General features: G+C 47.0%; 2 protein-coding genes across 3 annotated transcripts in view; one reads left to right on the top strand and one right to left on the bottom strand.

Annotated features, from left to right (window-relative positions):
* FAM174B (family with sequence similarity 174 member B) overlaps positions 1-15,077 on the top strand; it is a 19,116-nt gene extending 4,039 nt beyond the window's left edge. Inside the window, exons 2-3 of the mRNA XM_042824728.1 lie at positions 4,511-4,642; positions 11,287-15,077. Coding sequence (XP_042680662.1) covers positions 4,511-4,642; positions 11,287-11,290 — 136 coding nt within the window. The 3' untranslated portion in view covers positions 11,291-15,077. The remainder of the gene's footprint in view (positions 1-4,510; positions 4,643-11,286) is intronic.
* A 15,227-nt stretch (positions 15,078-30,304) lies between these two features.
* ST8SIA2 (ST8 alpha-N-acetyl-neuraminide alpha-2,8-sialyltransferase 2) lies at positions 30,305-56,057 on the bottom strand. Of its 2 annotated transcripts, XM_042824459.1 has the most exons (6): positions 55,960-56,057; positions 44,748-44,810; positions 42,756-42,884; positions 41,856-42,113; positions 39,853-40,146; positions 30,305-32,674 (listed from the first exon to the last, which is right to left on the bottom strand). In XM_042824459.1, the coding sequence occupies exons 1-6, from the start codon at positions 56,055-56,057 to the stop codon at positions 32,389-32,391; spliced, it is 1,128 nt and encodes a 375-aa protein (XP_042680393.1). In that variant the 3' UTR covers positions 30,305-32,388. The 2 variants fall into 2 exon arrangements, with proteins under 2 accessions (XP_042680393.1, XP_042680394.1); XM_042824460.1 differs by lacking the exon at positions 44,748-44,810.
* Between the last annotated feature and the right edge of the window lie 15,407 nt (positions 56,058-71,464).

A 71,464-nucleotide genomic window follows, 5' to 3' on the forward strand; every position in this document is an offset into this window, starting at 1 on the left:
GTGTGCAGTTTAGTGAGAGCCACAGAGAGAAGAATGAAAACGGGACACTTGTCCTGGGTCTCAGAGGCCGTGTACCTGGTAAGACTTCATCTGAGCACGACAGCAAATTGGCAGAAGGAAGGAAGATGGGTTCCAGGTAATGCTGTCTTGGGCTTTTTGCAGCTCTCTGAGCAGTCACGACAGCATAGATTGTTTCTTGTTTTGGGATTTACTGGCTTAAAGCATTCGGGTGGATCATAAACATTTCTATAGCTTTGTCCTATAAAAAAAGGATAGTTCCTGAGCACATCCAGCCAGACTGTACTGAAATGTTTGAAAGTACAGGCTAACACCACGACTGATGTATTTTAATTGCTTGTGGGTTTCATGGAACCTCACCAATGTCTCATTTAGATGTTCCTGAAGTTATTCCCGATAGCTATCAGATCCCTCTTATTAGCCATGCTGTTAAGCAAGTTGGCACTTTGCTTTTGTGGCCACATATATTCCATCTCAAGGACTTTGCTATAAAAAACATCTTTTGTTTGCAACAGAGAACAGATACCCTGAGAGCACATGAGGACTTAACTTCATGGTTTAACTTCAGTATGTACAGCACCACTCAGAGAGCAGAGATACCCAGACCGATCAACAGTAATGAAATACCGCTGATCTAATTCATCAGCCACTAACAAGCCTGGAGTTTCCCCAGCTTCGTATTTCCATATTTTTTAACTGCTAAGGAAATTCACATACTGGAAATAAACTGGCCCCAATTCTGCTCCCAATACAGCACTGCTGCGTTTGTAGGGGGAGGTTTGTAGCTGGCTTAATCAGGCTTCAATAAACGTTCTACTATGAAAGGATAGCTGTGGCTTTTCTTTCCTTTTTTTTCCCCAGGGCATGGCCTTCTACCTTCGCAGCTGTTGGCAGGAAGTGTAAATGGTAGATTAGAAATGCAGAGACCTCTCTCTATGGGTCAAGAAAAGCATTATCTTTGAATATCAGGGCTGTTGACTAAAATAGATGAGAGGCGTAAATAATGTAATGAACCAGTGAGTTGGCTTGGGCATTTACTCCACCACATGATGCCTCAGAATGAAGGATGAAGTTCTGCATGTGACTGGTGCTTGATCTAAATAGCCCCGGGTCAGAATACAAAGACACAAAGTCAGCATTCTGCTCCAGCCCATCTTTGCGTGTCCTCCCTCCCCTTGCTGTGTGGTGAAGGGAATAAATCTGATTTCTTACGGGCCAGACACCAGCGTGGTATGCAGTGCCTGAGGCATTCCAGCCCAAGGGGAATGCAAATAAGCAAGAACGACGGAGGCTGAATAGCTCAGGAGCGCTTGGAAGCAGTCCTCCACGTCAGGTCCAATCAGTTCTTCTTCGTTCTGTCTCAGTTAAGCTTTGCACTCACTAAATCTGCCTTAACAGGCTAGCTGGTTTGGGTGGGAGCAATGCCGGGTCTCAAGTGGAAAGCTAATATTTCTGGCTACATCCAGCTTCTTTTTCCTACCCCATGCTGGTCGTATGACGGCTCCAGAGTTGGTGGTAAAGCCATCAGAAGCCGTCAGCATCAGCTGCTGGGACTTGCACAGTGCAGACACTGCAGTACCTCCTTCCATCCCAAGCACCATCCTACCCTGCAGCCTCTGCACCCTCACTCCTACGTACAGGAGGTGGCTGGAGTTGGACAACAGGAGCAACGTGCCTTTGAGATGGAAGACAGCTTTCAGCATTGAAACACGCACTACCACTCCTACCCAAAAGAAATCACTCTGAGGGTCTCACCTTGTCGCTATGCCATGGATGTACTCTGGCCACAGCTTTCCACGCTTTCTTGTTTGCTTAAAACATAAAAAAAACCACCACAAAATGAAAAAAGCGCATAGAAATAGACCCACGAGGCCTGACATGTCCTCATCCTACCTGAGAGGTCTCAAAAGTTCACGAAACATCGGCATGCTGTAGTTCCTCCCTGCACTACTCTGCTGACGCTGCTGTCTGCCTGCAGACAAAAGATAGCGTCTGGTCCCGCCCACTGGATCGAGTGCTTTTCCTTTGGCACTGCCGGCACCGATGATTAAAAGGATCCTACCGAGGCTGAGCGGTTTTCATGTGCAGCAGTTTCCCAACAGACAAACTTGTTTTGCGTGCGTACAGGGAGAGTCCTGATGTTTTCCCCTCAAAGTAGCCCGGGTAGTGATTCTGGTGCTGATGAAACCTAGGGCAGTTGTCCAAATGAGCCAACGTGAGAAAAGTGACCGCCGCAAAAATTCGTGAGAAATTAGCTAGTTAAAATGGTGTTGAATTCATGGAGAAAATCGTTTGCCTTTTGGACAAATGATTGTAGAGGCTGAGCCAAGAACCAGCAAAACCAACTTCTTCCCTTTTCTAAATGAATGCTACGGTTAAGTGAGGGTTACAGAGGATTAAGAGATAACTGTGCAGCGAGTTCTGCTCCGGGTCCCCTTTAAAATGGAGCCCAAATAGACTAATTAATTGCTGGAGGCTAAAGGGTTCTAGCTTGCCATTTCTAAAGATAGCTATTCTGCAGTAATTGCTTCGGATGCTCCAGTGTTACTGTTCTAAGATGAACTCTGCAGAATAAGAAGGGAACGAGGAAGGCTGCTTCTTGTTAACGTGGGCAAGATATGCAAGTAGGCTCTTAAATTGGGAACCTATGGAAAGCTATTGCAATCTGTAGACATAAGGGAAGTGCTAAGACTGCGCTTCGTTGGTTCTGACAGGTAGACACAGGTCAGCTTTTGTGTGTGTTTATGCTTCACAGCGTGAGTAAATGATTCCAGTAACAGCAATGCATTACTTGTAAGTTGAGACCTCCCTGCATGGCTTCGCTGTTGGGTCTTGGCTGAGAAACAGAATAATACAGACAAGTGCTTTCAAAAAAAATTTTCAAGTGTTTGGGTTAAGATTCCTACTGTACTGGATATAAAATGGCTTGTTTCACCAACAGCAGTAATAGCAAAACCCACCCTGTACTCTGTGAGGTACAGCAGCACAGATTGCTCTAAGGATTAGGTGACAGAAGAAGTCTGTCTCCATTTTTCTGTTGCAAGCGCACAGGGAGGAAATGCAAACACCTCCATCCCAAGGGACGGGACCTCTTTCTTCAGCCTCAGACTAACAGCCAAAAGCCATACTGGGCAGAGCCACTGAGGCTGGAGCTCTTAAGCTCTCACTGATTTAAACTCACTTTAAGCCCAGAAGGGACCACTGTAATCTGCTCTGGTGGAAGCACGACCAGATGCAAGCACAGCTCCAAGTCCCAGTCTCTTGGTAATGGCTACACCTTGAATCTCCCTGCTGTGTAACTCTTTACAAGACATTTTTTTCTTGATGCAAAAATGGCAGTGTCAAATCCAACACACCTTGCACAACATGCCAGGGCAAGGCTTCTTGACAGTGAAAGCACAGTTCTGACCTGCTCTGAGCAGTAGCTGTGATTACCAGAAATTAGGGTTTTTTTGCTTGTGCCTGCATCAGCTCATACTTGGCAGTTGCCAGTTCTGTTTTATTAAAGGTTAAAGGGAAAATTCTGCAAAGACGTTGTCTTTCCTCCCTGAAGGCAAGCTGTACACATCAACACCTTCTTCACTGTCTGATCATGAAACTGGATTAACAACACCTTCTTCACTGTCTGATCATGAAACTGGATTAATACATAAGCAGTGCAACCTTCCTAACATACACTAGAGAAGTAGGTGAAGTAAAAAGGACCCACCCAATTCAAACTAGAGGCAGGGAATTAGCCAAAAAGGCACGTGCCAATTGTTTGTTAATTGAAAGTAAGTATTTGAAAATAGATCTTACAAATCCTGGGGTGTGCAAGCACTTGAGTATCTCCATTGCAAAAGGAACATGAGGCCGTTGTGGGTGGAAAGGTGACAGGTACAGTTGGCTGCAAATCACAACTGATTGTTTTGCATAGCACTCATAGCACTGAGCACAGATCTTCTCAGACAAGGCTAAGGGGTTTTGCTGGAGGAGCCTTGAGCCAGGCTTGATTGCAAGAAAAGGAGAGCAGGCTGTTTGTACCCAAATATCGCCAACCCCTTCACTCCTTAGAATCCTACCCAGAATACCCTCATCTCAGTAGAGTTAACCTGAGCTTTCCCATTTAAACACATTCTCTAAACCACTTCTGCTGATTAAGCCTGTGCCTCGCTTGCTGAGCATGGCAGCAGGAGGACGCAGTGGACTGCTGCTCAGTGCTAGCCCTGGATGCCAGATGATCTCTGGATTGTCAGCAGCTGAAAAAAACTGACATTGATCCAGATTGCAGTTGACAAGAAATGGTTCTGTACACTGACAGGCACAAATGGGAGCCCTGGGAAGGCAGCAGGAGGATGGGATGCAGACTGGCTCCATGGCCTTTGTGTCTGGGGAGGTCTCTAACAGACCGGTGATTGATTGTTGGTGGGCTCGTGTCTACAGGAAACAGCTCTATCCTCTAAGGAATACTTTATAGACATGAACCTTAACCTCCCCACCTCTGTTGTTTCAGGTCAGGAAAGAGGATTAAGAAGACCAGGAAGTATGACATAATCACCACTCCAGCTGAGCGGGTAGAAATGGCTCCTCTGAATGAAGAAGATGATGAGGATGAAGACTCAACAGTGTTTGATGTGAAGTACAGGTATGGCCAGAAGCCCATCCAGTCAGAATTGCTACTGAGCTCTTATTAGGAAGGGTTGTTCTTTCCTCTCCACTGGGCCTCCTTGACAGAGATGAGGCAATCACTGTCTCCCTTTCACTTTGTCTGAGCCTTATCACTCTCCTTTACAGCTCCTGTGCCTAGTTTCTCAGCACACATCTGTTCCGTACTCTCCTTCACTTATAATAACCACTTTGCTACCCTGAGGCTCTCTCTGCCCTCCTCTTTCCTTTGCAGAGCAGCTCAGTAGGATACACATGCCCCACATAGCTAACAAGGTTTAACAGACTGAACTTCCCCTCTCCAGCAGTTGACAGCAATCATTCCTGCACACTCACAGTGCCTACACACATCCTAGGTAGAGGACTGTGTGTCAAGGGCTGCTTTTCCAGGCACTGTTACTGCAGTATGGTAGGGAAGGAAACAGTGGCAAATCTGCACTGACCTTTGGATTCAGATGTGCTCCAGTGTTGTTCTGTGTCAGAGAAAGGACTGTGGTCACTCCCTAGTGTTGCAGCAGTTATCCCTTAGCAACAAACTTTCCCTAAATGTGTTTGTCTCTTGTGAGATAGAAGCAGTGTGATAATCCAAACCTTTTGGTGCCTATTCTGGACCTGAGATTTATTGCAGACACTCAGCATGTAATGATGTTGCAGACTGATTTATGGCATGAGGGTATCTGCACCTCTTATTTTTATTTGCATCCAGCAATATGTAGCACTTGAGTTGCATTCTTAACCAAATATGGCCTACTCTAAAATCTGTCTCTCTTTGGCTGAAACAAGCTTTTCTAATTATAAAAATGCAGATCTTGACAACTCCTAACTGGAAAATAATCAGACCTCACTCAAGTTGCCCATCTCTTAACTTTAGAAAGGGGAACGACGTATTTGTTCTAAGCACTTGTATGCCAGCATTTAAAACACACAGCACCACATTCTGCTGGTCATTATCAAAATAACTGCATTATTTCTCTGTAAAAGTCAGGCTATAGTTGGAAGTTTCAAAACAATGAAGGGTGTGAGTCATGCTGCTACACACAAGTAATTGGTGCCTGAATTAGAAGGCTCCTTGAAGTCCTTGACATCCTATTGCCATTCCCTGTAGCTGTTCTGTGTTTACAGTAATAATTTCGGGTTGTATTGTTCCTCAAGCCAACAACAACTTGTTTGACCCAGGCTTTGTTAAACTTGAAGAAATCTATCTAACCACAGCCTCCTTCAACAGCCCTCCTTCTCCTGCCATGCTTGCTCTTCACTAAGTAGAAATAACTGAGTACTTTGTCTGTGACCTTATGGTAGCAGCATCAGAGAGATTTTCCAAAGACAGAGAACAGAAGATTCACCATCATGGCAATGCTTCAGGGTAAGATATCTAATAGTAAAATGTTAGATGAACAAAGAAAAGAGCGTGCTGAAAAGTTTCTGACTCAGGAGAGTCGTGTAATCTGACATTGCTCCCCTGGAGCACATGCTGTACTGATGCTTTCCCAAAAGCTATTTAGTGTTCGTGGGTTCCTTTGCAGTACAAACGGCTCATCTCACCTTGTGTGATGCTCTGTTCAGAGACAATAGGGGGTTTTGATTCTTAGCCAACCTGTCCTCTCTTCATCTGTGGGAATTCCTCCTTTCTGCCACAGTACAACAGCTATTGAATTCCATATTTCCTGAAGTCCCTGGTGCTTTAAGCATACAGTTCGAGTTCAAACAGTGCTACCTCAGTCTGGAGGGGGATATCATCTTACAGACATCCCCTTAGCAGGACTGAGCATCAGAAAGCTTCTTTGAAGATACATTTGCTTCCTCATACCTTTGTGCCTCTCAGAGACCACGTCTTGAGTAATTTCTGTCTCCTGTTAACCAGTAAACGATCTTTGCAACCATGCAGTACCAAGTTTGTCCACCAAAATCCCCCCTAAACTCCTCAACAAGTCCTTTGTAGCACTTGTGTCGAGATAAGTGAGCATCTCAGATGTGCCCTCAATGCTTGGTGAATTAACAGAACACCTGGTAGAAGCTGGAATTCCCCACCCCATCAAAGAATAGTAGTTAACTTTTGCCACCTAAGGCTTCTGTTTTGGCTTTTGTGTTTTTGTTTTTTTGCAGCTGGAGGCAGATTCCAGCAAGATCATGTAAAGAGAGGTATCTCTAATGCCTGCCTGGGGTTAAAAGGAGTTATAAATATATGTGGGTACCCACATAACTAGAGTGATAGGATTGTTTTAGGTGTTCAGCAAGTGCCTGCAGATTTAAAGGAACCTTTGTACATTATTGCAGCAGGAAAGCTGCTTCCCCTCTCCTTTACATCAAAAAAGTGCAAACACATCAGGTGAACATCCACAGTTGTTACTGGGGCAGTTGCACAAGGAATGGCATGATGCTGCTGTCTCAGCTCGTTAACTAAACTACAGCAGTGTGTAATGAACCACAGTAACCTGGAAGCAGTTGTGAAGGGGATAGAGGAGCAACAGGTGCCTCCTGACAAATACCCACAGGCTAGGATGTACTGTGCTCTTTTTTATGTGTTTATTTTTATATTTAAATGAAGGTGCCTCCTTGCCAGCAGTCACTATCAGTCGTTTGGATTTATTCAGTCAACCTCCTAGCAGCAGCACTCGCTTGGCTTATAGTACAACAGACTTCTGGCCCCTGTCTATGCTACCAGTTGCTGGCGTGGGGATTTTGGCAAGGCACTGCTTCACATAAAGCTCTTCTGTGACTGCACCATCCCAGGGATTGCTATCAGAGAGGCTGAACCTCATTCAGCCCGGTGCTACGGGAGGATCTGCTGGTGCAGTGCTATGGCTGACCAAGAGGTGTCATTCTGATGATTTTTTTTTAATTCTTTATTTCCTCATGACATGCTGGTAGGGAAAGATAAGCCTATTGGCTGGGCACATCACTCAATATTGTAACATCCGCGCCACCACATCTGCTGCAGAAACCAACTTTCTGTCACTGAAACCTAGAATTTTTGAAGCCTTCCTGGCTCCAGAAAGTCATATAAAATTAGCTGTATTCTTTGGAGCTGTTCATTGGTGATTTAAAGGCTGTAAAAGTACAAGGAAAAGAGTCCATTCTCTGGAAAGTTGTGATCGCTATGGCCTTTGCCCAATGCTTTCCACCAGGAAAGCACCATAAATACATTTAAAACATCGTGGAAATGGAATGAGGTTTCCAAAATGCAAAGCAATAGGGCCACAATGCAGTATGAGCATCATTCAGCTCAAATGTTACTCATGGGCTCTAAGACTATTACGTGCTTTTAGATTCATGGGGCTGCTACCTGCATGGCAGTTATAGGACTCCTGAAGTGCTGACCTTGGATTACCACAACATTAGGTGCCTCCTGTCCATAACACTGCGTATATCACCTCAGTATTGACATATTTCTCAAGCCAATAAACAGCTCACAGAGAGTCTTATTGTGAGTTTGTAGCTTAAGTCTTTGCTAGGGATGATGGGGGTGGATCTGGGCTGGTTTGTTTGGGGTCCTCTCCAGGTTGTTGAGAGGTACACATTGACATGTCTGTGTTTGGGGGAGTAATTAAGATTCTCAGCCACATTCCCCATGCAATGCAAACAGCCCTAATTAAAAGGCAGTTGATGTCTGGCAGCAACAGGGGAGAAGCCACATATACCTCTCCAATTGTTCTCATGCAGCTAATTTTCTTTCCTTTCATGCTTTGTCCTTGCAAGTATTTGTTTGCAGCCTTACATGAGGCATCAAAGAACAGCAGGCAGTGTAAATTGGGCTGCTGGATGAAGGTGTTTACATTTTTTTTTTGAGGAGGCTATAAGATTTGGGGCTCCCAATAGATCCCCCATTCTCTGCTTCCACGGGGCCAAGGAATAGCTGCCTCTTTCCATAAAGCAACCTAATGAGACACTTCAGATCTCAACCAAATACAGTCCTTCCCATGGAGGCAAAAGCCACCCACTGGCTGTCTCTGTCAGACACAGAAGCTCAAGGGTGCCGGATTAGATGCCCCTTTTGCAATCTTACTGCAGTCAGAGGAAATGGTTCTGTCAATGGCTTCTCTAATCCTGAGAGCACAATTTCTGTGACAAGAGGCTGAAAGTGTAAATCAGAGAATGTCACAGTGCAAAGATCCCTAATCACTTGGATATTAGCACCTCTTTGAAAAGCTTCATGGGAATGTTGCTTTAATATGGAGGATAGCTTTTGGTGTATTTGCTCTGGTTTTGAATGAGACATCGGGATAAAAAGTTGAAGAATTATTCTGAATTTATTACAGAGCTACACAAAGAAAGCAAAGTGAACATAGAGAATGCTTATTTCTTGATCACCAATTCAATCTGTGCTGCAGAAGGCTGAAAGTTATCCATGTCCAATTGATTTTGGACAATATCAACATCACTGGTCACCATTTTCCACCTGTCAGGTATTTTTTTCATGTTTTATGATGGGATTACATCTTGGAAAATAAGTTAAATGGAAAGCTAAATCCCATCCTTTGCTGTGCTTTCTCATCCCATCGGTAGGTCTTGATTTTAAAATGCTCCTTTCTATTTGCTATATTAGCACTTTCCTTCGCCTTCTTGAAAGAAAGTCACATAGATCTTCTGATCTCCTACACAACAGCACTGAATGACAATCAAGAAGAGTAAAAGAAGGGAATAGGTGACAGGCAAACACCCCCGATAAACTTCATTCATCCCTCATCACAATGGGAGCAGAATGCTTTAAGAAATAAGAGAAAAGGAGATTAGAACAGTTGCGAAAAGAGCCAGTTTCTGAAAACGTAATTAAAACTGTTAGGTTATTAAGCTTATTAACTCTAGCGTCATTCGTTGGGGGATTTCTTGTCAGCTTCAATAGAAAAAGCAAAACAAGCACTGAATAAATTCTGTGGTACCTTATACACGAACACTTTGAAAGCACTTCAGTAATCTGGGAGATCAGCATCTCCTCTCCCTGCTGAAATGCAGCTGCTTGAGGCAGTGCATTCTGCTCCTGCTGTGCTCGCTGGGCCCAGCTGCGTGAATTTCACAACTGTTCCTGCAGAGCCTTTGGAGTCCAGACTGAGATGCACCATGCGAGAGCCCGCAGTCAAGGAAGACCTCAATTTAAATACCAGAGCTGGAATTTTCCCCAACCCAGATGTCTGACTCCTAAATAAGAACCGAAAGAAAGCCACAAGTTTTTCTCGGGGCAGATTGAAGCTTCTGTCCCTCCTGTCAGCTACGTGAAATGTCTCAGTTTGTTTTCCACGTGGATTGCCACCTCTCCCTCTACCAGCAGCAGTACCAGCAAAGCACAGAAGCATTTTAGGAATGCATCTTCCAAAGCACACTTGAAAGCGGAAAGATTTATGTGTGAGGAGTGGTGGCAGGCAGAGAGGTCAGTAACATTTATGCACTCATCATTGGACTAAAGGGCTTTGGAGAGCTTGTGGGATGTTTTAGAGGAAAGATGTGCTGTATCAAAGGGCTGGTGGAGCGCATTATTTCTGGATTCACCCCTTTTCAGGTGCTGATAGCACTGAACTGTGTGAATACGTCTTCATCACCGTTGTGGGGCTCAGCTTTGATGTGCTCCAGTCTTCTGGGAGTCTCTCTGCAAAATATACGATTGCAATATTGGTGTCTTCTCTTTGAATACATCTTTTCCAGATCCTAACTGCGTGTGCAGCCCTGAACAGAGCGGGGCATTGTCTGCTTGTTAAAGCAGCGTGTTTGCTCTCAAGGGAGCAGCTGTAATGGATTTTTGGCAAGTGAAAGCCTCGGGCCTTTATGGATGATGCTAGGTGAATTGCACTGGGGTTTGTAGCAGCTTAAATTTTTTTTCTAGCAGCAGTGACAGGCTGTGTATAAATGGAGGTGCATCATTTACCCTCATCTGAAGGGGGTGCAAATCACCGACTCAGTCAGATGCTTGCCATAAATACAGCAAGTTGCCAAAGCTTTGATGCTGCTGTTTATGATTTCCTGTGGATTTGCAGCAGGAGAGGAAATACATAGTTAGAAAGCACTTTTTGCTTGGGCTTTGAAGAACAGTTTCTCTTCCCTCACACTTGTTACAGAGCACACCACATTCTGCTGGTCAGTTCAGCTGATTATATGCAGGCAGTGCAGTCCTATGGGAAGGTGCTCACCTCATGCACGACAGTATAACAAGTTTCTATTAAGACTTTTTTCTCTTTTTTGTCTTTAGTCGTTGAATCCTGAAGCAGTTAAAGCAATAGGGAGTCAGCAAGAGAATCCATTGCAAGGTGAATAATCCACACATGCTGGTTAGCGAGGGGCTGCACTGATGTGAAAAAAGCTGTTAGGTCCAAGATGTTATTCCATGTGCAGTGATATAGGAACCTCCTCCTGTGTGCACGCTCCCTGCTCTGGCCTGCACAGTGGCTGACCACACAATTTAGTGGTTGTCTGGTGTGCTGCTGTTTTCCTTTGCTTGGTCTGCCTTCTCCTGGCATAACAGTAACCTCATATCAGTGTCCATTGTCAACGTGGAGATGCTGGAAGGAGCTGATAGCAATCAGTGAATAACACTGCCTTTGAGGCTTTTTTCCCCATACCATGCACATCAATTCTCATCTCTGTGAGCTATTTAATTGCAAATCTACAAAAGCACTAATTTCCCCTGTTTCTTTCCAGGTAGAGCAGTTCTGCGAGCACTGGTGCCCTGCCAGGTGGCATTCTGCTGTTGAGGGACCTGCTGAAGCCATAACTGTGAAAGGGGAGGCTTTCATCTCTGCAGCATTACAACCAAACCAAGCCTCACCTCCTCGAGGTGCTGTTTGTATGGCAGGCTACAAATCTTCCGACCAAAATGTCACCATTCAGTTCCCTGGTTTCCAAACCACTATGTTGGAATGATGGAGATCCTCCTCACCAACTCAGCTCCCTCTTGCATTAAGAGGACTGCTATGTCACTAAAGCATGACAAGATTCAGCCCTGTGTACTAACTTGCAGCTCATTATGGTCTAAATAAGTTTTGCAGAAGAAGGAAGAAGAGGAAGATTCAATCAAGCTGCCTCAAGGACTTATTTTCCCAATTCAGTACTTTAATCACTGTTAAACTTTGCTCGCTGTAGAACAGTTCATACATTTAAATATTAAGAAGGGTATTTTCTTTCTGGCCTTACAGAAGTGACTTGTGACTTTAGGTGGTAAAAATGTAAGCCATGTTGAAATGCTGTACTATGTTTAGTACAGGATTTTAAGGGGAATAAGGTGAGAGGTTGACTCATGCAGAAAATTTTCTTGACTTGCTACTGATTTTTTAAACATTATAGTTGCACTAAGCTTTCATAATGACATTTTCATTGTCCCTAGGAGCTTTGATCAGACCAACAATAAATGAGATCACAGGGAAATAGGAGGAATCAGACATGCCCTAAACTACAACAATCTTGGATTTAAAAAAAAAAAAAAGATATATTTTTGTAATTTTCTGCCCTTCCACAGGGAGTTAAAGTGTTTTGTACTGTCGTGTGTCCTACGCTTCCTGTAACTTGTGTACCAATCATCTTAGTACGTTTTTTCTAAGCAGAGTAAGTCCTCACATGGAATGATTTGACTGCAGAAAGACCACTACTTAGATTGCATGGAAGCTTTATATAAGTGATCTTAATCTGTGAAAAACTGGAAGTTTTCCTTTACCACCTGCTTGGCAAATCCCATTAAACTCAAGGATGCATTTTGAACCATTACTCCCTGCTGTGCCTCACGCTGCAGAGGTCAGAGCTGTGGGAGGACACTAATAAAATGAGATAGCTGCATCTGGATGGATCAGGCTAAGGAAACCACAGGCATGTATACTTTCCAGGCAGTCATTAGGAAGGGCAAGCCTAACTGGTTTTGTTTCTTCACATTGTGGCTTTCCTCTAGAATAACCACAGATGCAGATTTCTCTTTGACACGTTTACTCTTCATTTGCTTCACCCTTGAAACCTTTGTACATTGGGTTTTGAAGCTCGCTGGAGAACCTCGCTTTTCTTGGGAACCACACGTTTTCTGTTTCTTTGGATTGTCCCAGTGTTTGCTTGACTTACTCCTACAGTTGCAGCCCTTCAAGGAGACTGCAGAGTATCTGGCAAAGAACCATCCTTGCAGTGAGTTGCCTTTTTTCTCTTTTTTTTTGGTGGAATTGATGATTGCTGAGAACACTACACTGCTTTGTCATGATACCTTAACCTGTGCTGGTTCTGCATGGTTCCCTTGGGCCCTGCAGTCCGTAAGAGGAGGAGAAGGGAAATTTCTTTTCCCCAGCAGCCTTGTGCTTTCATCAGAGTAGCTCCCATAATGTAGCTTGCTTTCTGTAACTGTGACTTAGCAAAGGCTTTGCAAACATCCCACTCAACTGGCATGGAAAAATCCCATGGGAGACTGTCGTGTTACCATTAGTCATCAAGGCAATATAAAAATGCTTTGCTATTTTCATTCACGGAATGAATTTGAGTCATTCCACAGTACTGTTACTAAGCAATATTTCATGTCAGCTACTGAGAGTAGAGGAACTGATGATGAGGCCGAGCAGGTTGTTTCCAGGATGGTATAACATGTAAGTACTGGTGGGTTGAGCAGTGCTGCAGGTTGAGATGAAAGCCAGAGAATCTTTCCCCGCTTTGGTAAAGCAGATTTCAGATTCAGGCTGGATGATTCTGAAGGAAATAGCATGTCTCTTCAGGAGTATGGTGCTTCGAAAAACAGGAGCTAAATTTAGATAGGTAGAATCCTTCTTAAGTCAAAGAAGTGGCGATGCTGAGAGGAAAGCTAGGTTAAAAGCTCGTTTTGCATTTGCTGGAGGAGGTGATGAAGGGCAGGAGCTGTGCTTTCTGAGCAAACACCATGGCAACATGTTCATGTCCACACTTCTGCCAAATTCATTAAGCTGAGGCATTCTGGAAGTGGTGGGGATAGAGGGAATAAAGCCTCCTTGCACAAAAGAGGGCAAGACCAAGCGACAGAGGAGAAAGATGAGAGGAGCATGAAGGGTACTTCTTTCCAAGGGCAAGTCAGTTCTTGAAATGAATTATTTCCACCAACTTCAGGTTACTTGCAGAGTTAAGCTGGCAGAGGCCATCTGCTCCACTTGCTTGTGGCTAAAAACCCCACTGTTTTATAACATGGACAAATCTCAGCGGTGGATGGGGACCAAGCATTTCAGATGTAGAATACAGAGGTGCTCAGCTGGCTCCTCAGAGTCCCAAATGATGTGCCATAAGCCGAGGAGTGCTGAGGGGGGGGGGAGGAGCTACTTGGTGAAAATAAAAGGCCAGCCTCACCCACTGCTCACAGTCATGAAAATAACCTGAATTCTTTGTTTGATGTTGCTCAGTTGCTGTTGCAAATGTGAGGCAATGTTTACCTCTATAGAAGTTGCTGTATGTGATTTAAATTGTCTAGTTAAATATTCTATAGCTATATTTAGTTAAGATTTTAAGAGCACTTGATGTGACTCATCTAATAGTATATATAAGAATATTTTTTTAATTGTAGGAATTAGTTTAAAACATAGTTTTAATAATTTGGACTGTTCAGTTCAGGTAGATCTATTTCATTGGAAAGGAGTAACCATTAACCACTCCATGAATGTTTTGCTTTAACATTCTGTGCATCTTACAGTGCAGATTTAATCTGATTGCGATTGTCTCTTAGTATTTGCTGCTATTTTGTGTTGCGTAGTCGAGCTTGCTTTGTTCAAGAGCATTTTAAAGGCATTTTTCTGTTACAGAAAACGAAAAGAAACATTATTACAGATGTCTGCCTGCAGCTTGCTCACTGCTTACAAAATCCACTGACTGGTAACAGAGTCAAACAGAGCAAGCAAATTAGAGGCTTTCCTCTTTGTGCATGCTGTGCTGCAGAGGAAAACCCTGCACAGAATCACAGCTTCATTACTCCAACTGCAGAAGTCAGCGTGCCATGTTTGCCTGCAGGATTAAGGCAGAAATGCACAGGTAGCATCTTCCCCTTGCCTGGAAGATGTGGAGATGACTGCAGACACTGCAGACACTTGTTCAGCACGCTAACTCGTACACAGGTCAGTGCTTATCCTAAGCTCCAAACGACTTGTAGAAGTCTAATGAACACTTAATTGCTAATGCATTTGAACATTTTGTTCATTACTGCTCCCTCTAAAGCACTGTATGTGGCATAATCTCTGCAGGGTGGCACACTATGGTTTTCATTAAGGTTTTTTCCTTTTGTTAGATGAGTTTCTGCTGCTGCAGTCTTTGTGTGAGGAGTTATCAGGACCATGCATTTTGTTTTGTGCAATTGCTTGAACTTTGTTTAAAAGTGTTTTAAGAGAATTTGTAGTTGTGACCAAAAGTTTTTTTTTTTGTTTTTTTTTTAATAAGAAAAATTGGTAAGACAAGTTTGAATGGACATCTCATGTTTCAGTGGAAACTGCCATCATTAAACATGTTCTTGAAACCTCTCCTTGTGCTGTTGTGCTTAGGGAGGGGGTGGGAAGGGGTTTGTCATTTGTTGAAGTGCACTGATCTTCTGAGTGCCTTGCACACTGCCTTGGTACAGAGAGCTGCACATCCCTTTGTACAGTGAGCCTGAACCAGAGCGTGACAAGGAGAGAAACTGGTTGTGACAGCACAGAAGAGAAATACATTTAGTCACACAGACTCCCTATCAATATGCTAGATTGACACCTGGATTCAAAAAGCAAACATCTCTGCAATAGTGAAGATATCAGTACTGCTGGTTCCCGTCTTGTTAAGTAGCATCAAGCCCACAAACTGCAGCCCTGTTGTCCCAGGCTGTGAGGCAAGTGGAGTGAACCGAGCTGTGCCCCATCCCCGGGGTGGCCAGACTGCATGGCAGCAGTGGGCAGGCTTCCTCCAGCTGGGTCGTGTGTCCCTGTTCCCAATCTGAAACAATTCTGCCTTGTGGCTTTTAGGGCACACGAGATGCTAGAGACAAGCATCGGGGCAGTGAGGCACATGGGGACTTAGTGCTCATTTTAGGACTGTGAGTGAGTCCTCTGAAGGCTTCTCCTCTTGCACTATGTTATATAAAGTGAGGAGGGGCTGCTAGTTATGGGACAGTCTGATCCAGTGCCCCTTGCATGAGTCAGTTCTGCCTCTTCCCACATTCCAGAATTGCTCCTGCCTTGATGTTTTCATGCCTTTTTTTAATAGCCAGACTAATTCAGTGCTGTAGACAAAGGGCAGCTGCCAACCAGCCAGTGCCTTTTGAATGACATCCTGCCAAAGTGAAGTTAAATCCAATTCAACGTGCTTATCAAAATGTAATCAGGCCTCAGCCACGAGCCAGCTGTTGTGCAAAGCTGGTGTTCATAGGCAGTTTGACCCACGGAGAGGAGCACCAGCCTAACCCAGCCGTGCTCAAACAGGACTAACTCCCTCATTTGGTGCACACTGCAGAAGGGAAGATCAAATGAAAAGCAGCAGCTGCAATCTGTACACACTTGCTTTTCTGATGAGAACTCAAGTGGGAGATAAATGACCAAAAATCTGGTGTAATTTCTTAGCTAAGGGCTGAAAAGCTGCAGTTGGATAAAGATGATTGCAGCTGGGGCTCTGGGCAGAAAGGGGATGCTCATTTCAGCCTCTCTGAATTTTGACATGGAAGAAACTTGAAGCTACAAGACACGTCCTCACGTGTCCTCATATATATATTTTAAATGGATCCTCTTAACAGGTTATTTTGATTTCTGGTAGAGTTCTGCACAGACCAAGGTATAACACGACCTTTCCTTTACTGGACGTGGTGTTGCTACCTTCATACAAGGCACTGCTCTCACTGGCAGCCACTGTCTGTACCCAAAAGCGTGAGGTTAACTCAATACATACTTATAATGCTGGAGAAGGGAGGGGTGCCCCTGCTGTGTCTGTCAGTGATCTTTGGATGCCTTGATACTTAAAAGTACAAAATTGTCAGCGATGTTTGGCAAGTGCTATCAAAGAGACATTAGCACTGAGATAATTTGAATTACGCCTGACAACGAGCTCTATTAGAGTATGAAGCAGAAACGGCTCTAATTGCTTAAGACCAAGTAGTCTGTAACCAGGCTGCACAGAAACATCATTGAAGACAGTTGATCTCCCCATCAGCTGGCAATTACCAATTTCTAAGAGACCAGAAACTCTCCTAGCCTTCATCTCCAGCAGACACTTGCTCCTCTGAGCTCAACCAACCAGGTTCCCGCTTGCTTTGCTTTTCTAACGATGGTTTGCTCAGGGCATGTTCAATGAGCTGAGTTTAATTCAAAGCAGCACTTCCATCTGATGGAAAAACAACAGTACGGAACGAGTGACCATTGCTGTTAAAGCTAAAAAGCAAACGGCCTTACCATTTCAGATACAGTTCTCCATGTCCTAACAGGCATAAAGCTAGCAGCAGGATAGGAAGGAAAAGCCTCAAAACTTTCTCTAAGCCAACAACCTGATGGGAAGATGGTGCCACATAGGTGCCCATGGACTTTGAATTAGGATTCCTCCTTCCAGCCCTGGGGGGTGAAACCACTGAAATCAAACAGCTGCAGTACAGAAAGATTGAACATGGCTGTATTTCATGCCAGGTAATGCATGTGTTTGTGCTGCCCTGTGTTTGTTAAAGGAGATAGAAAGCAGTCTGGGTTGATGTGGCTGTTCCTCATCAGCCCTGATGCCAACTCAGAGTGAGCACAGTGCTGCTGATAAGCAAAGATGAATAAAACGCTTCAAATCATCTTCAGCTCCTCAAGACATCACTTGTAAAGCCCTCACACCCCCAAGCTGTTCCCCCCTGCTGCCATCAGTTTCCAGACTGCCTCTGCCCTGGTACAAATATATTTAGCTGGAAAGCAGCTCTTCTTTACAGACATTTCTCTCGTCTCCTGCCCTCAATTCGTGAAGGTTTAGCTCGGGTCAAGAACATTTGACATTTCCCCACTTCATTTCTGCCTGGCTGTCAGCAGCATTGTCTCAGCAGTGCCTTCTGGGCAGTGTCTGCCATCACCTGGCTCCATCCCATTCCTCGCTTAAGGACTCCTAAAGGCACAGAGCCCACCAGTGTTATTTCTCAGGTAAACAGGAAAAAGAGGCTTTCAAAGTACCTCTTGTTTTCTAAGGAGGTCAGACCACTTCAAGGTGTTGACGGTGAGCAGATACTGTCAGTGCCAGGAAGTGGATGAGGGGGTCCCTGCCCTTCTGCCCTCCTTGCCACCAGCACTTGGCCACAAAAGCCCTGGATTCCTCCTTGCCATGCCCAACAGTTGTGGGCTAGCAATGCCCTCATAAAGTCACAGCAAAAGAGAGATACGGCAGGTTCTTTTGGAGCAACTGCCAAACCATTGCTGTAACCACCAGCTGCCAGAGATGGGCCTCCATGGAACAGCAGACATGGCTCATCCTTTGCCTTGACAGCAACCAAATTAAATAGGACTTCACTCAAGCCTCCACTCTGAGCTCCTGTTGTTGAAGTCAGGTCTGTTTAAGCAGGATTAGCATTCCCAAAGCCTGCTAAGCTTAAAGAAAGCAATGGTACCTCTCAGGGTGCCCATGGACTGGGGGAGCCCCGTGCTGAAGAGCTGCTATTTAATGAGCTGTTCAAATGAACAAGTTCCTTTGTCCCTCTGTGTATGCACACCATTTTTAAAATCACATATTTACAACACATTGTTTGCAGCTGTTCAAGGAAACAAATGATTTGCTTTTAACGTAATCACTATCAGAAGTAAATTATTCAGCACTTGCTGCTCGGAAGTTAGAAAGGGAGCCTGGATTTCTTTATAGTTTCTTCCTCTTTTTTATAATAGATATACAAGCTGCAGGGCACACTTTTATGCTCCTGTAGCCAAGATTTTGTAGAATTGACTAATAATCTATTTTGCATATTTATAAACACTTTATCATTTATTAATGGGACGTTTCAGGAGTAAATTCATAATCCTGCCATATGATCTCAGCCTTTCACAGAAAAATGGTTGCTCGTGTCAAAATGCTCTAAATGAGAGCTGGCGTAACAAAGAAATGAGTGAGAATATCTCATTAGCAAGAAAGCAAACAAGCAGGAGCCTTTTGTGAGAGCAAATACCCACACGCACACAAGACAGCTCACAACACCACATTAGATGTCAAATACAGAGCACAACACTTCAGATGTATCAATTCTCCATCCTGCCTGCAATAAAGCCTACAATAGCATAGCACAGGCCTATAGCCATACAAAAACACTGCTCTAACACACCCTGCACTCACTCTCCAAATTGCCATTGCCACACTCAGGCTCACAACCTCTGGGCATTGTATGTTTCAGATACTATTAGCAGCAGATGCAAACCAAAGACCAAATACAGATCTCCTGTCCACCCTCACATCTCACACTGCTGCTACAGGAAATCACAGACAGCTCAACCACTGCCCACATCAAAGTTCAGTATTTAGACATCTCATCCCCTAAATAAACAGGAAAAAAAAACTCCAGCCTTTTCTTACCTGTCTTTGGGAAACCCTGGAGATCCACGAGCAAGCCCCTAACAAACAAGTAACTACACCACCTACACTGAGCCCTCTACTTGTGCCCTTTATAACTTTTGGGCCCTGAGCAGCATCCCATCAACGACCCAATGCCCTCCAGCTGCCCTCCTTGGTCAGGAGCCTCTCCCATCCTACTCCTCACCATTCAGACCCAGGTGGAGGAATAAGGCTGCAAATCAAAAACAGAGCTTGCAGAGGTGTAGGTGTGAGCTGTAAGGTTCTGAGTTTTGCAGACTGATTGAATTTCAGCTTTTTAACTTCAAGGCTGATACTGAGTTCTCAGCATCGCGGAGAGCTGCTGTGCAATTTGCCCCACACTGGAGGCACCAAGGGGCTGCTGCTGTTAGGGGGCAAATTCCCCCAGGGGGTGATGCTTTCAGCACACGTTTTATTTTATTTTTCTGAAAGGAGCTCCAAATATTTGAAGTTTTCCCTGAGTTTTGCTGGAAGCAGAGCTGCAGTGCTCTGCCTGCTGATGGGGAGCAGGTGGGGAAGAGCAGGAGCAGATAGGAGGTGAATCACGCTGCAGCCTGGTGGTGCACCCAAGCGTAGCAGCACGTCATTGATGCCATTTAATTGTTCCCTGCAACTCGGATAATGGGGAAGACGTTAGTAATAATAGCGGCTTCATTATGTTCCTTTTTGATGTACCATCTAAAAAGCTGAAATCTGAACAAGGACATTAGGAACCCAGAGTCTGAGGCTTCCGCTGGCATTTTGTTTTTCTGCAGAACCTGAAAATACCTCAATGAAGCTTATTAAACTTGAATGTAAATGCGTGCAAACATAGAAAACTTGCATGCAGAATACAAATAACAAGGTGTCAGCCACGGAGGCCTTTGCAGCACTGAGTTTTTCACTCCACTTCTTTGACCACTCCCAAAAAAATGCATAATGCGCGTAGTCAGAGAGCCCTTATGTGCAGCTGCTCCTATTCAGCACAGAGCAAAGCAGATCTTGTGGGAAGCCCTGCTGGGATGGAGCTAGGAAAGTGCAGAGGACAAATTAATTCAACCAGGATTTGGACTCCATGATCCTTATGGGTACCTTCCAGCTTGAATTTTTCATGATTTCTGCAGCCTTTGCCAGCATGAAGGTCAGCACGGACCCTGCTCCTTGTCGTGGGCAGTGCTTTACATCATCTCACCCTATGGACCCACCCAGCTCTTTGGCATGTTCTGATGGCCAGCTTTCATCCGTCGGTGTGGGACTGCAGAGTGCCCAGAGGACTTCCAGCCTGCATTAGGCTTCAGCTGAGCACTTCTGAAGGGCTCCTGCCCAAATCCAGCTGAGGTGTGCTGAAGGACAGGGGGAGGTGGATTTAGCGTGCAGCCAGTGCCTGGCTGATGAGCGCTTGTCGTATTCTCATAATGTGGACACTTCATTTTGTTTCTTTTCTTTTGCCCTCCCTGCAGCAATACAAGGATAGCATCACCACCAGTATATATATGCACATTACTACAGCCACAGCCACAGTGCGGGCTGCAGCCACTGCTGCTATGAGTTTTCCCAGCACTGCTGGGAGCACTCATTGCAAGGAAAGAACTCAAAGCAACAGCAGCGGCTCAGAGCCACAGGCGGTGAGAAAACCGTCTGCACATCAGCTGAGATTTCACAGCAATGAGATGTGGTCTATGCAATGTCTTGCATTCATATATGGGACCCCAAAACGATGCTCAGTGCAGCCTTGCTGTGTCTCTAATGCCTGTCCTCATTTGGCTTGTTGAATTGACGTGTTGTTTTAAACATCCTCCCTACCTTGCAGGCTTGTGAGGGCTTTTTCTTTTACCTTACCGACAAAATCCAGCTGCTATTATTCATATTTCTCATAGCTAAAGATACTCCGAGTATTGAAGTGATGTGATGGATGCAGTGAAGATGAAGTCTGAAGGGATCAGTGGAATTGGCACTTTGGTTAAAAAAGATGGATAAGGCATATGAAACACCCTGCGTATTCCTTTATTCGCAAAAAGAACCTGCCAGGGTTTGGGTTTATTTTTGCTGACCCTGTTCTACATACTAGAAAGATAGCAGGAATGATAAAATTCCTTTTGTTACCTTCCTGTAAGGCAAAAATAGACAAAGCTGTGTCCATAGATACCTTTACACTGAGACGTGACTCTGGCTAGATCAGACTGAAGATCAGTGGCCTACATTTCCCAGGCTTAAAACTGCACAACTGGATATTAGGGTATTATTCAGGTTGGATATTAGGAACAATTTCTTGTCAGAGAGAGCAGTGATGCAGTGGCACAGCTGCACAGGGAGGTGGTGCAGTCACTGTCCATGGAGGTGTGCAAGAACCGTGGGGATGTGGCACTGAGGGACGTGGGCAGTGGGCATGGTGGGGGTGGATCAGCAGGCGGACTGAGTGGTTTTATGGGCTTTTTCAACCTTTATCATTCTATGATTGGTGAGATCCAGAGGTTTGACATTGGATTTCAGGCTGTGTGCAGGTTATGAGCCAGGACACCAGCAGTCCGGTGCCAGCTCTGTGCAATTAGCAGCCCTCTCTAATTACAAACACAAAGCGTGCAACCTTCCTTCTGTGCAACCTGCTCCTTCCCAGCATTTAGCACTGCTGAAGCTTTAACAAGGGATCAAGTGCAAGAAACCCTCTTCACCTGCCTTGACATTAACTAAAGAAGTTATTAGTGCCATAAACATTCTACCTTGTTGTTTCAAGCCTCACTGCAGAGCATTTTGTAGAACTTGAGTGCAAATAGAGACCCCGTGGCTTTTGTCAAAATACTGAATGTGGAGTTCTCTGTTTGCTTGCTTCCTGACATTAACGATAGCAATCATCCCCCACTGCTCCTAATCCTCTTTGTAAAAGGCTGGGCCCAGTCTGCTCTGCAGTCATGTGTGTCCATTCCACATGGGGATCACCTGCAGGGACTTCAGCTCTATTTGGCCACGCTGGGAGGAGGCAGTGGGAGATCCCGTGCGTAGGGAGATGTCACAGGCAGAACACAATCCCCAGAGCAGGGTTATCTCAGCGCATCATACACTTGTATGCACAATCCCTGCCCACTTGCTGTGTTTTTACCCACCCATAGGAGCACACCCTGCAGGGATCAGCCTGCCCCGAAACAACAGTTCAGTTTGTGAACCTATCCGCACCCGATATGCAAGTGTTAAGTCTCAGCTCATTTCACATCTCTCTTTAAAACCATCTCTGAAGTGATGGGTCCCCTCAGACTAATACTGAAGGAATGATTGCGGCTTCCCTGGGACAGCCTGCACGATGGGCACCGATTAATCACACCTCAGTTACAGAGCAAACCCAACCTCACAGAGAACGGTAAGACCCCAAACGCTTCCTGCTGTAGCTGTGAGGTTTTAGTTAAAGTTCTCCAGCAATTTCTCTCCAAGAGCTGTAACGAGGTGGGCTGCTGTTGTTCTCCTCCTTTGGAAAACGGAGAACTGCAGCAGAGATGCGAAATTATCTTCAAGTTCACACCAGTTTCAAGGCCTGCCCAGGAGAACCAGGAATATTTTCCCATTAAATCTACTTCTGATGAAATGTTCAGTTCCCATAGCAAAGCCATCTGCTTCATGGTGGGGCACGAAGGCACGGTACATCCAAACTGCAATTCCAGGGGAGCATTTCAGCAACACAGCAACCGTTGGCCTGAAAGCTTTTCGTCTTTCTAAATCCCACTGCATGTGTGTCAGTGCAGTTTCTCCTCTGTGAAAACTCTGTGAAAGCTTTCATCTCCATCCCCAAGGAAAGCAAAGACTGAGACATCGCCGTTCTCTGAAGGGCAGAGATGTTCTTTCCCTGTCTGGTGAGTGGGACGGGATTGGAAGTGTGGAGGCGTGGAACAGCACTGCTTGTCCTGCTCACAGCTCCTCTCCATCCTGCAGTGAACCACCGAGCGACAGGGCACTGGGGGACGTGGTGAGTGGGCAAGGTGGTGATGGTTGATGGTTGGACTGGTTGGGCTGACGGTTGGTTTTCAGTCCGTTCCCTAGGAAAAGAGTAAATATGCGTCCCACCTCCAAGTTCTGATCAGTGTTACGACGTCTCTCAAGGTTTCCCAAAGGAAGAGCTTCTCCTCACAATCTCCTTGCTGGTAGGGGTTCCTTGGCACTGCCTTTCCCCATTCCTCCCTCCTGCTTTATTACAGCGAGCCCACGGAGAGGCTTCATTCCTTTTTTATGAAACGCCTTGCAGTCCATTTACCAGCACACTGTAAAATCGACACGTTAATAATTAAAGCTACAGCTGTCAAAATAAATGGCCGAGGTCCATTTTGGCAACGCTATGAAATATTATCCCACCACGCTGAGGAGGGGCTGTTTTTCTGTTGCCGTCGCGTGCTCGCAGCCAGGAGGCAGGCAGTGCCCTGCCATCAGCAGCAGTGGGATTAGTTCAAATTAGAGCAGCCGCGGTGACAAATGGAACAGCGACTGCAGGCTGACCCAGCACGGCTCATTTTGTCCCCGTTTCTGAAAGAAGAGGCACAAAATGACCACACAGTTCCGGATGGGAAGGGCTCTGCAGGTGTTTCATGCTGACCTGCAGGCCGCCTGCTCACCATCAGCTCCACTCTCTCCTCCTAGCAATAAATCAGCAAAACCACACTTCCCAAACCTCCCAACCCTCTGCTTTCTCTCCCATATGGGCTGACTTCCATGTGGTTTTTCCCCCCTGTTCCTGAGTGTGAAGGTCCTGACCCAGAGCTGCAGCCACGGTGCAGATGATAGTAAGTTCTGGGCTGGGAGCTGTGGGTGATCATTGAGCACTGCAGGGATGGGGAGAGCTGCTATGGAAGCTCACACCATATTTTTTCCCTGGTCATATGACACGTTGAGGTTTTGAAGCCACAGCTCTTGAACTCAAGATTATTTGAGATGCTCCGCTTTCATGCATACAACAAAGGCTGCGAGCTTCTGGCCCTCGTGGTTACAGGCAAAAGGCTTGCGAAAAATAAAAAGACCCTGAGAAGTGGTGAAAAATAACAAAATTAAAAATAGATGGCATATAGGAGGATTCCCGCAGGTATTACTCTGAGATAACTTTGTGATTTGGGGGGAAGGCTGAGCTGCAGGGCTACCAGCTCGTCGCCTGCTCTTCCTTCCCAGCAGAGATGCACCCCCACCAGTCCCATCCTTGTGGTCTGAGCTGCCCCTGTGGGGCCCCGGGTTATCCCCAAAGCCAGCACAAGGCACGTGGCAGGAACGTGCCACAGCTGGGAGAGGCAGCAGGTCCATCTGCCAGCATTAATTACTGTGACAAGATGCTAAGGTCCTGCTTAGCAGTCTGATGTTGGTGACATTTCCCACATCACCCACTCTGTGTTCACCATTGCTGCTAAACCTTATTGCAGTGAGAGTTTTAGCCCTGTTTTGTCTCTGGACCTGCCACTCAGTTGTTCCCTGGTCTTCCCAGAGCCTCTTACACCAACCCATTCTGACCTAGCAATGCCCCAAAAGCAGTGTTTGAGTGGTTGGCCACACTGTTAAGCACCAAGCTGTGTTTTCAGGTGCCCGGCTTTAGCTGTGGAAATTATGGCAAAACCTCTTCATCTCTTTCCTTTGTGGTGTGAGGATAACAGCAGAGGGGCACTGTCATAGATCACACCGAGCACTTTGTATGAGGATGTTCCTTGGAGAACCTCGGGGCATTTGGAAGTGCAAATCCCAGATCAGTTTGCAATTGGCCTTAGATGACAGTTCAGATGGTTTTCTTCCCACACCTATTGCTTTCCCTTGGGTCCAGGCACATTTGCAAAGGATTTTCCAGCTCCTCCCAACAGCACAGAGTGCCCAGTAGTGGATCTCCATGGTCTCACGGCTCTCTTTGCCTTTGCAGGAATGACACTGCTGGGCCATGCCTTCTCCTTGGCGGGCGAGCATCCCGCATGAGTGCTGTGCTCTGAATTCTCCACCTTCCAGGATGTGTCCGAGCCCTTTGGGTGGCTTTGAGATGCCACCTCCTCCGGGTCTTGTTAAAGCGCTTCATCAGTGCCCATCTTCCCCTGCGGGGCTGACCTTTTGCTCATTGCTGCTGTTGCTACCTGACTGGGATCACCTCCGAAGAAAGGTTGCCATGGCGATTCCATATTCAGCTCAGCCAAAAAATCCAGCTTCTGTATCTTATTAAATGCTCCTTTTCAAAGACCTTACGTGTGGGGAGCCATGGCCGGGGGCTGCCTGTGCACATCACCACGAGGAGTTGGTCACCTTACCCCAGTGCCGTGCCCAGAAGGGTTTTTTGTCATGGTTGGCTGAAAGCTTGGGGTTTGTAAACTATTAGCGTTCCTATGAAAACATTTCTCTGCAAAACGTCAATCAGCCTTTTCAAGGGGATTTTTTCACAGCTCTCATCTAAACTCCACTGTCAAATGTCAGGAGCGGATGTTTAATGAGGATCGGTTGGAAGCCCTAATTGGATGGGTATTCAACAGGCTTTTTTCTTTCTTCTTTCTATTTTTTTAACAGTTGTTGTTTTATCCTTGGGCCTCTGTTTTCACAGAGATTCTCCTTAAGTTTTAGAAGCTAATCTCCATTTTAAGCTCAGCACGCGTGGGTCCTCGGGGGCTACTTGCAGTGGGCTTTCATTGAGTGCACCTGGAGGGCAGGGAGAACACCCACCCCAACTGTCTGCCCCAACAACAGGGAGCATTTTGGGGTGTTACTGGTCCATCTCCTGCAAAAGGATGGCTGAGTGTGCAGGCAAATGTCAGGTCTGAAGGCAGCAGAGTGGTGGGTTCTCCCACTCCCAAACGTTCTCCCTCCTCTGTGCATATGCAACGGCATGAAGAAGGGGTATTCATGTTTGTCTCTAGATGGATCTTGGTATCATATGGTCTGATTTTTGGGCGCTCCTCTGTGGAGCCAGGAGTTGGTTGTGCAGTAGGTGACAAACCTTTCCATAGACACGTCCTGCCCCAAATTCATAATGCCTGCATGCCCCGCAGCATCCGCTCTGGGCATCATTACCTCCCATCCATCACACAGCAGCATTCATTTCCCACCCGCGGTTACATTGCCTTTGCAACAGGTGCTGCAGGAAGCATTTTGAGCCATCTGTCACCAAACATGCCGTGCTGCATCACCACAGATATTCCTGCTGATATCCTATGAGCCGTGCTGGGACCATCCCAGCCCAAACCCAACACCCCACACCCTGTGCTCCCATTCCTGACATCCCTGTGCCAGATGTGTCCGGTGCTGAGCAGCCACTTGGCTCAGAGCTCCCTGCACTTACTGCTGCTTCCCAACAGCAAAACCTTTCTGAAATGGTTTGTTTTTGCATCTGAACTCAGTGCTCTGACACCTCCATACAAACCATTGTTCTTTGATTTTTCTTCCCCCCCCCCCCCCCACAAAAAACCACAAAATTTATAGCAGATGATTATAAAAACATCCCAGTTTCCTATAGCTGTGCTTTTATTGCTTTTTTAATTAAAACCTTGGGAGGACCATAAAAGACCCATCACAGATGTGAGTGTTTCCATCCACACTGAACACACAGAACAGAGCACCGCCGCAGCTCTGCCCCATCGCTCCCCATTTCCATCCCTTTGGCTGGGAAGCGGCTGCTGTTTCACCACACACATAACACCTTCTCTCCACCCCTAATTGCATTCCATTTCACACGTGCAGTTACCAGAATGACTTCTTCCAAAAATAAACCATGGGATGTTCAGAGCTGCCTGGCTTCCCCAGCCAAGGAATTGCAGCCCTTCTGCTCTCTCCTGGACAGTCTAAGAGCGGGCTGGCATGCACATAAACCTGCCCTTCTCATAAAAGCACCAGGAAAATGCCCTGAAGGCTGTACTCGAGGCAGCTGAGCCCCACAGGTTACACACCATAATGCCCGCCCCGTCGTTTCAAGGCATTTGTGACGGTGTCTTAAGTCAGCAACCTCAACAACTCCCCTGGTCTCCCAGCCAGGAATAAAAGCGCTGAAGGAAATCAGGCCACAGTAATTTCCCCAAACCACAGAGCTAACATGCATGGTAATTAATTCCTTTAGTGGAGAGAGGTTTTTCTAGCTGCTATGAACTCTCCCAGGGGCTGACACAATAGCACGTCTCCTTGGTGGTCAGACTGCCTGCCCACGGCTTTCATCGCGCATCCCACAGCATTCCATGGAACGTTCAGAAGTCCTCCAGCACGGTGCCTGCAGCAGAGCTGCTGATCTCTGGCCTTGGGCACAGGGATGTGCCCTTAGAGGGGGCGAGTGAAGCAGCATTGCCAGGCTCTGGCCTTCAGGTTGTGTCCCAGCACACACTGCCTTCCCAATGCAAGGAACAGCACAGCATGCCAGCACCCAGCATCCTTGGGGGCATGCAATCCATTTTAAATAGAAAAAAAATCCAAGTCCAAAGCTCATGGTTTGTATTGACAAGGTAATTTTTCTGACAATTGTCTTCGCTGTGGAAGAACTTCAAAAATCTTTTCTTCAGCTTCCTTATGTTTGCCATTGAAAGTTTCCTAAATTGTGCATGCAAATCTCTAAATCTGATCACAGATGGAGCGTAAATACCACGTTATGAAGTTGAAGGACACAGCCTCCCTTCTGGGGAATAATATATTGCAGTAATTTGATGATTTTTGTTTTGTTTTCTTTTAACCACGCTTCCTTCAAAGCTTCCATCCACAACACAACATTCACCCACCCCTCTAACTAACCTGTTATTTTACAGCAAGTAAAACGAAACTGGAGACAAATGGCTGTTGTTTAGTGCCATTAGTTTCAATGGCTTTACACAATATTTGAGTCATTGGCTCGCTTCTTGCTTTGGAGGAAGCCCAAATCTGGATGAATCTACGCACTTTACAAGCCATCCACGGGGCCAGGCCAGGCCTGCCTAACAGATGCAGGTCCATATGCTTTGGCTCTGCACCCATATGGAACACTGACGTGCAGTCCAGGAGCAGAGCGTGCCACTGCTCCTCTTTTCAAGCAACCTCCCATCCAAAGTCATTTGCAGACACGAGAGCAGCTAAGCAAGCTCACTGGAATCTGTACAGAAGACACTGCAAGACTGATGGTCCAAGAATAATATTTTCCTTGCTCTGTGGTTCCTGCCGAAACCTAAATTGCAACATTTTCTAGAAAGCCATTTGTTAGGCTTTCCCAAGTGCTCGTTACAAAGCCCATTGCACTCCTATAATGTGCTTTAACCTTTGCTGCACAGGCCGTGCAAGAACACGGAGTGCTTCATTGGCACTCACTGGAGGGATCTCTCCAGGCAACCAAAGCAGCAAACAGCTGGGGCTGTGTCACAACGCCTGGAGGGGTTGGTTCACAAGAAGCACAGGATTGGCATCAGATGGCCTGCCACCATTTCAACATAGCTGGGCTTAGCTTGTGCCGCTGGCTGCGCTCCTCCAGCAGCACTAAATGGCTTCTTCTGGCCAGGAGCTTTGGGGAAGATCTGGATGGCTTTAGGTGTTTGGCAGTGCTGTTTTCCCATGCTTAATCCTTGCTCAATCTCTGTATTTTTTATTTTTTTTTTTGGTCATTGATGCAATGAAACAGATACAGCTCAGTCCTGTTTGGAGCACAAGAGTAGTAAACTAAGCACCTGCGCAGTCCTAAAGGAGAGCTGGGTTCCCATCCCAAGCTATACAACAGGTACATTGTTTATATTTCATTTTATTATTAGATTTATTATTAACACCATTCATTTTATTTATAGGGCCACTCTTCTGCCTTGTGCTCCTTCTTAAAGAGCTGTTTAAAGAGATGAGTGCTAGGAATGCCCATGTCAAATGGGAGATATTTCCACCCGTGGTGCTCAGCTCATGCACTGAGTTGCGAGAGCACCAGTGTAGGAAGGGTTTAGTGGGAGCTGACTGCGATTCCCACAGAACTGCTCTTAAATTTGCTTGGAAATGCTGTTAAGCAACTAAATGCCTTTGCCTTCAGCTGGATTATGAGTGCAATTGGCATGTGACAGCTTTGCTCGTGCATCGAACGGAGCCGAATGGGAGCGATTCCCAGCTGGAAAAGGAGCTTATTGCCCAATGCCTTGATATTGCTAATACTGAGGGAGAAGTTCATCCTCTTGAGAGGATGATGATTTTTTGGTAATCATTCAGACCTCTGTTCAGAGCCTTTCTCAGTCATTTCTTTACAAAAATAGGCGATGAGTAATCATCTGGGCGGTGAAAAATAATGCATGGAGTCCATTACCTGGTTGTGGTGGGCTCTCCAGTCTGGTGCTGAAGCTGGAAGTGCCATAATATCCACAGTGAGGTGACCTGACATGGAGCTGGGATTTGAGCCATCCCAGGATGTCACACACAAGATTAGCCTGCTCATGGCATCTGCTCCTCTCAATGGTCCCGCAGCTGGGCAGGTACTGCGTTCACAAAGCACTTGTGAAACGTGAGTAATTCAACAAGGAAAAGAATAGGGACACTGAACGGGTGGAACAGTGTGTGGTTAACAAAGCACCACACCGGAGATCACACACTTGGTTTTACCTCTTGATGCTGAAGGGCACCCTGGAACAAACCTCACACCTGCCATCCCATCTTAAAGCTTCAAGCTTTAATTTCCATAGTTTCAAGCTTCTCTGGCATGAAATTGGGTGGTTTTTTTTGTTTTTTTTTTAAAGAAGTGATGCTCAAAAAGACAGCATCTCTCTCTATTATGATCTGTATAGATGGTGCAAAGGACCACCAGAGCAATACCCTGTAACAGTGCAAGGTAATGAGCAAGACATCCCCTGAGAGAGCCATGCTCACATCAATATATATGAGTACCTACCTTTGTTCCATCACAGCACGATGAGCCAAGCTAAACCTTCAGGAGGGTCCTCATTCAGCTTGCCCAAGCCCTGCTTCAGGGTCTGTAATGACAGGCTCATTCCTTGAGCTTTGGAAGAACCTCGACAGGGCGTGAAGTTATCTAGCAAGCAGCAGCCCAGTCCCCAAACTCTCCTCAAACGAAACAGGCTCTAAAGCGGTCCAGTGGCAGGGGCCAAGGTTGGTAAAGCTGAGTCCCAGCTATCTGCTGGAGACAGAAGGCACAACACACTCCCAACAGGGATTTGCATTGGCCACAAGTGTAGCACACAAATAGCCTCGTACCTGCCACAGGTCCCTTGTCTTCCCTTTTCTCCCTATTTAACTGGCGAGGGTGTTTTACAGTCTTACCCCATCAATACATCACAACTGCACATCTGTTTCATTTCTCGTATTTTTATTCAAAAAAGAAGGTTTGCTAACAGCGATCAGTACCGTGGCCCAGGCCCCTCCATACAACAGCTGACTTCAGCCGTCTTGGGCCTTCATCTCCATCCCTGCCTCCTCCGTACCAAACCAGGGACTTCACAACCACTCCTGAATCACGGGATGCTCCTTGACACTTCAGATGGCTTCCACCTTGCAATGTCGCTCTTTGCCTCCTCCTGTCTCAGGAAACCTCAGCAGCTTAAGCAGAGGCTCACAGCCAGATTTAGTTTATCCTGTCACTAAACTCAGTAAAAAGAAAGTTAAGAAAAAAAAAACAAAAACCCAACAACCTAAACAGGTTTAAAAAGCATACATAAAATCAATCATTTTCTGGAGCTGGAAAGAAACGTTCCCCAGTGGCAGATTAGCTCACATTTATCCACTATAAAGTTGCTTACACCTTAATCTTCGGCATCTTCATCTGACACTAATTAGCAGGCTGGAGGTTCCTATGGGCATCATACTGTCTACATCCCAAAACATGAAAGAGAGCTCTTCTTTTACCACTTGAAGCACTTTGCTTTTAAAGAAACAATATCAAGTATACCAGACCCAGGAGGTACACTTCTTAAACTTCAAAACCACAGTGGTATTAGGAGGCACAAAGGTGCAGAAAACTTGCCAGGAAAGCACTGCAACACAAACCCAGGGCTCGGCTGTGCAACATTATTTGCTTACACACAAATTAAACCCAAATTGCACTCACTGAACCCTGGGCCCACCTGCACTCTGGCACCCGTTGCTAATTAGGAGATGAATTGAGGAGGCTATAGAAGCAGAAAATTAAATGGGCTAATCAGACCAATGTAGTTGCTTCCCACAAAAAAAAAAAAAAAAAGAACCCCAAATTTACAGAAAAGCCAATGTGTAACTGTAAGAACTTTTTCATATTTAGGGACTCTCAGAAAAGCACGGGAAAAGATTAATTACTTCTTTGACGTTCATTACTGTGCAAGCATCCCATTGAGATCCATCTGACATCCTATTTAACTGTTCGCAGCAACAACTAATTGGAGCTTGAAAGAAAGGCAAGAGCAGGACTCCAGGAACACGGCACAGTGTGCTAGCTCCTTGCAGGGAAGTGAAAATAAATTATTTAGACTTGACAAAGTCCCTTGAAGTCCTGCAGTCTTTCTACTTGGCTGGGTCTCAGGCCCATCGCCGATTTATCAGCAGTTATTTTTGGATGGGGAGAGAAGGCAGGCTGCTTAGCAGGTAGCTTTTGGGAATTTAGAGCTCGTCATACTTATAGTTTTCACGAGCCCTGGCAGATGTTGAGTGTCTTATACTAGAGCACAGTAAAACACTTCATCCTAATGGTGTTGGTTCGCAGCATCAAACCTCCTTCCTGCCACATTCCAGCATCTCTGCTCCTTTCTGCATTGTTCTTTAGGAAAGGAAAACCCATCCTCACCCTCAGCATCCTCATAACTGTTCACCCAGCTCATCCAGCGAAGGCTGCATCTCCCCCCAGGGCCACTCGCATGCCCACACCACTTGGAATGAGTCTGCATGCCACTTTGCCGGGCACCGGGTCCTGCAGGGCAGGAGATGGCTCCTGCTTGGTGCTTCTGAGCTGTGAGAGCCGCCAACAAACCTTCCCTGCCCACCCCGCTCCCTGCCCCTTCCCTCCCCGAGCACGGAGCCAAGAACGTGCCGGCAGCGGCGCTCTTGGCCGAACAAACTAACTACCAACCTCGGACCAGTCACAACAAACGGCTGAACGTCTACCCATCACCTAACATACCCTCAAAAACCAAGGTCACCATCACACGTCATGGACGTAGATCGAAAGCCTGGCCCAGCCCAGCAAACCCAAGGTTTCACCCAGGCTGGGCCCTCCAGATGCTCACGCATGTCTCCTACCCGTTCCTTGGTGAAACACCGAACAGTTATAATACTCAGGTCAATATATATAGGTACCACGTATATATATTTGTGCCGCTGCTCTGCGCATTAACAAAGACACCCAACCCCACTGGGCTCCTTTCTGCCCCCTCCCCGTCCTGCCCCGGTTGTGCAGCCTGCAGGATCGCAGCCGGGGCCGCCCTACGTGTCCCCCTCACATTCCCCTACAGTCAGCTTCAAGGCTCCCTGCTGGTGCAGAGTCTTTAAGGCTTTGAACTCCAAGGGCATGGTGTGCGGGCTGGCCTGTGAGGTGTAGCCGTACTTCAGGCTGTCATAGTAGTGGTACTTGACTGGCTGCTGGTTCTGGTCCAGGGGGAACGGCCAAAATCCGTAGAGATGGATGCGGTTGCAGAAGCGAGTGGCCAAGGTGTACATGAGGAGGCCAGTGGTGGGTCGCTTGATGTGCACCTTGTTGGTCAGCCAGTACCTGCAAGGGAAGAGCAGAGAACCTGTCATCCCCCGGCAGCCAAAGCTTGTGTCTCTCACTTTTTTTCTGTGACTGAGATATATTGGTGATTCAAAGTGAGAGGTTTCTGACTAGCAGAAGAGTTCTCCATGCCAAGAAAACCTCTCTAGGGGTTGCTTCATGAATAAGCATCTCCTGCTCTCTGTCTGGCGGTTACATCACGCGTGTTGCTATGGCATTGAAGCATCTCACGTCTTGGCAATCCTTTATGAAAAACAAATTGCTTGCAACGCTGGCCTTCAGTACTTCAGCCTACAATTATCTTCCAATCAACCCAGGAGATCGATACCACAGAGCAAACCATCCTCACGTCAAGTAGACTCCAGCAGCCCCTTCCTTGAAGCAGACACTCACACACACACAGCTGACAGTTTCCATTGATGAACGAAGATTTACTGACAGTAAACACAACAGGGCTGCAAAAACGTTTGCCTTTGAAGAAAGGGTCAGCTGGCTGAGAGAGCTCAAGCATACCACCGTGCTCCTGTTATACCCAGCCACTGCTCTGCAATCCTGTGTCAGAATACATCAGAACACTGCACAGAGTCAGTCCATGAAATATGCAATAGTGCACACTGCAATACATCTGCCTACTGTAATACACCACACCTACCACGATACACCACGCCTACCACAATATACCACATGCCATAGAGATCAGATGAACTCACTTGCAAACTGTGCTAGTTTATATGAGGGATGGCCAAAAGAAAGGGGGAAGGAGGCATCCCATAGCAATGCATGAGCAGAAATAGCATCAGCAGAAGTATTTTGGAATGCTGATAAAAGTTACTGCAGTATCAGCACCCCTGTACTACGAAGTTTCCAGTGCCAGTGCTTTACTGCATGGACAGCTTGTCCAGTTTGCTCAGCAGGAAAGCACTGTCAGATGAGGAAATACAGAATGGAGAAAGTTGGGGTAGTGGAAGAGGTCCCCAGGCTGTTCCTTCCTCCCAAAATACGACTGATGCCGCCACTGCCTGTCTGAGCCTTCACCACGGGGTCTGCCAGCAGATTACTTATGGTGGGTATTTCAAAGGGACCGGGTGCAGGAGACTGAGCACGAAATGCATCTCGCTCCTCATTCACAGTTCCTGCTGGGCTCCCCAGGGTCTGGGGCTCAGAAAGCGGGAACCCACGGGAGAGCAGAGCCATAATCCTGCAAATTAGCTTTTCACAAAAGCCATTAAAATTTAGCAACCAAGGCACAAAATGTACTCGTTTGTTCTCAGCTAGATAAGAGGAAAATTGACTTTTCTGGTGAATCAAATTCCAGAGGCAAGGGCAGGGGACAGCAGAGTTCACGGGGGTCTAACACCCCAGGGCTGGCCAATAATGGGTATGTTGTTTTAGGGTGGAGGTCCTCCTCACCCATCTCTCTCCTCAGCATCCAGCATGAAAGAGGAAAAAAATACTAGAGGGAACAAACACAATACCCAGCCCCAAGGGCTGAGCTATGGGGCAGCCAAGGCTGCAGAGGTGCTGAGGTCATCTTAACCCACAGGTGGATGAGACAGATTCCTTGATTGCTTTCAAGGTAATCACACCAGACTCCTGATGTGTGCAGAGAAAGGGAGGATATCACGGCCACTTAGCAGTGAATTAGGATACAGCAGGCAGCAGGGAAGCCACCTGGGAAGAGCTGTCCTGTCAGTGGGCCTGCTTTAGGGGAAGACACAAACCACCACTGCACCTATACATGATGCCCATGGGACATCTCACTTCACCATCACCACCTGAAGCATATTAACAATGACAAAAAGGATTGGGGGCAACCTCAGAAGAGCCCCACTAACAAACGTGCACAACTAGCATCAAAAGCAGCTCTCTAACACAACAACCCAAAGCACACGTGGCAGCTGAACACTCCAAACTTTCCAACAACATCAGGGTAGGAACCAACTCAGATGCTTAGAATGAAAAGAATGGATGCCATACATAATACACGATGGCCAAACCAGACCACTGACCACATCACAGCATTTGCAATTTGTTTCTTAAACAATGAAGGTGGGAAATGGTTTGGGGAATACTTTTTTAACAACCCATTTCCGATGGAGTGTAAGAGCTATGCAGGAAGATCTCATCTTCCCACCATTAGCCAACGGAGACTGTGGTCACATTCCCAGTATAGCGGAGAACAGCTGGGGATGGAAACCTAATTAATTTTGTAAATCCAAATGAGGTTGTCTGGGCGCACATGGGATGCTGTGTCAACAGCGCACCTTTAATATGTGAGGTCCAGGATTTTAATTAGGAGGAAAGATAATCTTGAAGCAGGCAGTAATTATTTTTCAAACTGGCTACACCAATCACCATAACTATTAATTGCAACATTTTATGGAAAGAGACAGCAATTAAAAGGGAAGAGCAAAGAGCAGTCCTAAAACTCAATGCCTCCTTTCTCAGAGCCTTTGCCCACGTGCTGACCTCCTTCAGAACCAGTGTAAATAAACCCCAGGGATGCGAGCAGCTCTGGAGGTGGTCGGGCACCCGAGTGGGATGCAGCCATGAGCAGGGAGCTGAGTGCTGCCAGGCAGAAATTGCCTGAGACAGCTCTTGTTTGGAGGATCATGATAATGACAGATGGGAAATGCCACCACAATCATCGAGGCCATCTTTTCTAAGGAAACAGGCCAGACATGGGCCTGAGTACCCGAACTAATACTTGATGGCAGCTAAGGATGGAGGCTTCAGAGTGAGCAGCTCAGAGTACTGTGCTAGTGGGTGGGTGCATCCCAATGCATCCAAGAAAACCCTTGGGTAATGTGCTCTCTACAGGCGAGGGTTAAATTGCAGGATAATAGAACTGAAAATCCATCACACTGATAAAATGAGTAAAAGCAACCCAGGTCAATGAAGAAATCAAGTTTCAGCGGCCTCAGCTGCATTATTTCTTGATACAAATCAGAATAGCTGAAATAATGCAATTTCAGACCTTTTTCAAACGGCTTACTCGTAGAAGTGTGATACAAACACAAGCTGTTGTGGAGGTGCTAGCCCCTGCCTGTCTGAAGCACGTTATCAGTCTGCCACACACATCTTGCTCCCATTAATGCTCAGGAAAAGCTGTCTGAAGGCAGCTAGAGACAGCACCCTGAGGGCACCCTGTGCTCCCCCTGCTGCATGCTAGGACCCACTGGTACCAACAGGGAACAGCACAGGATGGAAATGATGCATGGAGCCAGAAGAGAGACCAATATCCCCCTGTTGGGCTGTGTGTCTAGTTTCCATCATTAATTCCACCAAAATAACCAAGAGCTGCATACAGGTCAGTGCTGGATGGGTAAAAAGAGCAGCTGACCCCCCTCAGGTCTTGTCCAGGAGTGCAAAAGCTGGACGTGGAGTAGTGGTGCGCGTCATCTCCTGGTCGTGGTATTTGCAATGCCAGTTGTAACACACAGGGCACCCAACACCCACGAGTTAAACCATTTCCACACAGACTGAACACGAGGAATGCAGCCGAAAAAGGATCATTCTGTTTCTTCCCCCCTTCCCTCCTGCACTTTTCCACTTCTTTTTACAAAGAAAAGCCTAAATCTTCTTGATCAACTGGAACAAATGAAATGTCATGGGGACTGTGTGTAAACACACCACAGCTTGGATACAACGTGCCTTATTTCCTTGTGCAGAAGCAAGAACGATGGCTCACACAAGGGGTGGTAGTCCTCCATCCTGTTCCATTCATACACTTGTGAGTCATTATTTCCCCTCCCTGTGCACCCTGTAGCTGTCTGTGTCCCTCACTTGACACCTCTGCCCTCGGCTAGGCTACCAGATAGGCACTGTCAGGATGCAGGCAAGGAGGGACCAGGGGAGGGTTTCCATCACGGCCAATGGATGGGAAAGGCAACCTCAGAGCACTACCGTGCTAAAAACTCAAAGGCTTAGATGTTGTTTGGGTGTGGGACCCAGGGAGACATCCGAAGCAAAGATAAATCCACCTTACATCCCACCAAGCTGGGTTTCTGAGGACAGGTGGCAGAGCTGTGCTATGGGAGCTGTGGACTCCAAGCAGGGCAGTCGCTGTCACGGCGCACACACGCAAGCTGTCAGGGCTGTTTGGCTGGCAAAGCTAACGGGACAGCTGGAACACTTATCGATTTTCTTCTTTCAAGAAGCTCTTAATAAAATCTTACGGGATTAGAACTGGTTACTGCCAAGGGACCCCTGTGATGGACACGGTGAGAAATGCTAGACTAGATAATACAAAGCAAACAGAAACGCGTCCACAAATTCTCCGCAAGATGCAATAGTCAGACCTCCAGGTACAATTCTTCCCTCTGCCTCCTGCGTTTCATGTTATTTCTCTAACAAAAGCTGCCTGGCAATAGGGATTACAAGGCTTTTTGGAGACATTAGCAGATGACTCCTAACAGGCTCACCTGCTTCCCTGCCAGAAGACAACTGCTGTACTTGCTGGGTGTGTTGCTCAGGAGACATTTTAGAGAACCTCTTAGAATTGAGTCACACACCCCAAAATGCATGGCAACGACACTGGAAACAGGCACCTTAGCTAGTGACTCTGTTTCATTGCATTCATGGTTTGCTTCTGAGCTCCTCCATGAAAATGCTGATGGCTTTCCCCATTACTGGCAGGCAGGGAGCAGAGCTGGTGAGTTTAACAGTGTGAAAAATGCCTCGGTCCTACAGCACAGTTATCCAGAAGCATCAGCACAAAAGCTATCAGCAAACATTTAAGACACCAGCAGAGCTAGGAAGGTGATGTCTCAAACGGTGCTGTTAAAGAAAACAGAAAACAAATGCTTTCTATTTATCTCAGCAATACACTCTCTACAAGTGCCCCAAATGCACTGCAAATTATAGGAAGAAGTGTTTGATTGCCACTGGAACGCATCCTGGTTTGGGGGAGAGCAGAGCAGGACAATAAGCACTGCGGTTCAAGGAGGAGTCAAGAACTCACAAATATTATTTCACTGGAAGTGAAGGAAGAAGAGTAAAGGCAAAGCTTTTGTGGCTGAATTGAAGTTGGCTGAGATAAGGTTAGTCTTTGCACAAAGTGCTATTTCTACAAGAAATAATAAAATATCTAGAAGAGTCTCTTAGCTGAAAGACTTTGCCCATTTCTTTCTGACTTCCAAATCAACTTAGGGCAGATTATAAATCAAGGGCAGCTTTATCCAGCAAAGGAAAAGGGACAGCGCTGGCACAGCAGCACAGGAGGGACATTGTAGGAACTGGGCAGTACCACAGAAGACAAATAAGTGAATTCCTAGTGATGCTGATACTCCCACAGCCCAAACTACATCATAGGAACGATGCCAAATGGTCAAGACAACCCTACAGGTATCTGAAAAACTCCCCAAGATTATCAGCACCCACCCTCAACTGCGACCAGCTCACTCATTACTGCCTGAATCGCTCTTAAATCCATCCCAGAGCCCAAACCTGAAGACAGTGCACCAAAGATAACATCAATATTGATACTACACTCGACAGAGCCCTTTGAACCCCAGCCTTGGAGGGGTCCTTCTGTACGGCCCCTTAGCCAGGCTACAGCTCACAGAGTCAGCTTTGAAGTGATCCCATCACTTCTGGCTAGCGACGGGGCTACAATATTAATTACAATCACCATTAACCAGTAGCATCCTTGCTTTCCTGCTGCTGGGCTGAGAGGCAGGAGGAGAGGGCAGGCAGCAGCTCCCTTGGCTTGGAGGGCCTGATGAGGATTAGCACTGCCCAGCACCAGCTGCACACTCTGCCCTTGGCTGATTCCCTCAGTGCAGCACAAGCCACCTTTCCCATTGCCCTGCTCCAATTAAGGGCTTTCAGGACTCCAACCAAGAGGGGTCTCCTGTGCCTTCCTTCCACACAACCCCAGGGCTTACCACCATCCATTCAGCCACCAGCAGAGGTCCAGCTGCCCTGTGGGACTACAAGGGGACAACGTGATGCCAGCCAGGAGCACACCAGGACGGTGCCAGGGGATGAGCAGCTTTGGGGGTTCCTCTGCCTCCACAGGAAAGCAGTGCCCAGCCCCTGGCAGCCCTGCAGAGCTTCCTGCGGGACATTCCTGGCACCAGGAGAGGTTGCCAGCACAGGATTAGCAGCCTGTTGATTTAAAGGACTTATTACAGGAGCTTAATTCTATTTTGACAGATAAAGTAAGTCAATTACAGCTAGAAATAGCTCTGAATTTGGGTTGTTTTCCCCCCTTTTCTGTGAGCACAACGTTGTTCCCCTTCTCTTTCTTTACCCCAAAGCCAGAATCTTCTGTAAAAAGCTTCTGAGCCCCCAGAAATCTCAAACAGAAGCACCTGAGGGCAGACCCAACTTTTCTCACCCCTTGTTGCTGCCTGGGATTGACCAGATCCTTTTGGCTGGCTCGTGCTGGGGACAACCCTAAGAGCACCTCCAATGCCTTGCAAGTTCAAAGAACAGAATGGGTTGTAAGGGGCTTTGAAGATCGTCAGGATGCCTTGGAAGTTCATTTAAGATAAACAATGCAATTAGCACTACCACAGGTACCCATAGGCTACTCAGGAACTTCTGAGCTTCTTATTGACTCCCCCATTGTCTCTGCCCCCCTATGAGCTTCCTGGCACAAAGGAGCTAACTGAGATTTCCACACCTGCTTCAGGCTGACAAACCTTGTCACCAGCTCAGCTGGCCACCACACACATTTCTCCTAGCAGAGCCCTAGCTGTGGGATGGGGAGTTATTGTGACGATATCCAGGCTTACAGCCAGCAAAGCACAGGCAGATTCAGAATCACAGAATGATAAAGGTTGGAAAAGACCTCTAAGATCATCTAGGCTAACTGCCAACCCACTCACACTGTGGCTGCTAACCACGTCCCTCACTGCCACATCCCCATGGTTCTTGAACACCTTCAGGGATGGTGACTCCACCACCTCCCTGGCTGGTCTGTGCCAGTCCCAACCATTCATTATGAGAAAAAACTTTTCTTAGTACCCAACCTGGATATTTAGGCTCGCCCTGTTGCATAGCTAGAAGACATTATATTCATAGAGCAGAGCAAGGGGTCCTGCTTGCACCAGTCTCCAGCCCACATCGAGGGACCAGAGTCCACTTAAGGGAGCACAAATGCAGTGACTGCTCTCCTGCTGGGGAAGCTCACAAAATCCCAGCTCTGAGCACATCGACCACGTTCTCACCCCCGGACGGCGTGCAGCAGGCGCAGTGAGGGGTAGGCAGTCCTGACGTTGATGTGGTGTTTCAGGATGAGCTCGTTAACCCACTCCACGCGCTCCTTTCCCCCCTTGGCCATGAAGGCAGGGATCCAGAGGATGCTGCCGTTGAGGCTGTGCAGGCGCTGCAGCAGCTTCTCCCGCCACGTTTCATTCACCAGGTCCTCGAAGGCTCGCTGGATGACTGATGGGTTCATGGTCACCAGGTCCGTTTTCGTGCCCACGTCCTGTGAGTACTCCTGAACAGGAGCCAGGTTGCACCTGCAAGTGGAAATACCCAACAGCCCTCAGTGACGGGTGTGACAGAGGGCACTGAAAAGTGTCACAATGGGTTGATGCTAAAAGCCAGAGCAGCGACAGATGTGTCTGTTTGCTCTCGCTTTTGGAAGGTGGCAGAGGGAGAATGAGGTCTTGCAATGAATTAGAGAGGCTCTCACCTGGAAACACTGAGCCATCCCACCATCAGGTTATCATTCCTCAATGCACCAAGATGTGTGTGCACATGTCACCGGGCAACACTTATAATACATGAAGCTGGTGGGTGGGTTTAAATGGGTCCGTATCTCTCCTGGTGCCATTCGAAAATAAAACATAGCAACAAACCTTCCTGGTTTGCTGCCACAGCAGGTTTGAGACGAAATGGCTTTTCCCATGTGGCAGCAGCTTGGGGTCAGGTGGGACACAGCACAGAGAGCTGATAGTGCCCCAAACACCAGCTGGAAACCATTACCTGCTCATGCACAGGAGATGGGCTTAATGCCTGCAGCCTCCCTTCTCTCCAGGAATAGCAATGTGACACCCACAGCCCTCAGCCTGAGCCTTGCTAGAGTAACATTATCCCAAACCCCTTCTTTTCTGCAGCCAGTGAGTCTCTGCTCACAGCAGCCTCAGTGGCACCAGCAGTGACAATGACACCCGTGGGTGATGGTGCCAGGATGTGTGCTGATGGACGCTGTGACCTTCAAAACCCAATTGCATTCTGTCATTTTAACAGGTGTCCCTTTGGGGCTCTACAAGCCTGGGGGGGCTATGAGGGATGAGGATGGAAGAGCAGTGGGATAAACCACTAGCAACCCCTCCTCCATCATGTGGGGTTTTGTGCAGCATGCTGTGCTCTCCAGTGGTGTTTTATAGTGAAGTTACAGTAGTTAACAAGCAGGAAATGCATCCTAACCATCTGTCTCCATAATCAGCCATTACTGCTCTTTTCCCCACTTTACAGTTGGGGAAACAGAAAGAAAACCAAGCAAGCGGCATGCTGGGCCTGGAGCCCATCTGACCCACTCACTGCAGGAGTCAAATGGCTGAAAATAAACAGAGCTGTGTGCTGGATTGAGCCCACCAGGCATTGCCCACCAGGTTATATGGCAGAGGAGACATCACTCAACATCCCGATCCTATCCCAATACCCAGTATAACTTTTCTCATGCAGTTCTGCTGCCTGACACAAAACCCCCTCCCTGTACTTTGCCAGAGCTGAGTAAGTGATTTGCTCCCTTGCTCAGGTTCTATTTAAAGGTGCAGCTGACACGGCCCCATCCCCCTCTGGGCAGAAGGCAGCAGCTGGCTGTAAGCAGGGACAGAGGGGACATTATCCTCACCCCTATGTCACACAGGGACTGACTCTGTGAGCTGCTGATGGATTGGGCTGTCCTCATAATAGACTTGCCAGAAAGCAAAAGTCTGCAAGCCCATAAATCATCCGTGGGCTCCCACAGCTGAGGGATGTGCATGGGTGCTGGGGATGAGAGAGCAAGCATGCACCTCTTCTCTGCTTTGAGCATCTTCTGACGGAGATGGGGTGGGGATGGGGACCCACCACCGCAGGCCCATGGGGCACTGTGTCTGCAGGGACACCAGCACCAGGAGCAGAGGCACTGAAGCATGGCGCTGGCATTGCTAAGCTTTATACTTTCACCTCCCCAAGACCCCAAACCCCCACGCTCAGCATGCAGCACGACGTGCCCTACCTGATGACAAAGCTGTGTGTGTCGATCTCGGGGCCACAGCCGCTGCCCAGCAGCACCCCTGAGTTGCCTACGATGGCACAGGAGGGGAACTGCTTGCCCTTGAGGGGAGAGGTGCGGGGCAGCAGCTCATACAGGTTCTGCGAGACGTTCATGGTGCTGTCCCTGTCAAAGACGTAGTGGATGATGTCCCCAGGCTTCAGCGTCCCCTTCAGCACGGAAATGTCCTTCTCTGCATCCAGGAACTTCAAGATCTGTTTCCTGAGGACAGGGAAGAAATGGCCCCATCAGGTGATGTACAGAGATCATGGAATCAGTCAGACTGCAAAAGACCACTAAGGTCACCCAGTCCAACCATCAACCCACCCCCACCATTCCCACTGACCACATCTCTCAGTATCAAATTCTTGAACACCTCCAGGGCCAGTGACTCCACCACCTCCCTGGGCAGCCTGTGCCACTGCATCACCATTCTTTCTGAGAATTTTTTCCTAATATCCAATCTGATAATTCGGGTAATACAGAAGATGGCCTCTTGCTTCCCATTTGCCATCCAGGAACTGCATGCAAACAGCTAGCTCCAACTGGATGCCCTCTTCTGCCCAACCCAGCCCCTCCAGTGGGTGTTCCCCCATTGCTGGGGTTTCTGCATCCACCCTGGGCAGAGCAGTAGCACCCCAGTAGCTCTGGTTGGGAACTGGGGCTTGAGCAAGGCTGCAAGGCCAGCTGCTTTAGCCAGAAACTCATTTCCAAGCGATAGCTTACAGATATGAAGTCTAGCTCAGCAGGAGATAAGCTTTTTATTTCTTCCTTGACTTCTTCAGATGATATACAGAGGCAATTTGCCAGCTTGCACTGGAGAGGACCAGATCTGTCTCTTGTCCTATAGGTAATTACCAGTACCTGATCTTCAAAGAGAGTGTCTGGTTGTGTCTCCATTTGGATGAGGCTGGTTTAATGTTGTGCTTAATGCTTTCATTACTTCTGTCAACAACAGCTGGAGATGAAGAGTCATTTATTACTACTTCAGCTCTAGAGAAAAGAGAGATGGAGGGAGAGAGACAGGATCCGTTAGCATCCCAATGGCATTTCTAATCACTGTCTGAGGCTGCGGCTGCTGGAATTCAAACTTCATCAGAAAAGCAAAATGGTAGTTATTACCCAAACAAGAACTGAAAGCCTGTTTGTATTCTGCTACACTCAAGCAGACACAAATCCTTAAACTCCTGCTTGTTCACACGAACACAGACCTACAAGTTTACATAAAACACAGTCACAGATGTCAGGCTGGAAGAACGCATGCACATGGAAGCAGGAGCTCTGCAGGCAGGCTGAGACGCAGAACCCCAGACTTCACCGAGAGATTGGTTGTGCCCCAAAGCTCAGCTCCAGGTTAAAAACCTCATGAGAGAAGTGCAACCTGCAGTTCACCCAAGGGAGAAATGAGTTTTAACTGAGCTGCTGGCTCTGCTTGTGAGATTAGATATGTGGAACCCAAATGGGGATGTTGGCTCGCAGATCACTTTTTTTTTTTCCTCCTGTTGAAGAAGAAAAAGATTTCAGCATCCGTACTGCCTGCTCCATGGCCAGAAATGAGCACGGGGATGAGGAACAGCCACATAAACTCCCACTGTGGTTTCGAGATGATCACTGGGAGACCCCAGCTTTTAATCCCTGCTCTAAGAGGCAAACGAGCCCCAGCACTTCAGTGCAATTTACATCAAATGGCATAAATTAAAGGAGCCTCTGCATATTTGATTCCAGCCAGCCCTCCAAAGAGAATTACCAAGCACCTCATCAAGAAGCTGCGCATGTGTCCGCAGCCCCAAAACAGCCTTCACACTTCAGAGCACTCTGAAAAACACACAGCCAAAAGCACTCGCTACCAGCTGAAGGGAATCTCCCTCTGTAGTGCAAAGGGCTTCTTCCAGCTGGGGAATGGTCTCTAAATAAACACACTGATAAAAGGCAGGTGAAGCCTAGGGAGTGAAAAGAGGGGGACGTAGGGCAGAGCTGGTGGCCTGGGCTCATGACAATGTGTGCTCCTGGGAGCACATCTCCAGCCCTCAGAAGGTGCTCCTGGGGGACACTATGGCTCCAAGTACGTAACGTTGCAGAAGGGAAACGAAATGTGTTCCTCAAGGCTGTTTATAAAGGCTGGCTGCCAGAGTGTCGGTGTGTGCTTATACATACCAACGCTACAGGACCTTCTCCAGAGGTTGTTTCCCGCTCTTGCATTTTGCCACACCATCTCATGCCTTGCAAAAAATTACTACGAGGTGTCAGTGTCAAAATCTTCAAGGAAACGAGTAAAGAAGCCTTGGGAATAACGATTTTTTGGGGTCTGTTTTCTGTGTTTTTGATCACGCCTTGTGACGTCACCATGGAACAGCACTGCCCTGTCTTTCTTGAGTGGTGGTGTTGAGCTTCGCAACCGCATCACTCGGTAAGGCTGGGATGACACAACACCATCATAACAATAACACAGACACGGAATGAAGCTGTGATGCCACGGAATGACTGCAATGGAGCAACGTTACCCAACTGCATTACGATAAAACCGAATGGAGTTCTGATGTCAAAGCAGCTCCCTCTCCCCTAATAGCACATAGTAAAACTATGCAAATGGCAACTCTATCACTGACTTATTTTCACAATAAGTAACTCTCTCATTCTCTCAATCACCACAACTTGCAGATCCTTGGTTATTTGCAAATGATTATTGCACTGAGCTGGGGGAGGAGGGGGGAGAAACGATTAAGAAAATGCAAAGCAGAAGTGAAAAGAAACAGATACATTTGCTAAATAAGACCAGCACTATCCAGCAAAGAGGAGAAGCAGATTAATAGCTGCCTTACAGCAAAAACAAATGAACACAAAATCTAATTTACAAACCTATTAGATTTGCTATGTAAGCTGTTCACAGCTGATCTGATTGTACCTCTGCCTCCAGAACTCCTGCAAGACAAAGGAAATGCATTATTTATAAACCCAGCTCCTCTTTGCCAAGCATTGTTCAACAGTCAAGAGAACCTGCTCCAAAGGGCTCTGAGCTGAGGCAGGGCTCACACACCACCCTGTCAGAGCGGAGATGTCCTGATGCCTGCAAAGGCCTTTTCACACTCACTGTCACCACTGCCCTGCCGCAGCTGTAGAACTGTTACAGCAAAAGAGCTCCTACCCAACCGAATGAATAATACCTGCGCTCTCTAATCAGCCATCAAAGACATCTGCTTTCTGCTGTCAAAGCAGCATGCAGCCCATAGGTTGCATTAGATACATTTCTTCTTGTTTCTGTTTTTAGAGATCAGGCGGGAGCAGTGCCCAGAGTTCTCCTTCACCTCTGAGCTGACAAGGGATGTCCCTGTCCTACGGTGAGGACCAACTGACCAACCTGGATGGGATTCCAGGTCTTTCTCCTGGAGAATGGAAGCCATTGTCCTTCACTGAAGACCGCCCAGCATCTCCACCCTAACCAAAATGAGCCTCTAGCCTCCTGGGAGACTTGCAGAGACCCTGTCCTCACTGTGCACCTTCTCCTGGTGACACCATGCAAACCCAAGGCCCTGCTCCTGCTCCCTCTGATCCCACTGGTGCCCTGGAGCCCCCAGTCTCACATTTGGTGTAAGCAGGCTGGAGCTACGAGGCCAGCTCATTCACAAGCTGGGCTTGAGACCCTGAGTGCCACTGCCAAGGAACGGCACAAGGAGGGCATCAAACCTCCCTGAGCAAAACAGTGCCAGTGGAAAGCCCGAATTTCCAACACCAGGCACTGGACTGATGCTGTAACAAAGGATGGGTGGCACCAAGCCTCTTCAGAAACCTGAGTCACTCATTCAACCCACCAATCCTCAGTTCAATGAATACCATCTTGTCCATTTAGATGGCTGCAGAGCCCCTTCCTGATTCAGCTCACTATTTTTTAACAGGTCACAAAGAACTCTTACCCTGCTTTCAGGTGATGCTCAGTGGCAGACACATTTCAACTGCCACGTACCCACTGCTCTGTTTTATTGTTTCCACTGTACAGATATCCACATGAACACGCTCATAAAGAGAACCAAATTGTTTTCCAGCAGAAATATTATTACCTGGAAATATATATCTTAATGAAAATGTATCTCAGGAGTATGTTATTTCTAGTAGAACTGAAAAGATCCCAAATGCATTAGACACAAATGAAATAGTGAGCATGACCATTTGGTAGCATTAAAAAGATTTTCAGGCTTGTGGGATGCGATGTAAACCCTTTAGTTAAGCTGAGTGCAGCCCTCAGCACTGCATAATGTGAAACCTTTGGAAATGCCACAAAGGTTGTCCCTTCTCTCCCTCCTGCAGAGACAATCTGTGGCCAAAGCCATTGAGATTCTCCCTCTGACACTCTCCTTTTCCCTTTGACAAACCTGAGAGCCAGTGAGCTGTTTCAATTTTTTTTTTTTTTTTTTTTTTTTGGTGTATCAAGGGAACAGCAGGACTAGCTTATTCCTAGAGCCTACTGGCATTTAACAAGCCTCTGCTTTAATGGGGTTCACCGCAGGGTGTGGGAGCAGGCAGGATTAGCGTGCAAACCACGCAGCCTTTCAGAGACGTCTCCTCTGAAGGAGCCTTCCAAATGGGATTCACACTCCTTCACACTTGCTGTAAGAGAGATAGGGACTGGATTAAGGGCTTAGAAAAAGAAATGCTGCTCCCTGATAAGTTCTGGTTCACCATTTCTGTGAAAGGGGGTGGAAGGGAATCACAGAAATCAGGAAGTGGAGAAGACTTCTTAGCTCCATCCCATCCATGCTCGGTCATCATCAGGATCTGAAGCATCACAATGTATTATTCAAATGAATTTATCCAGTCTAAGCTTCATGTGCCCTCAGTGACAGCCCCGTGCATGCTTCCTCCCAAAATTCGAGCAGGCTCTGGAGCTGCTGGATACAGACAGATAAGCTGGGAGCCGTGGGATGAGGCACTGCTGTGGGTTCCCTGGTACCCAAAAGGGCAAGGAAATGCTGCCTTCCTCTCTGGGTACTTACAGGCTCTATATCCTATTATGACATGAAACTGCTATCCTACATGAACACGGAAGGGATGGCTCATTGGTGCTGGAGTGAGCAGGGCTCTGCTAGCCAATGCCTGGCTCAGCAACAGTGGGGCTGCTGTTGGCAGGTACATGAATGCTGGCAGTGATGCTGCTCCCTGCACCAGGCTCGGCTCCTTTTTCCAAACCACAGAGATACAGAGAGGTTGGGATATGGTACTTCACTGAAGGTCCAGTCAATCTTAAAACTCTCCTATCCAAAACCAACTGCTTTTCTGCCTTTTGTTCCTTCCTGCCCTACAGTGCAACTTTGGGATACCTCCCCTACAATCTCCCTTTGCACTGAGCCATGACTGACCCATCCAAGTATTCAGCTCAGCCCTCCAGTGGCTCAAAATGCCTGCAGTTCAGCCAAACACAATATTTTCCAATGTCTGCCGTAGCCTCCAACAAAGGCAAACCACCTGTACCACCTCACCATCCCATCTGGGAAGAGGCAAACATTAAGAAATGGAAGGCAGTAATTAAACAGGCCTGTGTAAAAGCAACCAACAAACAAACAAAGCCCATTTTATTACATCTCACTGACCTGGAGTTTCAAATCTCTCGGCATCAAAAGGCGAAGACCAACCTTGATTAAAATTGCACAGATAGGCATTGATTTTGAAAAGCTTTCTAGGGCTACACCGTGTTTAGACTGAATTACTTTATTAATCTAGTTGTTATCAGTTTGACTGTATAGCCAGTCCCACAAAATACCAACCTGCTCCCTAATCCTATTATTTACAAAACGCTCTCCTTTTGATTTCTGCTTGGATGTTTTCCAGCGATAAGTCACGTCTATACGTGCTAATGCCATATTACTGGCTTACACCATCCTCTCTCATTTTTGCCTCGAGATTCTTCAAGCTGAATTTTGACTATCTAAGATATTATATAGGTCAGGAATTTCTGTGCTCGGTTGCAAAGTGACACTGATTCATATATCAGAGGATAAGAAAGAAAAATTATCTTATGATTCAGGCCCAAATTTTCTTGGATAAAGAATTCTTGATCTACCAGGTATGCAAAGACTTTCCATTTCCTGTCAACGAATGGGTTGTTTAAGGTTTTTGTTTCCCTTTTCATCACTGTCTTTTCTTAAATAATAATCTTAATTGTCGCTCAGCACAGTTTGGTCTTGCTTTGAGCCATTTTGATATATGAAACTAGAGATCCTCTGACTGAACAAGTAGGTCACACAGCCTCTTTGGGTGACTGGGCCTCCAACAGCAGGCTTCACACACCCCTATGTGCAGGCATACAAATTTAAAAATGTGTTATCCAGGGATATTTTATAAAAGTCAACCCCTGGTTCCTCCTTCTTTCCAGAACAGAATACACACGGGAAGCAGGCACAACATGCATGAATGGTCCAAGGACACAAATTCTGAGCACATCATGGGCTGCATTTGCACTTCTTGTAGAGCAAATGTTCTACTCTACCATGTTGGGTCGCCTTCCCAACCTTAGGCAAGACAGGTTACCCCAGCTCTCATCCATGGAAAACAGAGCTAGTAGCATCTACATGACCCGCTGTGGGACTGTCAAACTAAATGTATTCATCCAAATTCCTCAGAAAGAGAGCTCAGAGCTCCTGCTTTCTCTGAGGAGTGTAAATGAGCAACACCCACTCATTGAGTCCTCACAGCCCTCACATGTTAGGTGCATGTCATGATTTTGGGATGGTACTGGGGAATTGGCTTGGCCAAAACCACATGGGTAACCCCATATGCATGCACAAAAGGCAGAGCCTGCAGCATGAGAACTGGCTGCCACCTGTGTGTCTCCCACCCTGGAAATCAGCTGCTTGCAGGCAGCACCACCTGCCCACCCCCACGTTCCCCTCACTCCAGAAACACAGTTCTCAGGTTTGCTTCTCACCCACCTCCCTGCATCACACATCCTAACACCAGAATGTTTGGTATTTGCAGATCATTCCTGCTGACATTTCAGCAGTTGCTGTTGAGGTTTTCAAGCCAGGGTGTGAAGGGGACTGGGACCTGCCAACGTGTGCCCTCCCAGGGAGCAAGTTTCCTCCCTGGGGATTAATTTGGAGAACATTTCTAAAGCATTCGCCTGCTAGGATGAAAGATCCCGCAATACATCTTGATGAGACATTTAAAATCTCACTTGGATGTGTTTAAAATCTCACTTGTTCATATTGTCACAGCTTGGCAGAGAGAGTGTCAAAAACTTCCTAAATATCAGGTGCTATTTTTGCAGCTCTAAGTTCCACTCTTTCTATCCAGTCATAAGAAGGCATTTCAGAGAATCTGCCCATGTCGGGGCATTCAGGAAAATCACAGAACCAGAGAATGCCTTGGGCTTGAAGGGACCTCCAAGATCATCAAGCTCCAACCCCCTGCCATGGTCTGCTTGCTCCCACCAGCTCAGGCTGCCCTGGGCCCTATTCAATGTGGCCTTGAGTACCTCCATGGAAGGGGCACCCACAGCTCTCTCGATGGCTGTGCCAGGGCCTCACCGTCCTCTCAGTGAAAAATTTCCTCGTAACATCTAATCTAAATCACCCCTCTTTCAAAGCCATCTATCTACCCGTATGGATGTCAGCCTCACCTGCATCACCTGCCCAACCCAGGACCAGAAGGGATAAGGAGTTGGAGGAGCACTGAAGCAGCCCCGCCTGCCGGCTCTGCACCAACTCCGGTGTAAATCAGAGCAGGGTTTGGCTCTCAGCTCTCTGCCTGGCTGCAAATCACTGTGTGCAATCACTGCCAGCATACGCCGAGGGCACAGGAATTGAGATGCATGAGTTTGCAAAACAGAGACACCTATTGCTTATTAGGGAATAAGCCAATTAGGCAGAAATGCTTACATGACAAAACCAGCAAAGAGGCAGCAGGAAAGGCGCAGCTTCAAAGGTGAAAGGACACAAGATGGAGAAAAGGGATCCCTTTGGGGTAACCAGACCATCAGCACTAAACCCCCATCTCACAGGCTCTGTTCCCAGCCAGACACAGATGAGCCAGCACCAGCTCTCATGTCTGCACATGTCCATCATCATACAATGCTCTTGCTTTGTCACCACTGACACACTCACACATCATACACTCTACTTCTCCCCATCCTGCACTCTGCCAGACCTTACTCCTTCACAGAACCACAGAATTGTTAAGGTTGGAAAAGCCCACTAAGATCCTCAAGTCCAACCATCAACCCATCCCACCGTGCCCATTAGCCATGTCCCTCAGTGCCACATACACCCTTTTCTTGAAAAGTTTCTCCGGCCACATTAATGAAATATCCAGCACAGGAAAAGCCACAGAAGCAGGCAGAAAGGATCCAAAGAGGCCTTGAGATGAGAGCGTTGTCTGTGGATTTCGATTTTCCCCTCCTGGAGAGGAGAAGAAAAATACTAGGAGTCCTCAAAAAGAGCTGAGAAAGACGAAAGTGTCACTGCTAAAATACCCATGTCTACACTGTGCGTTCTTCCCGAGATCATTTTTTAAGCCAGAAGAGCTATTGGAAGTCACAAGCAGTAGAGCATCAGTCTTGCAGCAGATCCTGTCAGCCTGTGCATTCATGCCCTACAAGGCAGAAATTCCAGTGGCTCTTGTAGCATCTTCAGGACAAAGTAAAAGGGAATGGTGCAATATGAAAAGAGCACACTGGGGGGGCTGTAGTCTCCAGGCTCGTTGGAATACTCAGCCCCTCATGTGGTTTCTTCCACTGTCAGCATCGGTGCTGAGGACCTTTCCTGGGCAGCAACATCCTCCTGGTGCTGCTCTTTTGTCTGAGCACCCTCAGTGTGATGTTGGGTACCAGGAGTGCAACTCAACTCGGCACACCAGGATGCATTGAGATGCTCATCAACAGAGCACTCCAAAACCACACTGTGACAGTGACAATACCGAGCTTTTAAAAGCAACCCAGCCTGTGCTAGATGGGCAGAACCGTGTGCTCAGCATGCAGATTGGCCACACTTTTGCTTGTGCTTTTTTTTGGTGTTGTTTGCGATCCTCCCAGTGGATTTCTATATGCAGTAACATGGACCCTGTTTGCAGCAGCAGCAAGAAGAAAGATTCCAGTGCTTCATTTTGGAAAGATCCACTGAACCAGCAGCCAGCTCAATGAATCGAACGCCATGCAAACAAGAAACCTGTGAGCACACAAGAGCAGGACCAGCAAAGTTACTGTGCCATCAGCACTGCTGAACATGCTTCTCTCAAGACCACCACCACCAGGGTTGTTCAGATATACAGCAGGATACAAAGGAAAAAGGCATTGTAAGGATATATATTACATATTATAAGGTTATATATACAATATAAGGTTCTGCTTTCTCTTCTTTTTTACCCCCACTATTAAAATGCAAGGAGCAGAGCTGTTGACACCGGCCTGCTCTGCCACGGTGTCTGCTGAACGACACCTTAAATTCTGCTCCCACAGTGAATTTGCTGGCCTAGGGAACTCCCTCCTTGCAAAAAGAAGCCAGGGAAAAAGCGAAACAATTGCTGCCTAGTATTGTGGTTTGGGCTTATTTCTTGCTGCTGAGGGTGACCCAGGTCCAGAGAAAGCAAATGATGGAGGCAATTAGAGGAAGCCTGTCTTCGAAACAACTGGTTTTTATAGCCTGCAGATGTCTTTAAGTAGTTCTGGTCTTGGGGATGAGAAACCAAAACACTTGTAACCAGCAAGCCCAGGGAAAGGAGTGGGAGCTCCTGTGATATGCTCCTCTACAAGATCAAAAGCACATTTGGCATGCAGGTAGGCAAAGATGAACAGATGTCCGAGCAGAAAAACCACTGTTGCTGCAGGCATGTGAACACAGAATACAAGAAAAAAAAGAAAATAGAGCCTTTTATCAGTGTCCAATTCCTTCCGAATTTAACTCACGCATTTGCAGGTGTAGTGAAAGGAAACAGAAAGCCGACCTGGGCAAGAGGGAAACTTGCAGCACTTGTTGGAGTGTTCTCTTGGTTGCTGTGGTCACTGGGGTGGTACTGAGCATGACTTGGAAGCTCTGCTGGGATGGAGCAAAGGAGCACTGATGGAGCGAGGGGAGCTGTGCAACCAACCCAGAACTGGCTGCTGCAGTTACTGTCAGGAGGGCTGCCCTGGTATTTTCTTATTCAAATCAGTGCTCCAACATGGGTTTCACTTTCCAGCCTGAAAAAGCATGGAGCTTTTGTGAGAGTTCTGTCCTACCCAATGGACACAAAGGCCTCTCTGCTGACTCCTGCAGAGGCAATGCTCCTTTGGGCCCACTCAGATCATTGGTGGCTCACATGTGTAAACATGCAAAAACCCAGAATAGGCAGAATAGGGCGCTTTTTTCACCAAAACTTTCTAGTGTAGAGCAAGTCTCAGAGTGATGGTCGGACCAGGTGATCTTAGTGCTCTTTTCCAACCTTAGTGATCCATGACTTGTTACCAGGTGCAGTAAATCACAGCCTGAAGGACTTAAGCAGGACGATTCCACTGCCAAAAGCATTGTATGATTGATGCATGCTACAGACACCTGGAGCAAATGCAGCACCGAGGGAGCAAAATCTCCCGAACAGGCAGGCGTCGGGACAGAGCACACGATGAAAAAGCGGCCCTCTGGGGACATGCTTTGGGGCAGGGCAGCAATATGCGATTCTCCGGCTCCTCGCTTCAAAGCGCTGACAGAATTCCTTCTGTAATCAGGACGGGAAGGCACGCGGTTTGGGCAGGCAAAGAAAAGGTTGGCTCGTTAAGTCCAACCCATTACCCAAGTGTCAAGCGCTCCCTAAGATGGCTCACCGCTAATTTGAGAAGTCACCTGGTGGCAGCGGGTCACCAGCTCCCTCTACAGACAATCAGGCCACAGCCGGACCCCCGCAGGACCGCGACGGCACACGCATAACAAAGAGTGCCTTTAAACTGCCATTGAGGAGCAGAATTTCGCGATAATTATCCCCATGGATGCCGAGCCCTTTGTCTCCGTCTGGCCCTCTCCTCCATCCCGGCTGCCTGGAGAACCGGCAGCGATCGCTTCGCGTTACCCAAAGCGTCTCTTTTGTTTCCTTCGGGAGAAACAAAGAGGCAGAAAAGCGCTAGAAAACCCATCAGCGGGCTGTAGGGAAAGTTCAGCAGCCGAACCGGGCGGCTTCTGGGGACCGAAGCTCCAACGACGCCGGCAACGTCTCGGCTTCACCGCATCCCTGCCAGCATCCCCCGCGAGTTGGGACGTGGGTGTGCGGATGGGACACGCAGGACTGGAGGGCAGCACGTCCCCGGCACCGCCACGCTGCTGAGTGGCCATCCTTGCCCTCACCTCGATGTTTCAGCGTCTCCGCCTGCAGGAAGGGCCGTGCGTAGCTGGAGGAGCAAAGCGGACTCTAACCACGTTCCTCAAACAGCTCTGCCAGGCAGAGCTTCGACTCCGAGCCCCCTTCACCTGCAATGCTGGGAACTTGTCTGGGCAAACAGCACGAGATATATATATATATATTTGGTCCTTTTGCCAGTTAATATTACACTCTTACTTTGAACCTAATGAACATTTTGTTCTTTCTTTCTGAGATTTCTCAGTATTCGTAGGTGAGAGAAATACATTCCCCCTTCTCCTACCCGTATAAGGCATATCCTTCCAAAAACAATCCAACTCGCAGGCAGGGGGCAGGGCACGTATAAAAGTGGGCAAGCTGTTCCCTCCGCACAATAATTAGAGAGTGCTTCGATGCCAAGGAAAAGGAAAAAAACAGTTGCACCTGCCTGCAGCCCCCAGCCCTGCGTGCCAGGGCCAGCTGCCTGCAATGGGGAATGCAGAGCAAGACAATGAACCATCACCCAAATAATCTCCATCTGGGGAAGGGCTGAGCAGAAAGCCGTTGGTAGTTTCCAAACACCTTTTGCACACTGAGAGCTCCTACAAAACTTTGAGGCTCCTCTGTGCCGTCATGCACATTTTGTCACATGCACTTGTTGTCACACAGTTCCCTTCGCCTACAACTCCTGCTTGCAAGCAATTCTGCTATCATGCAAGCCCAGAAGCTGGCTTTCCTACATCCACAATCACAGCATCATTGGAAAAGACCTTTAAGATCACCCAGACCAACCACCAGCCCATCCCCACCATGCCCACTGACACATCCCTCAGTGCCACATCTCCACGGTTCTTCAGCACCTCCACAGACTGCAGACTACACCAACCTCCCTGCTCAACCTGTTCCAAAAAACCACTGTTGAAGCCCAGGAATGAACCACAGACCTTTAGATCTTCCCAGCATCATGCTGACCATCCCTGCACATAGGGATGAGCTGCATTTTGCACCAGGCTCCCCTGCTTAGAGCTTTGAGGTGTGCAATGATCAGTGAGCAGCCCCTTGTGTGAATGGGGTGAAGGAGCTCAGACATGGAGCACATCTGGGATTTCTGATGTACAGTGGGGATAAAGAAATGCATGGGAAAAGAGAAGTAAGGAGAAAATGTCATTTACTCTCGCTTTATGATTATTTCTTATTACAGCCGGGTCTCACCTTTGCTCTGTGTCCCAGCCCACACTGTAGCTTGTCTACAAAAATCAGCATGGGACTGATGACCACTTATCAGAGGGCAGCAGATGTGGGGCAGCGCAGGGCTGAGCAGTGCACAGGGCTGTGCACGTTGCCTCCTGCACTGGCAGAAGCGTGGTACTGAATGGGCTGCTCGTTATTCCTCTGCAACTCCTCTGACCCTGTTGCTGTCGCTGCCGCTGAACAGTTTGGCAGCACTTCCTCGGAGAAGTACAACAACAAACTCAGATGCCAGGGCTGGGAGATAAGCAGCCAGCAAACATCCAATTTCCATACAATGTACAGAAAAGAGGAGGAAAAAAAAATAAAAATAAAGAAAGCCACTCACTGGGAATCCCTAATGAACCAGGGGGAAAAGCAGGACGAGCAACTAACAAAACAGAATGGATTTTCAATAAGGGCACAGCAAGTTCTAGCGGACAGATCTAGCAGATAGGAGAGGAGAGAGAAGAAAGAGCAGAAGCAGGGAAAGGTGATGGGAGGAAAGCAACGGGATCAGAGCAGCCTGTCCGATGGGAAGGATGCTTCATAAGCATTTCATTTCCTTTATTATTATATAGATGGTGCCAGCTGATTGCAGAGCAATAATCCATCCCGCCTGGTAACCTACAGGCTGGATGCTTCTGGGCACTTCTTGCCTGTGGCACTCAGCACAACACAACAATGAAACAATGACAAACATCCCTGCCTTCCCTTTCTCTTTTCAGCCAAGTGCCAGGTATTTGTTTTGATACCGAACGGTGGAAATGCCACCCGCTCCTATGCAGAAAGAAGGACCCTGTGCCATTACAAGTGCCCCCCATGTTGTCGTGATTATTTGACTTGTTTTCTCACACTGCTGCAATGAGTTCCTCAGGTTAATGCAAATCCTCCTCTCCGTTCCTGTTCCTGTCACTCCCTAATTTCCTAACCAGCCTTCAGAGGTGGTACGGGGTGGGCAGGGCACTGCTCCTCTCCCTAGATTTTGGGGTTCCTTTAGTCTCTGCCGTACAGAGGCACCGGGAAGGGCAATCACCCCCATCCCACATCGCACCTCCTCGCTCGCCGGGCGGGTCCCTTCACCCATCGCCCGGTGCTCCACCACGCCCATCCGCTCGCTCCCCCGGGCTGCCACTCGCCCCTCCATCAGCCCGTCCACACCTGAGCGCTGCCCGCACCCAAAGCCCTCTCTCCGAGCCGCTATCCGCTCCAATACCTCCGAGCAGCCTGCTACCTGCCCGGCATCCCTACCCGGACCTGCGAAGGATCGAGCAGCCCTACCCGGACCGCTATTCAACGCCCCTAAGAGAAGCGGTGCGGCTCCAGTCGGGCTGACACCCCACTGTCCCTAACGGGACCTCCGGGTCCCGCTTCCCACCAGGACCGCGCTGCCCCACGCCGCCCGAACCAACCCCGCTCCCCGCCCGCTATTTCCGCGCTCCTTCTCACTTCTACGAGCGAGAAACCGGGAAAGCCGGAGACAAAGAAACTGTCCGGGCGCACCCCCCCTCCCTCACCGCTCCTCCTCCTCCGGCACCCCTTCCCTCCGTCAATTTACCCGTTCTCCTCCTCGATCTCCGAGATGTCGGCGAAGATGAGGAAGCCGACGAGCAGCGTGAGCAAAGCCAGCGTCCAGCCCCGGCACGGCAGCGGCATGGCTCCCGGGCTGGGCCGCTCCGCGGGGTGCGGAGCTCGGCTCCGCGTCCCGGTTCGGCCCCACAGCCGCCGCCGCCGCCGCCCGGCGGGGCCGCTCCGCCCCTCGGCGCCCGCCGAGCTCCCGTCCCGCCCCGCCCGGCGTGGGGAGGGGAGAGGAGGGCACGGGGTTGAGCCGCTTCCCCCCAGCGGACAAAGTTTGCTGCCGCCCCGCACCGGGGGGAGCCCTCCGAAGGGCCGCCCCCAGCCCCGCGGTGGGGTTTCGCCGCCCCTCCTCTGCGGGGTCGGAGGGGAACAATGCGAGGTGGGCGCCTTTGCGTTTTTCTGCCGATAACGCGCGGCTTGTGGGATGAGAACAGCGTTGTAAATAAAGGTGGTTGAGAACTAATCACACCTGTCTATGTTGCTATTGATTCACGTTTTGGTAACAACAGTTCTTCGCGCTCCATCAGTATTTAGCGCGCCGGCCTTGCCTTTACTCTGGAAATCTCAGGAGACTTCGGGCAGGCAGAAATCACCGAGCAGAAACCGCTTCACAGCACCAGGGTGCGTCCCTGGCAGCCCCAGCGAGCATCCTAACACTGGGCTTGGCACTGAGAGAAAGGGCTGTGGTGCCTCTCGCCTTCTGCACACAACACGTATGGAAATGGCCATTGGGAGGAAGGAGAACAGGTCTGGGCCAAAGAACGGCCAAAAGTGCACCGAAGGGTCTTTGCTCTGCAGGCCTGATGTCTGTTAGTGCCGCACCATCCACAGGGGAGCAGAGGGTCAGGTAAGGGCAGCCTGGCACAGCATCCCCAGAGCCCGGCGCGATGCTTTGGACCAGAAAGTTGCTGAGGACCAGGAAGGAGTTGTTGAGGTCCACGCACCGGTGAGCTGGAGAGGGGCGCGGCGATTTTGTAATGCAGCAGATAGGAGAAGCACAGATGTGGTGAGAGAGAGAGAGAGAGAGAGAGAGAGAGAGAGAGAGAGATACTAATTGCTTACATATTTAAAACAGCATCTTTCGGCTGAATGGGAGGCTCCATTAAGCAAAGCAGAGCTATTAACTGGGGCCACTTGGAAAGCTGCCATCCTCTGTGCTGTGCACGGCTCTTTGCATCGCCACAAAAGTACACTGCTGAGGGCAGGAGGGGCTGCTGGCTGCATCCTGGGGTTCCTAGCAGGGATGCTGAGGTGCTCTGCGTGTCACAGCGATGTCTGATGGGGGTCTGTGCACGCACTCCACGGAGCACTTCTCCCTGTACGGGGATGAAATGGTGGATGGAGCTCATCAGAGCCAATGTCCTGTCCTAGGGATTTCTTCTACTCCTGTTGTAGGAAGAGGAGATGACCAAATCAGCCTTACGGTTATAGGTTAAAAAATACAACACAGGTGAGTGTGGTACAATTACACTGTATTGTATGGAAAATTTACAGTCTAGTATACAGCTTTTGTAATAGAACATATTCAGACCCCTGGAGAGAAAGTGATTTTACACAATTTAAGTAGCCCCATAATTTACCTTCTGCATACATCTGAGGAAACCCTCATTTTTCTTCTGCTTTATTCTTTCCGGGCTCCTTTTGCTCACCATATTTGGAGCCCCACAGCATGCTGAGCAGGGGTGACCTTGCAGGTGCCACTGGGGCCTCCTGAGATGTAGGATCCCTGCATCTCAGGGAGCACTGCAGCTGATTCCCGCTGCTCACAAATCCTCGAGAATGCAGATGGAGATATCTGCTCCTGCATCTCTTTCAGCTTCGTCCCAGGTGGTGGCTCAGCTTCTTTTGTCTGATCTTTCTGTTTCGGTGGTGACGTGCAAGAACGGAAAGCTGAAAGGATGCTGAGCAAAAAGTGGGGATTGTTCACGGTGTGATGGGATGGAAGCTCTTTTAGGGGCAAGGATGCCTGGTTTGCTGAGATGCTGAGGAGTAACTGGTGCTAAAAGACATGCTGGGATTTGACTCTGCTCCTGCATAAGGCAATGGCAACGCTGCTATTAGCTATCTCCCTCGCAGGGAGGGCTATGAGCTAAGCTCAGTGCCTTTCACTGGGGAGCTCCATTGCTAGGGGTTTTGCATAAAGAGCTGTGAGGTGCTGCTTGGAGTCATCTGTTGCTTTATTCCTATGAAAGATGTAGGTCAGAGAGAAAGGTCATCTTTCAGCTGGTTGGGCTTTAAAGGCAAGGACCGGACCCTGGGCACACAGCTGGGCTTTGAGCAAGGAGGCTGCCAGCTCTGTAGGCAATGCAGGAACAGTGCAGCGTGCTGAACTGTTTTGTAATCAATTAATGAGGCTTTGTTAACATCCCCAAGTGCTGCTCCTTAGTGAAAACCTGGGGATTCTGTTGCATTGCTGAGGGCTAAATAGTGTACGATCAGGACTTGTACAATAGCAGTAGCAAGGAGTGAGCATAAAGGTACTGACCACAGGAGCACATTTTACTCTCCGTTTGCTCCAAGTCCATCCTTTACAGCATTCTGTCCAGAACTGTCTGATGAGCAGGCAGCGCATCCCAGTTTAATGCATTGCTCTTTAAGAACTGCAAACTGCTTTGGAGTAATTGCCATAGTTCAAGTATTCACCATTCCACACATTCAATCCACTATGAAAACCTCACATGATTCAACTTAAACAGGTGCGTAAATGCTGCAGGGTTGGGTCCATAAGCATCCGGAGCCACAATTTTACATCTCATTTGTAAGATGGTTGCAGGAAGATGAGAGCAAAGTGTAGAAAATAGACTGTTGTGATAGAGAGGTATGTTCTGAAACAGAGTAAAAGGCTATTACAGCTTCTCGTTTCTAATAATTTGAGGAAATAATTTTGCATCCTGAACACTTGCAGTAAATACAATATAAGGTGTACTGAAAAAGAGTCTTTGCATAAGAGCAAAGGGAACTGCACAAGCACAGCATTGCATTTTGCGGCTTTGAAGGGAGAAAAGAAAAGAAATGGCACTTTTACATTTTCTTTTGACCTTTCAGAAATAGCAGGAATATGTAACAGCCGTATTCGCCAACAATAGCTGGGAGGATTGAGGGAATAAGAGTTAAACACCTGGGGACATTTACAAACAACTGACAGAGAGGGGATGAATTTAAGATGTGGATATGAAAGGCGCAGATATGCAGAGAGCGCAAAAATGATACATATTTAAAGTGTTTTTAATCCATGCAAGAAGCACCATCGAGAAAGGCAGGTCGAGTGAGCAGAGGAGGGCCATGAAGGTGATCCATTGGGCCAGGCCCATGCTGTGACGAATGGTGGGACCTGGAGCGGGAAGAGGTGTCTCAAGGGACCTTTCTCCTTCCAATCCGTAAGGCTGTAAAACACACGCAACCTTCATCATAGCTGTCAGACAAAGTGAACAAAGTTTACAGCCCATTTTATGCAGCTAAACAGCACTTGGGTGTGATAAACAGTCATGATGGATGGGAGCCGGTAGTAAGCAGGGTCGCAACATTTCATTGCCTCATTATAGGCAACAAGCTGGCCTCTGGGTGTGCTCCCCAATGAAACCTCCATACCTGAAGGCAGGCAACTGCCATGAAGCATGGTGTGTCCTCTCCTCCCCAGTAGGGCCTTTAGCAGGAAGGGAGGAGCTGATGCTGTAGGCTCAACATCCTCCATCTTCCCCTTCCAGTAGAGCACCCTGGTGAAGTACTGGGCATTATCATTCTATCATAAAGAGCACACAGTCTCTTTTCATTGTCATGGAAAAACTCCAGGCTCTGTTTACCCTTGGATACATCTTTTCCAGCCAGATCCTGAGGCAGCTAGCTCCAACAATAAGCTCATTCACCTCCCTCCTGGAAGAAAAAGCAATCTTCTGAAAGGGCTCCCAAATGCCGGACACATTCATAAGTCTTAAGCATGAATATAGTTCATTATTAATGCACAGCACTGAGACACAGCCCTAGCTGAGAGGTGGCCTGATGGTGGTGGTCAGAAAGATCCAGGACTTATCAAAGAATCATAGCATCGTTTGAGTTGGAAGGGAGCCTTCAAGGCCATTTGGTCCAACTCACCCGCACCGAACAGGGACACCTACAGCTGATCAGGTGCTCGGAGCCCCATCCAGCCTGACCTGGAGTGTCTGCAGGGATGGGGCATCCAACGCCTCTCTGGGCAACCTATTGAAGACTTGTGTTGTCACTCCCTGCTGAACTGCCTCAACAAGCAGCCCCATTTCTCATCCTGTATGATGGAAGCTGGAGCCCTGACAGTCCTTGGGTGGACACCCAAAACCCTCAGTGATTTTCTCTTCCCAGGGATTTTTGCCATTGGAAGAAGTAATCCAAGCCTATCGTGGTCTTTATGACCAAAGTGGTGCAGCAGCAACAAAAAAAGCTTTGGTGGTTTGTAAGAAAGTGTGAGGAAAATTAAACTGTATTAATTTCAAGCTCTATTAGGATTTTAAGAAAGTAAAATCAATAGAAAAGGATGGACTCAATAGGGAACATGACCTTATTTTCCCACTGTCTGAAGGAGAAGTGCACACAATAGAGAGACAAAAATACACATATCTATAAAATCAGATCGGTTTCTTCAGTGTAAAAGGAGAGAAGTTAAAATGCTTTTGTAAGCCGTCATTTTTGACTGACACTTAGGAGACATGTCCACAAGGAAAAAGAAAGGCAAATGCAAAAGCAAAAAAAAAAAAAAAAAAACAGCAAAAACCCCCCCCTCAAACTGAACACCATCAACAAAGAAACCCAACCCCATCCATTAGTCTGTTCTCTTTCTTTCTCTCCTGCAGTAAATGGTAAAATGGTGTGATCCGTGCAATATTTCATCAAATATGACTTACCATTGTCAGAGCAAAATGTTTGATATAAAACAAGAACGATCTTTCTTTCTTTTTGGTCAGATAAGCTGGTTTGGATTCATAAAAATGCCACCTCACAATGATATTGATAATTTGCATGTGAAAAGCCTTCTACCTGGTAATGAAAACAATTTTTCAGTTTTACCACCACTAGTCGCAGCAGATAAGGTCTGCCGTCCTCCCCCTCACAATTAACCACACTCACACAAAAAAATGGGAAAGGTAGAAAATGTGTGACAACTGCAAACTGCCCGTTATCTGAACCCGATGCTAAGGCAGTGAGATCTGCAAATGGATGGAGCTGGCACGCTTCTCCTCTCTTGAAACCTGTGTGCCCACTCTTCACCCATGCTCTTCCCACCCCACAGAGGAAAAATGCTCTCTGCAAGGCTGTATTTTCAGTGACTCAGGATATGTGACGTGTGCTCAGTTAAACATGAAGCATTCCCCTTTCTTGCATATAACCATCAATTATTTGAATTTAACTGCACAGTCCTCTGAGATCATTCCAAATTGATAAGAATTTCTCACTTACAATGCTAGATGTAAAGCGTCTGATAAACAGATAGAAGTTTCAGATGCCAAATTCAGACCCCATCTGTTTTTTAGTTTTGTCTTTTATCTCAGTTCAAAGCTCCTAAAACGTGGCTTTTCTTTCTGCAGAACACCTTCATCAGCGCACTGCTCTCTGAATTCTCTGGCCCTTAAAGCACAGGTCAAATCTGAATCTCATTGTGGCCTGCTTCGAGTTGGCAGGTTTGATTAATTTTGTCCTGTACTTGACAGAAGCCCAATTACTTTCCACAACAGCGACACATAGGTAAATCTACCTGGTTTGGATAAACAATTCTGCATGGGAAATGAAGAAGTAAACTGCATATGGGCACAGAGCAGATTTCCAGGGAAGTCTTGTAGGATTAATTAGGGATAACAGGCTCTGTTCTCACCCGTGAGATGTCCAAGTGAAGTCCTTCCCAGAGAGGCTGTGGATGCCCCGTCCTTGGAGGTGTTCAAGGCCAGGTTGTTGGGGCCCTGGGCAGCCTGGTTTAGCATTAAACGTGGAGGTTGGTGGCCCTGCATGTGGCAGGGGGTTGGAGATTCATGATCCTTGAGGTCCCTTCCAACCCTGGCCATTCTGTGATTCTGTGAAGACAAAGGCTGGAGAAGGTGACTCAAAAATAGGTGAAGAAGGAAGCAGATACATTGACAAACTTCTTTTGGGGCCATCCAAATGAAGGCAGCACTACTGACCTCTCAGAAGTGCATCACAGCAGTGAAGAGCAACCTGGGAAGAACTGGTTTAGTAACTTAGTGGTAATAATGGTGACAGGAGGGCAGTTGGACTCAGTGATCTTGTTGGTCCTTTCCAAACTCGTGATTCTATGATTCTGTGACAACTGCACACAGCTTTCTTGCTCTCCCCTGATCTTCTTGCAGTCTTTGGGAAAATTCTGATCTCAAGTCATTGTTGAAACATAAAGGTTCCAATAGCAATTAAAACATGCAGAAAAAGAAAAAAAAATTATTCTGTGTGCACACATGGCCCTTTGCAAATGAGAACTTTTCCGCAAGGAACACATGAGATTCAGCAATATGTTCCACTTAGCAAAATGACAAAATCTTTAGGGGTATGTAAAGAGCGTAACCTTTTCTTCTCTTCACTTCTCTTTACCAAGTAAAAATTGCTGTGCAAAAGGCCTTTAATGTGAAACCTCATTTCAGCTCCAGAAAGGCACTTGATTTCTGTCTATAGAGATTGTCATTTTGCTCCCCCCATCAATAATGAATGCTTTTTTCTCCTCTTTTATACTAATATTTCTCATCCTTCATGTCCTTTGTACTGTGCTGAGCTGCTGACTGAATTGCCCAGGCTTCAGAATCAAGAAATTGCTCAAAGAGTAAAGCTAGGCAAAGGGGTTTTCCCAAAGATCTCCAGCTAGAAGACGCAGGGAGCACAGCCCTGGATCAGTCCCACCTGTGCCAGCAAGAACTGAAGTTCTCCACCCAGGACTCACGTAAGAACTTGCCTCTGCATGAACACAGCCAGATAAAAATCACCTACACTTGATCCAAAAAGCTCTTTATGCATTGCAGTCACACTCCCATTCTGAATCCTACGTAACAGTTCTTGCATCCATGACCTTGGCTGTGCAGCACCATGCACATGGAAAGGCACCTCTTTGCAAACCCCATGCACGCCCCTCAGGAAGGGAAAACTTCAGTGCAGCTTGTGCCTAAATATGGTTTTTGTTTTGATCTTAGATCATCAGTTTCCTTCGTGGTGAGGAATACAAGGGACTGATCCATTGCTGGATTCCACCTAGAGCAGCAAGATACCATCAGAAGGGAGACTGCACATAATGCTCTTGGCAGGTTTAAGCGCTCTGTACAAACGTAGAAGGAGAGAGAGAATGAGGGAGAGAGACCAGAGGCATGTAGCAGACTTCCTGACCTAGTGATTTATTTATGGCATTCCTAGAGGGGAGGAAGCCATGCAAAGATCACGAGCCTGCACGCTGCAGTAAGTGGCATGCTGGCGTATATTTAGCAAGCAACACAAGGCACTAAATCCACAGAGGATGGGAAACGTTTCCTTTCTTTGTGAATGACTGGAGTCGGGGAATGAGAGAGTTTTATTTAGAGGAGCAAGAAGGATTTCCCTTGCTTCTTTCAATAAATAAATTAATGCTTCTGCCAAGATTTGCCTTTCTTGCTTCCCTGAAATCCAGAGTGTTTCCTCTCCCAGCACTCACCTCCCCACGCTGTCCGTCTGTCCAACCAGGTTGTTTGCAGGACTCAGCAGGGAGGTTTGGGAGGGCTGTGTGAGAAAAGCCTCTTCTCACACCGACATCTTCGGGAGATAAATTTTCCTGCAAGCTGCTGTCTCCATAGTAGGTGAACAGTGAAAGAAGTGTTGCAGAGAATAGGCCTCTGGTACAGCTCAGAAAGATGCAGAATCTGTGTCAGCTGAAACAGCAGCAGTGTTCATCAGCCTGATGAATCCCTGCATTGGCAGATGGGAGCATTTGTAAAGAACAGTATTGCACGTAAGGGAACTGCATGGAGATGAACCAAACTCCCCTAAAAGCCTGATTTTGTGAGGTGCTGTGTACCCACAGTTCCTGATAAAGAGCCCAATACTTGGCCATGGCTCAAACCACCGTAGGCAGATGTCCCCCACGTGGCTCACTTTTCTTCCAGCCCAGGACCAGTTGGCAGTGGGACCTGCAGCAGCACACTGGAGACTGCACCATGCCATGGGGACAGCGATGGGGACGTGGGGTGTTTGGAGGTACTTGCCAGGCTGCTCACATCGTGAATCATTAAGCACTAAATGAACACAAAACTCTCATTTTAGAGCCGCATAATTGGACCACATCAGAAACAAGATGCTAAGCAATAGCCTGGGAAAACCCGTTTTGTTTCCAGATTTAGCTCTAGCTTTTAGAATTTCAGAAGTGGCAGAACCCATACGGCCTGTGGGTGACACGGGGCACCAAGTCTCCCAGCTGCCTCTCCAGCTGCTCAAAGATGAGGGTCTGATGGTTTAAAGTAGGCTTGAGTACATTAGCGCTGATTTGACCTGAGGAGCTGGATTTAATAGGCTTAATGCTTGGACTTGCATCCCAATCAAACTTGTCTGTTGTTCATGGTGGCAGAAAAAAAATCCCATTTATAGATGGGAATATAATGATCAATCAAGCTTTATCGCTCCTGTTTCCATTCTAGCAGCTTATAACCACATAATAAAAGCACATAATGAAAACATCATAAAAAGGCACAGTAAAAATATATTCACCATGCAAGTACTGCCATCTTAGCACATCCCAGATAGAAAAGCTGAAGAATTGTTCTTGAGACTTCTGGCGTGTCCTATTAACCTCTGTAACACTACATCACACCCACCCTTTCCACTCAAGGAGTACAGTCAATTGAAATGACAGTGGTTGTGGAAGGTGCATGTAACTGTTTGGATTCAACAAACTTAGAACACAAAAGGCCTCCAGACAAGTTTCACCTTGGCAAATTTGGGTGAGGACAGCCTCTCCAACCTCCTTTGCTGTAGCAAGGCTCTTACTGGAAGAGCAGCATGAGATGGGTGCTTTGTCAACACTCTTCTTCCCTGTGGTTTAAGTGAAAGGTGCATCTTCACAGCCACTGCTCTGGTTTACCATGAAGGACACACAACCAGCTTGCACTGTCTTCCTGCCCTGGCTTTATTTCTCCTTTACCAGCACCCTTACTCTGCTTTCTGCTGTTTTTATTCACTTCAGGTAGCTTTCATGGTGTTGTGTTGACTATCTTGGAAATGGTAGCCACACTCTTGGATTTAGTTTTTCTCCTGCTTCACAATCTGGGGAAGTTGCTTGGATCAAAACCTAGCGTAGCTGGCCACCAAACGTGCCCTCTTGCCTCCTCGCATGTTCCTTATGCTCACACAGTCACTAAAGTGAGCAGATAAAACGTAAATCAATCATCAGTCCCTGTATGGACTTTGTCCCTCGCTACAATGGTGACAAAAGAAGCATCTCTCACTTTAACAACCTGCACTCAAATCCTTCTTACTTTCGAAGATTTGTGTTTGTTTTTAAAGCTCTCATTGCAGTGACACTCTGAACTTAATGACTCAGCTACAGGTTGACTTGCCTTTTTTTTCTTTTTTTTTAAACCACAGATGTTAGTAGTAACATCTAGGATGTCTGCACCTGGTTATCTTCGAGATTAAAGGCAATATTGTTCCCAGTTTTTTCCAACTGCTTATTTTGTGTCTCTGGAAGCACTCTGTACTCATGTGGCTTTGCTTTTTTTTTTTTTCTTCCATTACTTGTCTCTCCTTTGTTTGCTTGACACATTCATGCAGAGAAAGGGGAGAAACATAAACTAGGCAAATGTGATTTGATCACAGAGCTGGCGGGGGGCAGGCGCAGTCAATCATGCTGCCTTGAACTCTTGTGTGCAATCAGCTGGAGCTTGGCTGCACAGAGTCTCGTGAAATTACACAACACAACGATGCTGATCCAAAGCCTGCTATCAAGTGATGCCTTCATACGGACTTGGGAGCAGGCACAGTGTGTAAATAGCCCACCCCTTACATGCGGGAAAGCTGAACGTTTGTTTACCAAAACTGTGGGCTGATTCAGATGCAAAACAAAACTTTCTGGCCACCTTTATCTCAGAAAACATCAAACCTGAACTCCCTAGGTTTCCTTTAGACTTATGAAAAAAACAGGTTGCAAAGCAAAACCCCTGTCAGCAAAACATTGCAGGCTGAGGCGAAGCTGACCCCCTCACACCAGCCCTGAATTAGGTCCCTGGGATTTTAAGCATTCCTTTATCTACTGAAAAGGAATGTTAAAAAGTTTAATTGGCATGTAATGAGATAACTGTAACAAGTTAATTAGTTCTCAATTAAATTGCGTTTACCATACGTTCTGAATGTGTTGTTAGCAATTAACGACACCTAATGAACTTGCAGTAGTGACTGAGTTTACAATGATAAGGAAAATAATAATAGTAAAGCTCACACGTGGCTTCATAGCACATTAGAAGCAGCAAATGATTTAATAACTGTGCGGTTAAATCACCACATCTCCTGCAACTGCTAGAAGGGAAACAACCAATAAATTCATTCTGGCATTTCTAACAGAGTCTGGTAGGAAACAACTGGCTTTCATGACAGGCCTTCCCAGGAAAAAGAAATCCTAAAGGGCTGCAGAATTCCAAAGGAGAATGGGAAGCGAAGTTGCACGATGAAGTCAATTATGCAGTTTAGACTTAAGAAAGCAGAGTTCAGCTCATGACAAATGGTTGAGCCTGGTGGGATCAGATGGAGATGCTGAGGTGGAAACCCAGGTAGACGAGAGAAAAGGGTTAAATTCTTTCTCAAGATCCCTTAAGCAGTGAGTATATGGAGAGCAATTTGTCTCTGTGCTGCAAGTTAACCTCCTCTTAATGCTTTGCACCATTAGAGTGCCACACTGAATAGGCATTAGGCAGGAAAAAAACCCTACAAACTAATTTACATTTTAATGAATTTTTAATTGAACCAAAATCTGTTGTTTCTGTTTAAAGATGCAGTGTTGACTTTGTGGTCTGTGCTGCTGAGAGCCAAGTGGGATCTTAATGTGATAAAAACAATGATAACGCTAAGCTTAATTAGGTCTGAAAGCGTGCCTGGTAAAGTGGCATAGAATATGGGAATAAAAACATCCCCTTCCCACCTCGAACCCAAGCAGCTGGACTGGCTACAGCAAGACCAAAGCCAAAACCATTACTTCTCCCTTGTACCAAAATCAGCCAATATACCAAAGAAATAACTAGTCCCATGAGCAATAGGATCACCCACAGTCAGCCCTACAAGTTTAGTTCCATCTTCTCCTGCTATTAAGATCCAGCTGTAATGATGGGCAGGGCCTGCTGGGCTTTCTCTAATCACTTTTCTTGTCGTAACAGGCTGTATAGAAATGCCAAAGCCTGGGAGCAGCTTTTTCCAATGGGCACTGGCTCTCACTGCTTTCTCTACTTACTGTTCAGGAAAACAAATGGATTGTCAGCTTATCTGAGCCTCCTGCAGCTGAGAGACCAGAGAAATGCCCTTACCTGGGGATTTCTGCACTTGGATTTAATAAAAAATGCCCCACAGTACCTAGGTGCACTCATTTGTTCCCTCTCTCTGGGGTACCTGTAATTCTGTTCTTAAGGCATTTCGTTGTGTTTTTAACATCTTGTACCAAGTGACTCACCAAGCTGACATACATATATATCTAACACCTCAACGAAGTAACAACAGAACAGCTATTTTAACACCAGTTTCTTGCAGGTCCTCCATCCTTCCTGTGGCTGCATTTGCCCCTGGGACGGTTGCTCTGCTCACAATGGCTTCTGCGTAATTAAACTGTATTATTATTAATTATTATTATATGCAATATTCTGGACCTTTATCAATTTATTAGGTTAGTACGATGAGTATAAACTGAATACACTCCTCAGCTCACAGAAGGCCTGACACTCTTGTGAACCCAAACAGAACCACCGTGTTCAAAAACAAGCTATGGCAGCAACTTTCAAAACCTGTTAAAATCACCCTGCGAGCTTCATCTTCAGTGCCCTGCTGCTACCTACCAGGCCCTGCATTTTGTAGCAATTTGGTTCACTATTGCTCTGTTAGAACACTTGAATTTATATTGTGTATGAGTCACTGGCCTTCAGCGCTCAACTTTGTCCTTTACATTACACGTGGCGTTATTTTTTACTTTTAAAAGCAAGGGTGCCCCTGACCAATCTATTGTATTCACTCAGCGTGGGCGGGCAGTGATTTAGCTTCCTGTTAACATGGGCTGGAAACACATTCCTCCCTAAAGAGAGCAAATTTGACCCTAAAAACATGGTTTGGTGCAGAACAGCTGAGGCACAGACCTTCCTGTTTTCTTTAGCTGGACGTGGAGAGCAACAGCTCTCCTCACCTCACTTTGGCTTAGAGAGTTGTTCCTGCCTGTCCCTTCTTGCTATGCATATATACAGCAATTCCTACTGTTATGCAAACTCTGGCTTCTGCAGATAAGCTCTAAGCATGCGTGGATGCCACCTCATTATGCTTTCTGTGTTCTCCAAAAAGGCCCTTTCACCTGTTTCCCTCTTCACCTGCCTTGTTTTTCGCTCTCCACTCTTCCTGCTGCTGCGGGAAGCTGAACGTCGCATCAATTGAGTGATGTTCTGTTTCACTCTGACAGTTGCTGAGATCTGTGGCCATCTGGAGGTCCTGTGGCACCAAGCAACGGACCAGACAGCCCATTCCCTCCCTGATGAACCCCAGCAGTGTGGCTATCAGGTCCTGATGAACAACACAGCTGGTAGAGGTCACCTCGCAGTTAGCTTAGGACATTCCTGGGAGCTTTTTGTAGATGTATAGGCTGTGGCTCTGAATCAAGCTTGATCTGGGTGATACAGGCTGTCAGGCTCATCTTTCACTCTGCTGCTTTCAAAGGTGTAGTGATACTCGGTAAATCCACCCAGATGTCAGACAAAATAAATGCCAAAGCGGTGAACCACCATTATTTACTGCTGAGAGCGTTCAAGTTGGGAAGGCCCAGCAGCACTGGCGCCTGCAAACCAGCCCCCATGGCAGAGCCAAGGGAGATGCACTGGGTGTGCAGCCACGTCTGAGATTTTCAGAGCTGACTTGGTGCTGGTGACTCTTGCACACACCTGGGAATGGGAGAGGATGGGATGAGCTGAGCAGGCTTTCCCTCAGCTTTCACACAGACTGGGCCCAGGCAGCATTTCCAGAACAGCAAAAGCTGGATCTCCATTCTCAAGCTCTACCATTCACAATTTATTTATAAAACACAAAAAGTTTTTTTTTTTTTTTAATGGGCTAAAAAAAAAATCTGGCTAATTGGCTTTTTACCTATTTAGATAAATAACTCACTACTGTAAAGGCGCTTCTGAAGGGAAGGGTCTCTTAGGATTTATTTCAATAGTTCCACATAAAATCTCTCTAGATCTACACCAGAGTTCAATCAAACTCACTGATAGGACACTGCAAGCTTTGCCTATGCCTTTTCACCTGCTTTTGCCTCTGTTCCACCCAGTCTGATAACGACTTCAAGCTACGAGAGATCCATGCCTCCTCATAATGAGTCCACTTGTATCACAAGAAGTAGGATACCTGGATGAAAAATATTGTCAAGATCCCATTTGTGAAAAACATCTTTAGTTCTCAGACAGGGACGGTTTTGTGGTGCTACTTGGGGTAATGAGGACAGTCTGAGGAATGTAGAGCACTGGTTGCAAGACAGACGCATGCAGAAGAGGCCGCAATGCTAAGTTGAGGGAGGGCAGCTTTGGCCGATAACTGAACAGCTGGGGGATGCCATTTCTTTAGAAATTGAAGCCGGGGTTCACCTGCCAGGATTTTGTAGCCCAAAGGTTCTATTGAGTATATGGCTACACTCCCATTTCCAAGCCTTAGGTCAATCAAGTTAGTTTTGTTCCCCTGCCCTGCAGTGAGGGGAGTCATAGAAAAGCAGCCGAAGTGGATTGATATAAATTGACTCTAGCAGGGATCAAAAACTCTTTGGAGATTAGGGCTGTGGTCTTCTTTGAATATAGATAGTTACTACTACAACAGAGCCCTGTCTTTGGTTAGACCTACTGCAAATTAATAAGTGTAATAAATTATATAATGGATGGAAGATCTTAAGCAAAACACTTCTGTCCAAAAAGGCAGAAGTGATTTTTCAATAGCGTACTTTTCAGGTTTTCACCAGGTTTCAGCTGCTTTTTGAATAATGAAGTAGATGAACAAATGAAATACATATGCTTAAACCATGATCCTAATTGAAACACATTATGGTCGAACAGGCCACGTTCTACCCAGGCAGAGATTAGTGCGATAAAGGAAGGAACAAGATGGAATAGTGCTTCAGAAGCGTTTAAAAGCTCTTTCCATTTGGCAGGAGTGGCTCACATTTGCAAAACATTTATTCAAGTCTTAGTTGAAAATAAATCCTTGAATGTAGCTATGCTATTGAGAGGTTGCAAAGTGGCAGTGGCCTCTTTAATCATTGTCCCATTCAAGCTCTAATCAGCACAGCGTATGCAAGGATGAGTGGTAGGAGATGAGAATTCACCTCCTCAGCAGGGTAAGGTTGCATGTGTCTCTTCTTTCTAATTAGAAGCTCTATTCAAATGTTAATCAGCAACACCATGATTAAGGAAGATTAAAGAGAATGCTTGGACATTGCTTCACTGATGTGGCTAAAGAGATTTTTTCTTTCTTCGTGTCCAATAAGAGTGTTCTGATGGAAGTCAGTTTGCTTTCCAAGTCTGGTTTAATTCCCACACCTTCCCCCCTCCATGATGCTGCAGTGATGGAGGGCAGTTGTTTCTGTCTAAGACTTTCTGTCTGTTTTAAGCCTTCAGAATCACCGGCCCATGGTTACATCACCGTTCTGCCAAGATCATGCTAAGCAACTCAGCCACAGCAGTCAAGATGGGCTCGGGAAATACTGAGGGATGACATCATTTCAGTACTTCAGCTATTCCCTTTTTATCACATCTCTTCTCTATGGGCTCCTGAACTGTCCTGCTTACATTTCCCTTTAGAGAAAGGAAGAAAGTTACTGGAAGAATGAGAAGAAATTAAGAGTCCAAGCTGTAGTCAAGGAAGAAACATTCTTATAACTCACAGACATATAACCTGGCAATCAGAAGGGGCAAAACCACTGGTGATCGTGTTAGGATGGCTTCGGGATGTTAAGATGACAGACAGAACAAAGAGGGACTAAAGAACTAAGGGGGACTTTTAGATCCATAATTTCTCTTCTCTCCCTTATTCAAAAGGAAAAGTTGCAACTTAACCAGAGACATCCTTCTCCAGTGTCCTCTCCAAGGTGCCTACATCACATGCTATGTCGTGCTCAGCATTGCCACGTCATTCCCAGTGCCTTCCCATGCCTCACAATTAGGGGAAACAAAAAGCTCTCTTGTCTTCCTTCTGAGAGATGAGCTCAGCTGGCATAAAACGAAACTATTTGTCTAATGGTCTCATATTTGGAAAAAATCTCTTCAAAAAGACTGTACTGGAACTGGCGA

This window comes from Centrocercus urophasianus, unplaced genomic scaffold (assembly GCF_019232065.1).
Source record: "Centrocercus urophasianus isolate 14NV4802_14NV808 unplaced genomic scaffold, USGS_Curo_1.0 seq_23, whole genome shotgun sequence".
Taxonomy (NCBI): Eukaryota; Metazoa; Chordata; class Aves; order Galliformes; family Phasianidae; genus Centrocercus; species Centrocercus urophasianus.

Excerpts from the sequence above, each read along its gene's own strand:
- ST8SIA2 (XM_042824459.1), bottom strand. The coding sequence starts at position 56,057 with ATGCCGCTGCCGTGCCGGGGCTGGACGCTGGCTTTGCTCACGCTGCTC. Across the intron at positions 44,811-55,959 it reads GAGATCGAGGAGGAGAACGG|GAGTTCTGGAGGCAGAGGTA; the intron begins GTAAATTGACGG and ends TTTGTCTTGCAG. Across the intron at positions 32,675-39,852 it reads CTGCTGCACGCCGTCCGGGG|GTACTGGCTGACCAACAAGG; the intron begins GTGAGAACGTGG and ends CTTCCCTTGCAG.